Genomic DNA, 72,089 nt, shown 5'->3' on the forward strand with positions numbered 1-72,089 from the left:
TGTTTAATAAGGACCTAGAAGAACTAAAGAGCAAACAAACAATGATGAACAACACAATAAATGAAATTAAAAATTCTCTAGAAGGGATCAATAGCAGAATAACTGAGGCAGAAGAACAGATAAGTAACCTGGAAGATAAAATAGTGGAGGTAACTACCACAGAGCAGAATAAAGAAAAAAGAATGAAAAGAACTGGGGACAGTCTCAGAGACCTCTGGGACAACATTAAACACACCAACATTCAAATTATAGGGGTCCCAGAAGAAGAATAGAAAAAGAAAGGGACTGAGAAAATATTTGAAAAGATTATAGTTGAAAACGTCGCCAATATAGGAAAGGAAAATAGTCAATCAAGTCCAGGAAGCACTGAGAGTCCCGTACAGGATAAATCCAAGGAGAAACACATCAAGACACATATTAATCAAAATATCAAAAATTAAATACAAAGAAAAATATTAAAAGCAGCAAGAGAAAAGCAACAAACAACATACATGGGAATCCCCACAAGGTTAACAGCTGATCTTTCAGCAGAAATTCTGCAAGCCAGAAGGGACTGGCAGGACATATTTAAAGTGATGAAAGGGAAAAACCTACAACCAAGATTACTCTACCCAGCAGGATCTCATTCAGGTTTGACGGAGAAATTAAAACCTTTACAGGCAAGCAAAAGCTAAGAGAATTCAGCACCACCAAACCAGCTTTACAACAAACGCTAAAGGAACTTCCCTAGGCAGGAAACACAAGAGAAGGAAAAGACCTACAATAACAAACCCAAAACAATGAAGAAAATGGTACTAGGAATATTCATATTTCATATCGATAATTACCTTAAATGTAAATGGATTAAATGCTCCAACCAAAGACACAGACTGGCTGAACGGATATAAAAACAAGACCCGTATATATGCTGTCTACAAGAGACACTCTTCAGACCTAGGGACACATACACACTGAAAGTGATGGGGTGGAAAAAGATATTCCATGAAAATGGAGATCAAAAGAAAGCTGGAGTAGCAATTCTCATATCAGACAAAATACACTTTAAAATAAAGACTATTACAAGAGACAGAGAAGGATACTACATAATGATCAAGGGATCAATCCAAGAAGAAGATATAACAATTATAAATATATATGCACCCAACATAGGAGCACCTCAATACATAAGGCAACTGCTAACAGCTATAAAAGAGGAAATCGACAGTAACACCACAATAGTGGAGGACTTTAACACCCCACTTTCACCAATGGACAGACCAACCAAAATGAAAATAAATAAGGAAACAAAAGCTTTAAATGATACATTAAACAAGATGGACTTAACTGATATTTATAGGACATTCCATCCAAAAACAACAGAATACACTTTCTTCTCAAGTGCTCATGGAACATTCTCCAGGATAGATCATATCTTGGGTCGCAAATCAAGCCTTGGTAAATTTAAGAAAATTGAAATCGTATCAAGTATCTTTTCCGACCACAACGCTATGAGACTACGTATCAATTAGAGGAAAAAAACTGTAAAAATTACAAACACATGGAGGCTAAACAATACAATACTAAATAACCAAGAGATCACTGAAGAAATCAAAGAGGAAATTAAAAAAATACCTAGAAACAAATGACAATGAAAACACGATGGCCCAAAGCCTATGGGATGCAGCAAAAGCAGTTCTAAGAGGGAAGTTTATAGCAATACAGTTCTACCTCAAGAAACAAGAAACATCTCAAATAAACAACCTAACCTTAGACCTAAAACAATTAGAGAAAGAAGAACAAAAGTGACACCAAAGTTAGCAGAAGGAAAGAAATCATAAAGATCAGAGCAGAAGTAAATGAAATAGAAACAAAGAAAACAATAGCAAAGATCAATAAAACTAAAATCTGGTTCTTTGAGAAGATAAACAAAATGGATAAACCATTAGCCAGACTCATCAAGAAAAAAGGGAGAAGACTCAAATCAACAGAAGCAGAAATGAAAATCGAGAAGTAACAACTGACACTGCAGAAATACAAATGATCGTGAGAGATTACTACAAGCAACTATATGCCAATAAAATGGACAACCTGGAAGAAAAAGACAAATTCTAAGAAAAGCACAACCTTCTGAGACTGAAACAGGAAGAAACAGAAAATATAAACAGACTAATCACAAGCACTGAAATTGAAACTGTGATTAAAAATCTTCCAACAGGGGCTTCCCTGGTGGTACAGTGGCTAAGAATCCGCCTGCCAATGCAGGGGACATAGGTTCAAGCCATGGTCCGGGAAGATCCCACATGCCATGGAGCAACTAAGGCCATGTACCACGACTACTGAGCCGGCACTCTAGAGCCTGCGAGCCACAATTACTGAGCCCGCATGCCACAACTACTGAAGCCCACGCACCTAGAGTCCGTGCTTCACACCAGAAGCCCCCGCAATGAGAAGCCCACGCACCACAACGAAGAGTAGCCCCCGCTCGCCACAACTAGAGAAAGCCCCCACGCAGCAACGAAGACCCAATGCAGCCAAAAATAAAAATAAATAAATTTATTAAAAAAAAAAAAAGAGTCATGTACCACAATGTTCACTGCAGCACTATTTACAATAGCCAGGACATGGAAGCAACCTAATTGTCCATCAGCAGATGAATGGATAAAGAAGATGAGGCACGTATATACAATAGAATATTACTCAGCCATATTAAGGAATGAAAATGAGTTATTTGTAGTGAGGTGGATGGACCTAGAGTCTGTCATACAGAGTGAAGTCAGAAAGAGAAAAACAAATACCATATGCTAACACATATATATGGAATCTAAAAAAAAGAAAATGGTTCTGACGAACCTAAGGGCAGGACAGGAATAAAGATGCAGACGTAGAGAACGGACTTGAGGACACGGAGAGGGGGATGGGTAAGATGGGACGAAGTGAGAGAGTGGCATGGACATATATACACTGCCAAATGTAAAATAGCTAGTGGGAAGCAGCCACATAGTACAGGGAGATCAGCTCGGTGCCTTGTGACCACCTAGAGGGGTGGGATAGGGAGGGTGGCAGGGAGATACAAGAAGGAGGGGTTATGGGGATATATGTATACGTATAGCTGATTCACTTTGTTTTAGGGCAGCAACTAACACAACAATGTAAAGCAATTATAGTCCAATAAAGATGATAAAAAAAAATATGCATTTGAAGACGAGGTCTGTCTGCAGGTGTTGGCTCAACCCTGCCTGAAACAGGATGGACCAGAGCGAAGACATGAACATCTCCTGGGAACAGGAGGTGGGTGGTGGTGACCAGCCGTGCACAGCCTGCTGGGCGTGGAGGTTCACCATCCCACAAGAAGGGTAAGGCAGGTACCCCTACACTTTAGGAAACAGGCTTACAGAGAGGAAGTAAGTTAACAGGACCCAACAGCTCATAAGGAACAAAGCCAAGAACCAAACCTGGGTCCACAGTCTGACACTGAAAGCAGGTCCTGCTTCGTTGGCCCTCACCGTGCTGTGGCCTGAGTGTGGCTGCTTCAGCACCACTGTTTGCTGAGAAGGATTTCTGCATCTGATTAAAAAGTACTTTTTCTGTCAAAGGCTTTGGGAAATCTTTTCACTTTTATTTTATTTTATTTTTACAGTTTCTGCGGGGTGATGTCAACAGGCCCTGACAGCTACCCAGAAGCCTACATTTCCATCTTTGCCAGCTCTTCTGCCCTAAACTCACGCTTAGAAGAAGATACTGGGCCTTCTGGTGACCTAATGGGGTTGAGCTGTGGAGCCCTTCTCCCCAATTTTATTGCAAGGCAGCCAGCAAGAGTAGTCATTAATTACCTCAGGTACTTGCATAACATCTGCGTGTGCCTTGCAAACCTGGTCTGGAGCCATGCAGATACGTGCAGAATGAAGTCTTTACATGATGGGATCTGCTGCTGCCTGCATGGTTCCTGCCATCCCAAAGGGGACGATTGGAAGATAACTGAATGGGCCAAGCCAGGGTTTTCTTTGGTAATCACACAGGGACCCAGGCCTCAGAGAGTTAGAGCCTAAAGATCTTAAAAGACCTTTACATTTGCATATCAAACACTGTTTACATGTTTGAAACATTTGGAATAAATCTACAGACAGAGCACCACATTTCATTGTGTTTCTAGAGGCAAACGTGGATATGAACCATGACGGTGTAAAACTAAAAGTCCCCTGATAAAAACCAAGAGAGGAGGAGGGGTGGTGGGAGGGGAGAGACAGCTGGAGAAAAGCCTGTGGTCCTTCACGGAGCCTTTACGCTGCTGGAACTTTTTAACCAGATGCATGTACCACTGTGGCCATTTTAAGTACTTTATTAAAGACGAGAAACAAATCATTTATATCCACCCAGCATCCCATGGCAAGGGACCAAAGACAACCTGGGCCTCCGGAGTCTGGGGACCGTATGTCAAGACATCCCCTGATGTGAAGTGCTTCGTGTTTCTTGAAGATGGTTGCTATACAACACCCTTGATGCTTTCTCTTATGCCTTTCATTTCACTTTGAAGTCACCGGTTCTTAACTGCCTGTTTCAGAAAGTTTTAAGGAATGAGCACAAACATTCAACGAGAAGCGCTCTGAAGGCAATCAGCTCTCATAGTCCCAGCTGGCAGGAGCCAAACACAAAGACCCCTTGCTTTCCTGTAACCAGTGCCCACCAGGAACTGGGAGGCAGTAGGCTTAGCACACTCAGCGCTCTGGGCTTTCTGGCCTTTGAGGAAGAAGCCGCCAGGGTTAATTCCTGCACCGAAGCAAGTAGGTGCAGGCAGGCCCAGGCTGACCCCTCGCCAAAGGTCAGGCAGCCCCTGGCTCCTCCTGCCTCTTTGTCAGAAGGAATATCTTTTTGTGACTTGATGTGATTTTAAATCTGTTCTGTAGAAGGTTTTTCCTGGAAGAGCGTACTCTGAAGCAAAAATTGTCAGCGGTCTCTGCAGGAGCCATCAGAACATGGAGTTCCAGTAACAGTTCTTGGCTGCATTGTGAGTGTCAGACTCCCTCCTGGGGTTAGAGCGGGCTTGGCGGAGGATGTAGGGCCCAAGGCCAGGCTGGCTGTGACCCGCATCGCGGGCAAGTGCTCTCAGGGGGCCCACGCCGACCCTGGGCGGACACTGGAACCACTGCTTTTCTGGGTAACTTTCCTTTTTTCCTAACGGTTAAGTCCCAAGGAGACCACTGGGACTGTTTAAACCCCACATATTGTTTCTCCGAGGATTATTCCAACCTCAGAAGAATGAAAACTCCCCACATTCCCAAGGAAAGCTTTTCAGGTACCAGGTGGATGGCACCTTCCTTCCTACTAGCACAGGAAGATGAGCTAAGAGGTTGCTGCAATAATCCGACAGCCTGAACCCTGTTGGTGATGAGTGGCAGATAAAGTCTGGATGTATTTTGAAGACAGAATTTGCTGACAGATCTCTGTGTCTCTTCCTCTTCTTATAAGGACACCAGTTCTATGGGATCAGGGCTCCACCTTTACAACCTCATTTAACCTTAATTCGCCATAGGGCCCTCTCTCTAATACAGTCACATGGGGGCTTAGGGCGTCAACATATGAATCTGGGGGACACAATTCAGTCCCAAGCAGCAATCAAAAGCATGAAGTAGTCATTTACTGAAATAAGAAGCCATACGAGCAGCAAGTTTTGGGGGAAAGAGCAAGAGTTGGAGGCTTGATTCTGAGATTATGCTCTTTCTATTTTTAAAATGTTAACATGTCCTTTGTTTTGTGAAATGAAGATGATTCTAAATAGTAAAGTTGATTTTTTCTTTTAACATCCTTCCTGGACAAAATGAAGTTGGTATTCCTATGTCAAAAAAAAAAAAGAGCTGGAGGCTTGAGACGCCTGTTCACCTGGGGTGTTGGACATAAACTTGGAAAACCATAATTCAAATGGTCTGGGCCGGAGATCTGAATGTGGGAGACCTCACCCTACCGGTGGCCAGGAGACTAATGACATCACCAGAAGTGAAGAGGACCCATGATACCCCAAGCACCGCAATGGGCAGAGTTTGGGGGTGAGGAAGAACGGCACAGGAGACTCCAAAGCAGCAGTCAGGGACAGAGGAGAAAACCAAGGGAGTGTGGTGTTCCCCAAGCCAACTGAAAGCAATCGTGTAATGACGAGGAATTGGTCAAATGTGACAAGAGCCGCAAATTGGTCAAGAAAGAGGAAGACTAAGAATTGCGGGTTGATGTAGCCCCACGAAGGTCACTAGGGACCTTGATATTGGTAGCCTTTGTAGAGTGAAGCCTGATGGAGCAAGTGCAAGAGAGAACAAGAGAAAGCACAGGAGGATGGTGTAAGAGGCAGCCTGGAGTCCTGCTGTGGACGGAGGAGAGATGGCGGGACCTTCCCTGGAGTCAGGAGTGGATGGAGGACAGAGGGTTCAGTAACTGAAGGGGCGTGTGGGTCAAAGAGGGATTCTTTTCTGGGGGACGTCATTAATGTGGCATTTGTATGTTGAGGAGAGGGAGGAAGGATGAAAATAACCTACAGTTTTTCCTCTCTCACTAGGTGATTACTGATTAAACCTTCTCTTCCTGATTGAACACCAGAAGATGTGTCAGCCTCCCCTCCCATGACTGGGCTTTTGCTCAAAACCGAACTTTGCCACTTAGGCTCCGTCTGGCTCACTGCGTCCCGCCACCCCGTTCCTCTGCTTCTTCTGCACGATGCTAACCTTCACAAGCACTAAGGGCCAGACTCTACAGATACTTGCTGAGTTAATCCTCAGAACAACCCTGTGAGAATGATGAAGGATGCCCTTAAGTTACAGGTGGGGAAGCTGAGAACAGAGTTGAGGTCTTTGTCTAAGTTCTGGAAGGAGGAGTGGGGACTCAGCCCAAGAAGGCAATTTCTGAAGCTAATGGTTTTAGTCTTTACTGACTCAGGGAGAAGAAACAGCCTTATTGTTCAGACCCTCCTCTCTCCAAATGCTATTGGCTTCCAGCCCCTGCTGAACCCATATCAGAGCATCTTACTGCCTCCCGACAGTATCTGGACGTGAGTGTTATGTGCCTCCATGACCACTGTCCATTCGGACATGGCCTTGTTGCTTATCCTACTTTGGGAAAGAAGTGTGAATCACACCCATCCAAGTCCTTTCCATTGTACACTCTTCACTGGGTTGTGTGAATGAGTAAAACAAAACTGAGTTTTCCCTTGTGATCCAGTAACATTTACATCTTGCTTCTGATACAAAATACAGAGTTATTAAAATTTCACTACATGCCAGAAAATGTTTTAAGGGTCTTTCATTCAGGGAAAATCATTGTCAAACACGACAGAGGCAACTTGAATGGAGCTTCCCTGCCAGGCACAAACCCTGCCCCGACCCCGCCTGCCTGCACAGCCTCCAGGGGCCCTTTCCTTCCCACCAAGTGCACTTGCTTGGAAGTGGCCACCGAAGGCTAGGGCTTGGGTGCAGCATCATCAGTCAGCATACAGGAAAGAAGGATTCAGGAGATGACGCTGCAAGTGTCACTGTCTTTGACTTGAGTCCTTTTCCTCTGCCATTACTCCCACCTTTTATTCTTTGTGGTTTGCAATGTTGCTCTTTCCTGCTCAGGTGTCCCCATGATTTGACAGATGAGGACTCTGAGGCCCAGGCAGGCTCTGTCACTTGCTCAGTCACAGATCCAGCCGGTGGCAGACTTTGCCTAGATCCAGGCTCCTGTCTTCAGAGCTTGATCTGATGTCCCAAACCCAAATAAACTCGATGGAGCTGGCCGGCGGACTCTGGGGGAGCTTAGAGGCTGTGCGTGTAGCTGGAGTCCCGTCCAGCTCACTGAGGGGGACTCTGTGTCATATATGTATGGCTTGATATGTTCATTTATACATGGGAGAGCGAGAGAGAACCATCTATCGAATGTCTATCACATGACATTATCTCAAGTGCTTTGCCCGTATTTTCTCGATTTTTACCCAAGCTCATTTCCATCTCGCACAGGAGAAGCTGAAGCTCAGAGGTTAAGTAATAAGGTCAAGATCACACATTAATGAGGGGAGAAGCTGAGAATGGGAGCTGGGTTCCTCTCATTCCAAGCCTGTGTTGCTTCCATATGTGACACTGGCCCCCGAAATCCAAATTCACAGAGGACTGGCTGTGGCACTGCAGAGCGTTAACGCATTCACTCCTGTGTATCTTGAGCATGCTTGTTTCACCCAGTCAGCACTGTTTCTCCCCAGTGGGAAAACGCACTGCAAAATGCAAAGGAAGGTAAGAACGCTACTTACTGGATATAAAGACAGAACAAAGGAGACCCGATATCCTTAAAGTATCCCCTTTTCAGGTCCTTATGGCCGTGGCTGTCTGGCTGCAGCTGGAGGACCGAGTCAGCCTGCTGGTGCAGCCGCTTCTGACGTATCTCTGGAGTTGCCCAGCAGACCCGTATCCTGACTTCTCCTTGTGACCACATTTTCTCAGTTGTGATTCACTCTCTCTCACCCAGTTACAGTTTCAACATGGCACAACTCATGGCTTGTTTGGCATGGGGTACATTTTAGGTTGCCCGCTTCTTATGGAATCTGGGGAGCCTCCTTGCCCCTCTCCAGACAACAGCTAGGAAGCACTGTCTCTGGGAAATGGTGAGCTTTTAAAATCTCATCTACAGTAAGTGCATCAAGTAAATCTCACTGACTTTAGACCTTGCTCAGCTGGCTCCCAGAGCCAAGGGGAATTCTAATTCCCTTCGTTTTGTAGTAGCCACTGTTTATCACTAAAAACCATTGGTTTTGCTTTCTTGGTTGACTTTTAATGATAGCATGTGCTCATATTAAATCTAACAGTATAAAAGGGCATTTTGTGAAAAGAAACTCTCCTGCCCCCTGACCTCCCGACCTCCGATCCTCAGTTGACTCTACCCAGAGGCAATGGGTCTTTCCCACTGTTGGTACATATTTACACGTAGTTCTTTAAATTAAAAGTAACAGTGTGTGTTTCAAAGAATGGTCATGTGTGTCTAGATTACCGTAGACATTTAAGAAATGTTAACTGCATTTCAGATCTAAGCCCTGGCTCTGCCTCTGCCACCCAGCTCCTGACGTGGCCTCTGTTAACCTGGGCAGCAGGCAGAGCTCAGATCCGTTTGGCTCCCCGACGGTAGATAAATCTAGCAAAGGACTTAGTAGTACAGGAAGAAGTTGAATTCATGGACAAAACTGTGATTTTGGATTAAGTTAGGATATTAGGATCTAGAGCTGCTTTGTTCGTACAAGAACTCCTGGCACACGTGGCTACTTACATTTAAATTCTGAAAAATTTAATAAAATTAAGCGTTCGGTTCCTCAGTTACATTAGCCTCATTTCAGGCGCTCACTAGCCACATGTGGCTATGGCCGCCACCTTGGACAGACCAGATCTAGAGCACTTCCCTCACTGCAGAAGGTTCTATTAGACAGACTGTTCTAGAGGGCCCTGCAGCTTTTCCTTTACCACTGTCCCCCGCGGAGACGGCTCAGGACCCATCCTGAGCAGCTAATGGCTTCTGATTCTCTACACCTGTTTCACCTCCAGCTGCCAAGCCACCCTTTCCTCTGCCTAGAACATTCCACCCACTCCGACCCCACACTCTTTGCCTAATTAACTCCAGTAAGGTCCCAACTTAGGAGTTATTTCATCCAACAAAGCATCCCTAACGCCCAAAGTCTCGATTACAGCTGCTCTTCTGGCTGCCCTGTACTTTGCCCCTATCGCAGTATCATACCACTACGTATTATTATTATCTGCTTTTTATTATTATCTCTCATTTATCTATTCACTCATTCATTAATTGAACACTTAGTTATTAAGCTCCAGGCACTGTGTTAGGCATGGGGATTCTCTGACGACAGACATAGCCCTTGTCACAGAGCAATTGCACTGTGTGAGGCCGGAGCCTCGGTCTTGCCCACAGTTTATTCTAATCTAGGTGCCTAGCACATAGCAGGTGCTCATTCCATTGCTGTTCATGGGATGAATGGAAAGTTCTTCAGGAATGGGCCCTCATGACTCTTCCATCTGGGTTTGGACTGGGACAGACAATGGGCAGTAAAATGAAGCCATCAAGACCTATGGTTACCATAGTGAGTTGAATAGTGGTTCCCCAAAATTCGTGTCCACCCAGAACCTCAGAATGTGACCTTATTTGTAAACAGTCTTTGAAGATGCAATTAGTTAAGATGGGCCCCAAATTCAATGTCCTTATAAAAAGAGGAGAAGATGCACAGAGAAGGCCATATGAAGATGGAGGCAGACTGGAGTGATGCAGCTGCAGGCCAAGGACCACCAAGGATTTCCTAGAGCCCCCAGTACTGGAAGAGGCAAGGAAGGATACTCCCCCAGAGCCCTGTGGGAGCATGGTCTTGCTGACACCTTTATTTTGGAGTTCTAGACTGCAGAATTGTGAGAGAACAAATTTCTGTGGTTTTAAGCCACCAAGACTGTGGTAATTTTTTTTAATGGCAGCTCCAGGAAACTAATACAGCCACCAAATGTTTTCATGATTGCACCCATACTGTGGAATGGTATGCCCTGGTTGAAAAGAATGAGATGGATCAAATACACTGCTAGGAACACCCTCCTGATGCAGTGTTTTTGTTTTGAGTATGTAAGCTACAGCCCTATGTACATAAGAAAAAGAAAAAAAAATACCATGTGTATGTTTAATGTGGATTGTGTGTGCACTCACACTTAATGGACAGGAAAACCTCCAGAAAGGTGCACCAAACCTTTCAACAGTGCTTACAACAGTGTCCCATGTGGACAGTGGGAGTGGAGGGCAAGAAATATAAAGAAGGATTTCACTTTTTACTCCATATACAACAGCATTTTGATTTTTTAAAGCAATAATCTTGTATTTCTTTTGTGATTTTTTAAACCATAAAACCATTGAAAAGCATTTTGATTCGTGGAAGGTCACAGTTCATCTCACCTGTAAGGCAGCTCATTCCTAAGGGGCCTGTGTCTGTCTCATCTACTCTAATGGCCAGGAGCCTGGTCCGGGAAAAAAGCTTGGAGCCGCTGATGGGGCACATTTCTCCGTTTGTTTGAACCAGTTAGCTTATCCCTGGGTGTAGGGTAGGAACAGGACAAACACAAGAAGGCTAGAGCACATCACCCTTCCTGCAATCGCTCCACAAGGAAAGCCCTCCAGATAAGACTTGCAGCTTTGCCTAGAGGGACCTGAGCCAACAGAGGGAGGGTGACCCCGCCCACCAAGACCCCGCCCCCCCCCAATACAGGCTCCACCTAGGGCCCCACCCAAGCCGGTTGGGGACTTCAGGTCCCGCCTACCCTGCCCCACCTCGGGCTCCGCCCAAGTTGAGGCCACGCCCCTCCAAGTTCAGGCCCTACCCAGGACACACCCTTTCCAGCCCAGGCTCCACCTCTCCCCAGGCCCTGCGCCTTCCAGGCTCCTCCTTATCCTGCCGCGGCGCCGCCCCCCAGATCCAGGCCTGTCTGGAGATGGAAGCTCCTGGATCAGACAACATGTGGCCTGGTGGACACTGGGAAGCAGGACGAGGACTTCCGCCCTCTGGAAAGAGAGCCGGGCAGGCCTGCGATGGGCCGAGGGCAGGACCCGCGGCCTGCGCTAATGCTTTAGCGACTTCAGAACAGAGGCCGTGCCCGTGCGCCCTGGTGAGACCCACCGAATAAAGGCCCAGTGGCGGTCCCTGCCAGGCCTCCCAGCTGCAAGCAGGGAGAAGCAGCAGAAAGACGTTGCGTTGTAGCAGAAGTTACACTTGTGGACAAGCCTACACTTCAGAAACCGCAGATGTGCGCAGTACAAACAGGGTGTCCCCTCTTTCACTGTGTGCATTTCCAGACCCTGCACTTTCCTGACTGCAGTGGGGAGAAAAGAAGGTGACGGTCTGTGCACAGCGGTCACAGATGCTGCGGGACCTGTTTTCCTCACCCATGGCCTCCGAGGCCTCGTGTCTGAGTAGCCGTAGGCTTCAAGGCCCAAGGCTGTTCCCTTCCTCATTTGTGTGGGAGTGGATCGTGTGTCTGGTAGGAAAGCTGCCAGCCCCGAATGCTCCCGGGGAAGGCTGAAGACCCGCTGGTCCAGACTAATGGTCGGCATTCATTCGCATTAACTTCCGGGTGGATAGATCAGAAATATCTGGGAAAATCCTTCAAACAAAAACTGCCGTGTTCATCTTTGTCACCAGGTGCCCAGAGCTTTTGCTATTTGTCTGGTAGGTGACTGCCGGCGTTCCTTCTCTGAACTGAGCCTCAGCTGACAGCCAGTCAGCTCTCCTCAGGGAACACAGGCAGGTTGGCCCAGGGACCACCACGCAGCCTCCCACCCCATCCTGACCGATGCAGACGCTGAAGTTCCATTCTGAAGAGCATTAAAGGAAAACTGCACTGTGAACGTCAGGCATGCCGTCAACAAGCCATTGCTCTAATATGCATTCTCATGCTTCCAGCTTTAACTCATTCGCTAATGCATTTCCATACTATTTCTCACCATTTAGGATTTCACTAACCAAGTGAACAATCAAGACTTGCCTCCCCCAGGTGGGAGTCATCACAAACTTCAATAACTGTCCCTCCAGCCCATTAACCTCCTGGTGGGCCATGCCACCAGAAGGAAGATATTTGGGGGCAAGCTGGCCTTCCTCAGACCCTTCCAATTGCACAAGACTACATGAGTGGTCTACTCACGAGGTCAGCCCTGCCCGCAAACCTGGAAAAGCACATACATCAGAATAAATTACTCATGTTAGAAACATGTTTTAATTTACCATCACACTCAAATTGTTTTTCAGGATAATTAAAGGTGCTAAATAGGAAAAGAAAAACAGGCACCCATGAATCCATCTATAAGACAGCAGACTCAGCTCAAAGGAGGCTGGGCTCTGGTCCTTCTCCAGGTAAGACGTGACTGAGCCATAGCCCAGTGCAGGGAGGATAGGCTGCAGCCCCACAGGCCTTCACCAGAGCGACCATGTGATGCTGCTCCGTTAGGTAGATTGAGGCATCACACTGATGCCTCCAACAGGTATTTATCAAGTGCCTCTGGACGCTTGAAATAAACAGGTATTTATCAAGTTGGGGATGCATCAGTGAACAGAACAAAGAAAGAGCCCTGCCTTCCAGAATGTACATTCCAGTTTAGGGAGAAAACAGACAATAACCGTAATAAATAGGCAAGTTCTACGGTTTGCTAAGGGTGATAGATAAGGGCTACAGAAAGAGGAGGAGGAGAGTGGCATGGGGAGATCAGCACTGTTTTGGGGAACAGGTTTGTGACAGGACGGTTTCCCATCCTAAATGGGAGTATTCACACCAGGCTTCAATAAGAAGGCGAGATTTAGGTCGATACTTGAAGGAGGTGAAGGAACCAGCCAAGTGACTATCAGGAAAGGGAGAGCAAAGGCCTGGAGGCAGGGTGGAGAGGGCAGCGTGGCTGGTGCAGAGTGTGGAGCTGGGGGCGAGGAGTGTGGGCCTGGCTGACCATCGTGGGGACTTTGACTCTCCCTCTGAGTGAGGTGGGCCATGGCAGGGCTGGGACAGGACAGTGACAAGATCTGACTCATGCTCTAAAAGGGACACTCTGCCTGCTGGGCAGAAAACAGACTGAAAGAGGACCAGGGCTGGGGCAGGAGGATCAGACAGGAGGACGGTGCCCGAATATGGGGCCTCACTCCAGGATGGCAGGGGAAGCTGTGAGCCCTGGGAAGATTCTGGATATATTCCACAGGTTGAGTCAAAAGCACTGTCTGGTGGATTTGGATGTAGAATGTGAGAGGAATCAAAAATGATTCTGAAAGTTTGGCCTCAGCAAGTAGAAGTATGCGGTTGCCATCCATTTAGGCTAGAAATTATTCATGCAGCATTGTCTATATTCTGTAACAAACAAAGGATGCAGTTCTCCTAAAGATACTTATAACCCGAATCTGCCTGAATCATCAAAAAACAGTATATAAAGTATGAACATATATCGCTGACGTGTAGCAAACTGCCAGGACGTTGGAAAAATCGAAATCTGGAGACGATGCCTGACTATTCAAAGTGTATACTAAGAATATGTGGTGCATGATTTTTCATGCACCCAAACCTAGTCATGGAAGCTACTAAATGAACGGGAAATAAAACATTAAGAACATTCTCCAGGGTTTAAAGCTACATATAAACAGTGACAACTATCTGCATCTTCTGACCTGAGTTGTATAATGTATCCCATTTCCCAAGTGAAAACAGACATGTGCTCTTCATGACAACTGCAGAAAATCAAGTAGATCCCAGACTGCCCCTTTTGTAATTGTCTGTGTCAGTGTGAATACAGAAGGACAGTCATTTTCTATCATGTATATTATATCCTGGGGAATGACAATTCCTTTTTGTTGCTTAGACCTAACTACCCATGGTAAAAATACTGAAATAAGTTAAAAAGTATATAGCCAGGGGCTTCCCTCGTGGCGCAGTGGTTGAGAGTCCGCCTGCCGATGCAGGGGACACGGGTTCGTGCCCCGGTCCGGGAAGATCCCACATGCCGCGGAGCGGCTGGGCCCGTGAGCCACGGCCGCTGAGCCTGTGCGTCCGGAGCCTGTGCTCCGCAACGGGAGAGGCCACAACAGTGAGAGGCCCGTGTACCGAAAAAAAAAAAAGTATATAGCCAGATATGGTCAATTTAAAGAGAAAATAAAGTTTTTTCTGAAATATGTTTTTCTACCCTAAAGATGTTTTAATTCTATCTTTCAGAGTGAAATATAAAATAATACAACAGTCAGTCCCTGAATTGATAAAGTGAACCTTGATGTACTTATGCAGCGTTAGTTGTGACTCCCTAAAATACAAATAAACTGCCAAATTACAGTAGCGTGTGGCTTTATGTGTTGGTCATCTACAGCTAATATGATTGCCACAATTATTAATCTGCCACATTGTTTCACGTACGGACTGGAAAACTGTATTCAGTACAGTTGTACACGGTGCATGTGAATGTCATTCACAACACACATATAATGTGCATTTTTATGTTTTTAACTTTAGTTCATTGTTTAAACACTCAGTGTACCTGTTGGGCTAGATTTCTGGAGACAGATACCCAAACCCCACTAATTACAGCCTAACTCTTTCTGGCTGGTCTTATCAGCCTTTGGAGCTGTTTCTCTGCCCTTGGCCATTTTCTCAATGAGTTGTCCCTCTCCAGAGAGGGGCCCTGAGCCATCCTGCCCACGAGGCATCAAAACCACAAGCAGATAGCACGTCAGCCCCTCAGGGGGGAGTGAACAGGTGGGCCGGCGCTAAACAGGGTGAGGCCAGAGGTAGGAGTGGAGGAGGAAGCTCTGCTTGCTTCAGAAGGCCTTCTGAACCTCTTTGAATTGTGTTTCCGTGACACATAATGCTTCTCTCAGTTTTTGTCTCATATTTATTTTCTTTAAAACTTTCTTTAAAAGTTTGCTCTCTGTTCTGCAATTTCCGTGGTGTTGCTTTAAAATAAACATCAACCTGTTAGGATGCAGGCAGCCCCACATAAGCAGACCCTAGTTTCTCTGAACACAACTCAGTTCTAGGAATTCGACCGAGAGGCAGCTCCGCAGGCTGGCAGGGGAGTGAGCTCTGGAAGAAACGGACCCAGATTTCAGCCTGGGCTTCGCTGCTCATGAGCTCATTGCTAACCTGGCCAGCTGCTCACGCCGCTGCCCCAGAACTTCCAGCCTTGCTCGGCCCAGTGGGAAAGCCAGCCTGAAGCTGCCTGCCCTTCCTTCTCTTTGACCATGACCCCGGGCCCCGCAGAGCCCTGTTTGCCTGGCCCAAGCAATGCCACTGCCGCCCAGGCCTGGGCCACCAGCTTTTTCCAAACAGCACCTCCACCAGCCGCTGACAGACTGAAACTTCACAGATAGCTACATAGCGATAGCTTCGTGCCAGAGGAAGGGCCCGTCTCCGTTCCTACCTCTAGTGCAATGTGGAGGCTAGAACAGTCATCTTTTGTATTAATTCACACGTTTAGTCACTAACCCAGGAATCAGAAAGCGCTCTCAAAGCCGCAAAGCGTTACCCAAATACAAAGTGGTATTTTGATTGCTGTGGCCGGTCTGTTGGAATCAGACTGTTGTTGGATTTCTCAATCTCTTTCCCTCTGAAAGTGTGTGCTTGTAACGAGTACAAGGTGTGAGCTTAGTTTAAAGTGCAGGGACTTAAAATCATTTTATTTTTGGAATTTCACGATCGCCCTTGGAATAAAGACACTTGGGGGTGTCCTAAAACCGGGGCTGGGAATCATTGACTTAACCACTTGGAAAGTCGCATAAACAGGGTGGACTTGAAAATCTACTTTGGATTTTTTCACAGCTCTCTATCTGTAAGCTGGCCACCGTTGTCACTCTTGTGTTGTTTTTTGCTTTGGGGTCTGGGAAGTAGAGGTGGGTAGGAGTAAAGGGGAGAGAACGTAGGGAGTTCAATACACATAATTCTCCCCTTTAGTCAGGGTCTCTGGGCAGCTTGACTAGGAGGACTCTGCTGACACCTTTCCCTCTGAGCATCCAGAGGTGCCCATGGGCGCAATGAGACTATTTTTTTCAACACTCAGAACTGTAATTGCCCAAATCCCCAGGGCAAAGCCTGACCACCCCCCCCCCCCCCCCACGGCCCAGCCACGGTGAGTAATCAACCCAGCAGCGTGTGCAGGAGGCAGGGAAGGAGGCACATGTGCGCTCACACTCGGGTCTCCTGTTAGTGTGCTTCTTCCCAGCTCTTTCTCTCTTGAAAAAAAAAAAAAAACACCCTTCTTTTTTTAGATTTCACATGTGGGTCCCCCAGGCGTTCCCTGGTCAGGCCTCATCCCTGCGTGTTTCTCCTCTTCTCAGCCCCGTCCCGCTCCCAGGGTAGTGCGTGAGGGGGTCCCCGGCCGCATTCCCTAGATGGTGGACGGTGGCGGGCAGTACCTGGGAGCTGGCGTCTCTCTGCCATGTGTGTCAGTTAATCCAGGCCTGCGACAGGCCCCAGAAGTCTGCATCCGCGTCCCTGGCCTCACGCGGGACCCGTGGGTTCCCGCAAGCCGGAAGAGACCCGCTTCCCGCCTCTCCCAGCTGCCTTCTTTCGTTTCCGGGACGTTGGAGCGTGGGGCGGGGCCTAGGCGGGGCGACGTCCAAGCGTGGGGCGGGGCCTCTGCTTAGGACCTGCGCAGAAGGGGAGAGGCAGCACGTGGAAAGGAGGGCTGCTGGAGCATGGAGTTCCGGAGTTTGGAGTTCAGCAGAAGGTGCTAACGGATAACTTTGCTGATGTCCAGGTGTCTATAGTTGATTGCCCTAATTTGACTAAGGAGCCACTTACCTTTCCCGTAAAAGGTATCTGTGGGAAAACTAGAATTGCAGAAGTAGGAGGTGTGCCTTACTTATTGCCTCTTATAAATAAAAAAAAGTTTATGATCTAAATAAAATCTTAAAAGAAATCCAGCTTCCTGGAGCTTTTGTTTTTGGAGCAGGGGCAGGCCCATTTCAGACTCTTGGATTCAATTCTGAGTTTATGCCAGTTGTTCAAACAGAAAGTGAACACAAACCTCCTGTGAATGGAAGTTACCTTGCTCCTGTTAACTCGGCAGAGGGAGGGTGCCTACTAGAGAAATACAGTGAGAAATATCATGATTTGGGGTGTGCATTACTGGCTAATCTTTTTGCCAGTGAAGGCCAACCTGGAAAGGTCATTGAGGTGAAAGCCAAAAGAAGAACTGGAAAACTTAAGTTTGTGACTTGTATGAGACAGACTCTTTTTTTTTTTCCGGTATGCGGGCCTCTCACTGTTGTGGCCTCTCCCGTTGCGGGGCACAGGCTCCAGACGCACAGGCTTAGCAGCCATGGCTCACGGGCCCAGGCGCTCCGCGGCATGTGGGATCTTCCCGGACTGGGGCACGAACCCGTGTCTACTGCATCGGCAGGCGGACTCTCAACCACTGCGCCACCAGGGAAGCCCAAGACAGACTCTTGAAAAACATTATTGAGATAAGCCTGTAGGAATGGGAGGTACTTTCGTGATTCAGAAGAGAAAAGTGAAGATTCACATTATGCCAGCAGAATTTTCTTCCTGCCCATTGAACTCTGATGAAGATTTGAATAAATGGTTACGTTTTTGAGATGAAGCCTCCTTTGGTTTGCCAGTTTTTATCTCCAGAGACCCAAGGTTTGATTTGTGGTTGGAGCACACTCATTGTTTCAGTCATCATGAAGAAGGTGGGCACTACCATTATGACACCACCCCAGACACAGTGGAATATCTTGGATACTTCTTACCTGCAGAGTTTCTCTATTGCATTGATCAACCAACAGAGACCCATTCATTTGGGCGAGATTAAATCAACTGATACTCGTTTGACTGATTAACTCATTAATTGATACTAATATAAAGCCTAATAGAAGTGATCTCACTACTTAAGGCCCATTTTTTTTGGCCTTTGAAATGAAAGGTATGTCGACACTGTGCTCTGTATTACTTCACAGATCTATCTGAAAGGGATTATTGGGAACAAAGACACATGATGGAGATGTTCTTCATTCTTTCTATTCTAAAAATCAGTCTTATGTTTATAATTAAATATAAACAGGATTAAGAATCAAGTGATTATTCCTACTAGCTAATAGTAATAATTTGCATTTGTATACTAGTATTCAGTTTTTCAAATTAGTCTTATAACTGCTAAGTGTATGTTTCTGGGTGTTAGAAAAATCAGTGTTGGAAATGTTGATAGTTGTTAAATCTTTCTACTGAATTTTTGAAATCCATTTTAGAAGTCAAAGTACACTTTTTTCATGGAATAAGGTGGTCAGAGGGAGCAACTTTACTCCTTTTGGTGATGTTGAACCATACTCAGAAGTTTGCAATTTGCCTTTAACAAATATTAGCAACCAGACGGTTAGCCATGATTCCTCCTTTGTTTGGACTGTCAGTTGGAAGCAGTTTCTGCCTTGTTGGTTATTTGCAAGAAGAGAATTGAAAAGAAACAGCATCAAAATACAACCTCGAGGTTAGTATACTCTATAAATGAGACTATTGCTAAATATGACCACTGTCCTTCATGAAATATAAAATTATACCTTTACCGATTGTAATGGTTGAAATTTTCTTCAGTGTTTTTCTATAATAATCATTAGCCCAAAACAACTCTCTAATCTTGTAATGCCAACACTGTTCAGATTTAGGAGCTTTTTAGTACTAAGTATATAATAAATTGTCACGAAATATTTTTTGTCTTTGGATGTTAACTATAACATGTCCTGTGAGTATAAATTCCTAAATATTATTTTAAAATAAACACTAGTTTGTACCAAAAGAAATGAATAAAAATTTTACATTCATTAAAAAAAAGTGGTTTTTGAAATTTGCAACAATGTTTTCACCACAAAAGCAGTTTTCTCCAATGTTCCATCTCTTTCCAGAAGCACATTTCAATAGATACAACACAATGTACATCAGTGACAAACTTGCCAGTCAGTCAACTTGTGAATAAAGAGTAACTGTGTGAGGTGATGGCTGTTACCGAAACTTACCACCATGATCATTCCTCAATACATATATATACATATAGCAAATCATTATGCTGTACACCTCAAACTAAGACAATGTTATATGCCAACTATATCTCAGTAAAACTTGGGGGGAAAAAACGTGATTAAATGTGAATCTCTTTGGAAAGTCCTCCCTGCCCTGCAGATTTCATCAATGCGTTCCTGCAGCTCCCCTCTGTGTTCCACGACCTAAGCTCCAGCTGGCAAGGAAGCCAGACGTGTTAAGAGACGTCGGGTTGCCGGTGACTAGTCACCTCACCTCATGGCATCACAGACCTCTGGGCGAGCCGTCTCTTGGGGCTTTCTGTGGCGAGGGGCCTTCCTCCCCACCCCACTCTGCTCCTCGGCACTGTGAGGCTCACTCATCACAGAGGTCCACCCCATCGCATCCAGCCCAGGCTTTGGGACCAGGCTGGTTGTATTTTTAACTCCAACTGCTATAAATATGCCCCTTGGAGTGTCCACTTCCTCTCTCCTCCATGGACACCTGTCCCTGGCCAGGCTCAGTCAGCCATCTGACCTGACACAATGCAATTTCAGATGACTGCTTTAGGATAATCAAGTTTCACATGTCGATCTTAAGGGGCCTGGGGAAGCGGGGGAGGTCAGGAGCTCGAACAAAACCGGGGGAGAGGCACTGGCTTTGCAAATGCCTTTCTTTCCTGGGTAAGGACCAGGCTCATGGCCTCCCCTGTACTTGACTACAGCCAGCAAGAGGGCCACACTGCATCCCTTAAGATGAAGTGAGCTAAAAACCAACCTTCAAATAACTTTCCACCTACCATGTGAAAATGCCAACTCATCCTATTAAAAGTACTTGACAAGCCTAGAAGCTGGCTCTACTTCCAGCTCACAAAGCCCTTCTCTTTTTTAGTTTTTTTTATTTTCATCAAAGTAATATGTATGCTTGCCTTCAAAAAATAAAATTTGTTTGAACAGTTCCATGTCATAAAAACCCGGCTTTCCAGCAGTGTTTTAGCCTTGCTGGTTCTCAGCACCACTCTGGACCGTGGGAGGTGGGTTCTGCCCATCGGCTGACCTCCCACACCTTTGACCTGGAGGCTCGCCTCCTCGTGGCGAGGAGGCTGCTGCTCTCAGCAGGGCAGTGGGCGTCCAGGCAGTGGACGTTTCTGCAGCCCAGTGTGGAACCACTGTAGAAACCCAGCCTCTTCACATCTCCCCGTGATTCCTGGAGCTCCAGCTAGTCCTTAAACTCCTATCTTCTTAAGAAAAAAGCTAGAGTGGATTCTGTCGTCTCAACTAAGAACTCTGACGATAAAGGATTATAGGTTCCTAATGAAAAACAGCAGCCCCACCCTAAGCCCCACTCCCAGTGGCAACACTGGAACCATTTTAGTCGATGATTCTGGTACATATTAACTTTAGAGCCAGTGTTTTCACAGGATTTTTCTGAACTTAACGCAACTACCTATTTCTATTTTTTCCTCTTTCATTCTCCAAATATATTTATATGTTAATGATCCACTTTATATTAACTATGTAAATACTGACTGTTGAGTTAAGCCATGTACTTCTCATGTGACTTTTATGTCTTAACTGTTTTCCAGTTGTTTAGTTTTCTGAGCAAAAAAAGACCTATTGTTCTCAGACCCAGGATGAGAATGTTTACGCACTTTGCCCAAGATGCCCCAGAGGACAGATGATAAGGGTGCAGTGTGAACGTAGTTTGGGTTCTGAAGGGGCTTGCCATCCTTCGGGTATGCAAATTTACAAAATACACCCCAAAACTTCGTAAGTTCAGCAGTGATACACAGGAGACAAAATCCAGAACTGAATTCTGTTCCAACAAGATGATGGCAGCCAAGCCAACACCACAGACTCTCAACATCCATTGATTTACAACTATTCTCAAAAGGTTATAGGACTTCCCGGGTGGCGCGGTGGTTAAGAATCCGCCTGCCGATGCAGGGTACACGGGTTTGAGCCCGGGTACAGGAAGATTCCACATGTCGCAGAGCAACTAAGCCCATGAGCCACAACTACTGAGCCTGTGCTCTAGAGCCTGGGAGCCGCAACTACTGGGCCCGCGTGCCGCAACTACTGAAGCCCGCGTGCCTAGAGCCCGTGCTCCGCAACAAGAGAAGCCACTGCAATGAGAAGCCCGCACACCGCAACGAAGAGTAACCCCAGCTCGCCGCAACCACAGAAAGCCCGCGCGCAGCAACGAAGACCCAATGCAGCCAAAAAAAAAAAAAAAGATTATAAAAGTCAATGACGTGGAATAATGCAGTTTTGCTAAGCCTCCATTTCTTTCATTTTCTCTTAGGCTTCAAATATTTATTTGTATGGATGGATCAATAGATTTTAAAATTTTCTTGCTTTTTAAGAATTACCAAGGTAATAAATTGGCCCTGGATCAAAGTTGAATAATCCACAAACAAATAGAGTGAAAGGTGTGTCTTCTTAACTCCCTCCCCACCCTGCTCCCCACCCTCTATAGGAGGGTGTTCCCTTCCAGACTCCCCTGAGTGGGAGGCGTGAGGCAGGTGGTCACCCGGCCAGAGGCTGTGAATAATCAGATCTGCTGTGAGGGAGCCCAAGTGCAGAGTTTTGCTCTGCCCTATAGTAGCTGAATGACCTTGGACAAGCTCCTTGGGCTCTGAGCTCTGGCCACCCCTCTCCAGCACACAGACAGCAATGTGTGCCTCATAGGCTCGTGTGGGTGCATCTCACCCAGTGTGGACCCAGAATCTTGGGACTCCCAGGGACCCCACCTTGCTGACCTCCCAGCAGCTGAAACTCAGCGCATTCTTATTGTTCCAACTCATCAGGGATAGAACCTTTAGCTTGTGTATATATAGTACTTAAATCGTTTTTCTCGTTTTTAAGTAAACTTAAATCGATTAGTAGCTTTGTCGAAAATAGCCCTTAAAAAAGCCAAATGCTATGTGTCAGTGGTGGAAGATTTTTTTTAAATTAAGAAAGTGATGGTCCTCAACCAAGAAATTCAAAATTGGGGGTAAACTGAGGAGTGAAATTTTAGCTACGGTGTTGCCTTGGAATAAGGATGTGGACAGATGCCTCCTGCTGTGCTGTATAAACAAAAAATGAATGAGGACGGCATTTGTAGAACTCTCCTCAGCAGAGGCTCTAAGGGGTGCAGAATCGTGCAGGTGAAAAATATTCCTGAAAATCAGAGTTCTGATTGCCTCGGGGTCAGGGGCATGGCTGGGAGTCACAGAAAACACCTCCTTAGCCAAAACGTGTACAGATGATTAAAAAAAACTCCAAAATATCCCATGAAAAACCTTTCTGTTGCCCGAGGAAAGTGCCAGAGAAGAAGGGGACCTTGAGAGGCCGGACTGAGGGTGGTGCAGAGGCCGAGGAGTGAGGGCGCTGCTCTGAGCATCGGCGTCACTGCCGGGGCTGCGCTGGCAGGGTCCGAGGTCCACTCCACCCGTGGAGCACCCCCAGGTGCTGAGGGGCTCGGTTCCCCTCATCCCGCCCCAGATAGAGGTGTCCTCTCTCACCTGCGACCTCGAATGCCCCATCCCGTGTCCCCCACCTTTCTCTGTGTTTACTCTCAGAAAAGGGTACAACGAATTCATTTACACTTGTGTGTGTGACAAGACAGTCACCTGCACTTAGCAAAGCTGGCACACTTGTCACTGTTACCTACCGAAATCCAGATTTTTGGTGTCACCTTTTCCATTAGCAACTAGCAGTTTGTGTTAAAATACATGTCATGGGCAGCATCTGGTGACAGGACACAGGGAGAGGACCAAGTGAAGGGGGAGGGTTGGAGTGACGGGTCTGCAGGCCAAGGAACACCGAGGATGGCCAGCAACCACCAGAATCTGGGAAGGCCTCCCAGCTGGTGTCAGAGGAAGCCCGGCCCTTCTGGCACCCAGAGTTGGACTTCCAGCCTCCAGAACCGAGAGACAATACACGGTGTGGTACCTCATTCAGCAGCCCCAGCAGCCAGTACAGATGTGGTATTTCATGGCCTCTGGCTAACACGATGTGGAGTGTCCTGTTAGGCCTCACTAAGCCACAAGCAGCATCTTGCACGCCATGTGCTGACCAGCAGGGCTTGATGGCCCCTTTCACACGGCCTCTCATTGGAAGGAAGGTCAGGGCCGTGCCAGAAAGCAGTCCAAGTCACAATTGTGCAGAAAGTCACAATTGGGTATAGGTCTCTGGGAGCTAGCAGGGCATCTGGCATCATGAAGTGACTCAGAAGTGAGTCTGAATCCTATTTTTTCAGGTGACACAGTTCCCTCTGAGGACTCCAGCCCAGACTCTACTGGCGATTCACCTACTGGACCAGAATGAAACAGCAGGAAAGGCACCCCAGTCACCCCCTGCCCCACAGCAGATGGTGTTGGGTGGAATTCAGCACGGATACACGTCTACACCCGCCTCTGGAATCCAATCACATCTTCAGATACAGGGTCTCAGTGGAACTCGGGCCTCTGGACTGATAGCATTTCTACTAGATTCCTCTCCTGAGCTGAATCCTCACACCAAGGCAATGGGTGGATCTGTCTAAAGAGGACAGAACAAATCTGGAGAGAGCCTGAGTCATGGCAACCAGGAGAGCGGATCCCATCCTGGATGTGGATCCCAGGCAGGGGGAGGAGAAATGCTCAGGAGGGCGTGGGGACCAAGCAAGCACGCTGGGCCCGGCCCATTTGGGTTCTGAGCCTGTGGGCTAGGGTGGAGGGCTGCTTTATTTATTTTCACATCTTTATTGGAGTATAATTGCTTTACAATGGTGTGTTCGTTTCTGCTGTACAACAAAGTGAATCAGCTATATGTACACATATATCCCCTCCCTCTTGAGCCTCCCTCCCACCTGGAGGGCTGCTTTTAAGAATAGGACCAGCCTGTGAGCAAGAGGCCTCTTGTCTCCCCTGTGGAGCTAAGGAGGATTCGTCTGTGTCCTTCACAGGCAAGCTTGTCAGATAGAATACAGGACACCCAGTTAAATCTGAATTTCAGATCAACAATGAGTAATTTTTAGTATAAGTATGCAAATATTACATGGGACATCCTTAGACTACAACAATGAAAAATCTTTATGTAAGCGTGTCCCAAATATTGCACAGGACATACTAAAAAAAAGATTCATTGTTTATCTGGAATTTTGATTTAACCCGCGCCCTGTATTTTTATTTGCCAAATCTGGCAGCCCTATCCCAGGCAACAAAGACAGCACCTCCTTCAGCATCACATTTCTCATCAACACTCAATAAATACCCACATACAGGAGGAAAACATCCACAGGGCTGCAGAGAAAAGCAGGGATATCTGAACAGGCAGAAACACAGCACATTAAGCTCCTCTTCCTGCCTCAAACAGCTTGAAGGTCGTGGTGATGACAGCCCTTTAGAAACTCAACCCAAACAGTCCTTTTTTCCAGACCAAATCCTAGTGAGTTGCAGGAGATCTCGATTTCTTTTATGATTCTACCCAAAGACACCATCTTGAATGTAGCTGGCCACGCCAGGAACGTGGTTTGGGACGGGGCCCAGCGCACTTTTTCCCAGAGCTATTATAAGGAAGTAGTCATGAAACAAAACGCATCTGTGTGGTTGAAACTGCAGTGCTGACCCAAAATACTTCTGATGTGTGGAACTAGCTGGCAAGCTGAGAACCTGAGAAAACACAAAGAGCTGTCTGGCTGTTTGAGATGCCCAGAGCCTCCAAGGGTGGCTTTTGCTCCATGCTATTAGCTGTTTTCCAACAGGCAGGGAGCCAAGGCAGGCAACTCCCGGGGAGACATGTTGGCGGACACAGTTCGGCCTTGACAGCTTCATCTGGAGGACAAGCAGGGGTGAGAGGGAGGTAGCACTAGGGGATCGGAGGGCAGAGGCCCAAGCCCGCCTCTGGGTGGCGCCCCAGAGCCCGGCCCGTGCAACCCACTCCCTGCAGCCACCCTGTGAAGTCGCATCTGTTTTCTCCATTTCACAGATGGGGAAAGTGAGGTTCCCTCGGTTACCTGAGGCTTAAAAGTCAAACTCAGTTCTTTGTAATCACACTATTTTTTGCGCGTGGTTCAACATCCAAAAGGTACTTAGGGATATGGTGAAAAGTTTGTCTCCCCAGGCCCTGGCCTCCTAGCTCCCCTCCAAGAAGGTGATTGACATTGTCCATTTATTATATGTCCTTCGAGAGAGATTTTATAAATATATGTTTTTTTCTGCTTTTCTTGTTTTAGACAGTTGCCTGAAACCAAGCTCTTTCAGTCTTTCTAACTAAAAAAAAAAAAAAAAAGGAAAACAAGAGTATTTCCCCATTACAAAATACGGTCAATTTAAGAAATTAGAGAAAATGAAAAGAATACACTATCATCTCCTGCCCTACTCCTCAGAGGCCACCACTGCTAACCGTTGGGCCTTTCACTCCAGAATTTTCACAGAGGTGTTATTTGTAAACAACTTTATGTGTCCTCTTCCTACTGCACTATAGTTACCTCTTTGGACAGAAAGACGAGAAGAAGAAGAGAAGAAGAAACAAGAGCAAATAATTTGTCAAGAGGGCGTGGGGCTTGTGGGCAGGAAAGGCCAGTCTAGGGAGGAAGTGAACACTTACTCATCCTTCTGAGAACACTTTTCTTTTTTTTTTTTTTTTTTGAGCCCCAAGCACCTGCTCTGTGGGAACACAAATCCGATCAAAAATCAGAGACCAGGGCAAAATAATAGATCAACAGGCCATTTCAACGCTGTGTGATGTGTTAAAACAACAGGAAGCTAGGGAGCTGAGGCCAGAGAAGGTGGGAGACAGAGCCGGGTCCCCAGGAGAGGGGCACCGGAGCTGAACCTTGACCCAGAGACCCATGGGGTCAAGCCAGGTGATGAGTGGAGGAGGCATTCCCATGGAGAAAGGGATTGCAGAATTAGAGATCAGTTAGTAAGGCAGCAGGAATGGCAAGAGGCAGGAAGGGACAGGTGGGTCCTATGAAAGGAATGTTGGCTTTATCCCAAGGATAACGTGAAGCTCTCGCAAGTCACAAAGCAGGAAATGGGCACAGCTGGATTTGCACTTTGACAATGACCAAGTTGGCTGCTGGGGGAGGAATACATTAGGAGTGGACATAGTGGAGGGGAGTCTGGAGACTGGAAAACTAGTTAGGGCAGTGCTGTGTCAATCCAGGTGAGAGAAGATGGTGGCGTGAACAGAGGCTGTGGTGACCCTACGGATGGAGAGAGAAGGACGAATTCTTAAAGAGGTTACGGATGTAGATATGCTGACTGATTGGGGAAAAGAATGGCTTCCAGAATGAGTCTTGGGCATTTCTCGATTCAAAATTCTTCTCTGGTTTCCCCTCTTCTACAAAAGTTTAAGCTTCTAAGCTTGACCTGAAGATCGTCAATGACATCATTTCAACCTTCCTTTGATAATCTCTCTCTGTCTCTGTCTCTCTGTCTCTCTCTTTCTCTCTCAACTTGTACTTGAGCCACAGTGGAATGCTGGTGATTCCCCAAGCACACCCTCCCTTTGCCCAATGTCTTCCTCCACCCATCTGGACTTCCTGAAGCCTTCAAGCCCAGCTCAATGCCACCTCTTCCAAGAAGCCTTCCCAGACCTGCCTTCCTCTTTTTCCCTGTACTCATTTGGAACTAACCTCCTCTCAGCTCCAGTAGTACTTTGCTTCTCCATCTGCTGAAACACCACAACCTACATTTTGATTTTTGTGGAAGTTTCTTATTTTCCCTACAAAGTTAAAGGTTCCTTGAAGACAGAGATGCAGCTCTCTTGGAAGCTCAAGGAATGTTTGTTGAGTTGAAATGAGCATTCACTGGGGAAACCAAGTTCAGAGCCAAGAAGGTTTGTGAAATAAAGGAGAATCAGGCAGGCCTGGGGTTCAGTGGGGTAAATAGGGTCAAACCTGTGAGAAGACCCTTAGGAAGGATCGGCAAAACCATAGTTACTGTTAAGGTCGTGACCTCTGGCCTGGGACAGAGGCTGATGCCCTGAGTTTAGGCTTCCTCCTTCTGTCAAGGAGCAAAGATTCACAGATGCTGGTAGACCCTGAATAGAGCAGGACCAGGGACGAGGCCTTGGGAGATGTTTGGAGTCAGACCCCAACCCCATGAACCACGATGAGAATCCAGACATTTTCACGAATGCCCTGCAGCCATTAGATACCCTCCCATCCCCTCCTGGAATGAGAAACATGCTTCCTTGTCTTACTCTCCTTACTGTCAACTTTTACTACTTGTAGGAGCCTGCAGTGACCACAGGCCAGCCTGGCACTGCCAGAAAGCTCCCATAACTCAGCCTCAAGGCAACTCTTTCTAGTGGAGCATTTCTCTTTCAACATCGGGTTGGAGGCAGTGAGGAAGCGAGATGCTGATATCCGCAGCCTGAGCAGAGAGGTCAGCGTTCTGGGCTCCGCCTCCTGTGCAGGTTCCCAGAGACCAAGATGTGTCCTTGTCCCCTCCAGATGGCACCTTCTGCCTGGAGAAATGAAGGACCAAACAGGAGAAGAGAGAAGGCCCGCAAGGTCTTCTCTAAAGCACAGGAGAGAAAGCAGTTTGGGGCGTCCCACTGGTAAGGGTGAACACCTTCCAGATGAGAAGTCTGAACGGGCTCCAGGTGCCCACCTGCAGGCCCAGGGAACTGCAGGGCAGTGGGAGAAGCTTGGAAGCTGCCAGGATGGCACTTGGCCACCTCCACAGCCTCCTGGCCGGAGCCCCGGCTCTGTGTGAGGGGCACTGGGCCGTGAGAAGAAAAGAGGGGAGTGATTAGTAGAAACATTGAGAAGAAGCAGGAAAGGGCAGGAAGGGATGCTTCAATGCAGTTGAAGGCTGCTCGGCAGTGGAGGGGCATCCAGACATGGAAAGAAGGACCAGCTCTGTGGTCGCTCACGTGCTGCTCCCTCAGGCAGGTCGGAGGCCAGGCTGAGGGGCGACACGGACAAAGCCCTCAAGGAGTTCCCCATCAACTGTGTGCAAACAGAGAAACCCACAGAATGACAGAACACAGATGGCTCCCGCACCGCGGAAAAGGGGCATCGGAAGATTTCTAACAAAGAGTTTTCGGCTTTCAGCTTTCAGCTCGGATTGAAGAGATCAGCAGAGATGGCTTTGAAGACTGAGCAGGATTTTGATCTGTAGCGGCTGAGAGGACAGTGTGAGGAGATAAGAAGGAAGGAGACGGTAAGGAGGTGACAGCAACAGTCGGTAGAGATGACAGCTGAGAGGCCGTGAGAGGAGAGACAGGTGACAGAGACCTTGGGAAGATTCCAGCCTCTTCTGAACTCAAGAGACAGGTGTGCCTGAGGTGGAACTAGAAAAGCTGATAGAAATGGACCTGAGGGTCAGAGGAGGGGGATTCTGGAGTGTCCAGTGCCCTGTAGGAATGTCCTACATTATATGTCCTGTGGTGACCACTCAGGGGTTAGGAAAGGTACTGCAGACCCCCGGACTCCCATCTTCCCCGAGGTCCAGCACAGGTGAGGGACCCTCCCTCCAGCCCGCCTGCCCCGGAGGCCCTCCCTGTTCCAGCTCCCCTCGAACTCGGCCACGGGACATGGCAGAGACTGCCATGCACCCCAACTCCCAGCCCCCAACCCTGCCCCTCAGCTCCCCCGGGCCTGTTGACGCCAGCCAGCGGGGTGTGGGGGGGCGTCCTACCCAGTTCCCTAACTTACACTGAGGCTCAGAGAGGCTCAGCCACCTGCTCAAGGTCTCAGAGCCTCAGGAAGTAGAAGCCAGGTTCAGACTAGGGATAGAGGCTGATGCTGGTCCCGGCACATGTCCCACGGAGGCAGCCGGGCGAGGGGAAGGCGGGGACCAGACTCACCTTTTCTAAACCTCAGCTCACTCTCCTGTAAAAACCACCTCAGGGAGTTGATTTGAGAATTAAATTATTTTTAAAATAGAGGATGGGGGACTTCCCTGGCAGTCCAGTGGTTAAGATTCCATGCTTCCACCGCAGGGGACATGGGTTGGATCCCTGGTCGGGGCACTGAGATCCTGCAAGCCTGCATGGCACGACCATAAATAAATAATTAAATAAATATTTAAAAAATAAAACTTAAAAAAAAATACAGTGGGCGGTGGGAGGAATTGGGAGATTGGGATTGACATATATACCCTATTGATACTATGTATAAAATAGACAACTAATGAGAACCTACTGTATAGCACAGGGAACTCTACTTAACGCACTGTGGTGACCTAAATGGGAAGGCAATCCAAAAAAGAGAGGATTTATGTATATATATGGCTGATTCATTTCACAGTAGAAGCTAACACAACATTGTAAAGCAACTATACTGCAATAAAAATTAATTAAAAAAAGAAGCAATCAAGTTTAAATGAGACCATTAGGTGGGTCCCAATCCCACATGACTGTGTTCTTATCAAAAAGGGAAATTTGGACACATAGACAGACACACACAAAGGGAAGATGATGGGAAGACAGTGAATGAAGATGACCGTCCACAAGCCAGGGAATGAGGTCTGGAGCAGATTCTCCCTCACAGCCTCAGGAGGAACCAACCCTACTGGAACCTTGATCTCAGACTTCCCACCTCCAGAACAGAAAGACAGTACATTTCTATTGTTTAAGCTGCCCAGTCTCTGTATTTGGTTAAGGCAGCCCCAGCAAACTAATATACTTCCTGACCTGCATAAATAAATAGATAAATAAATAAACAAATAAATAAAATACAGGGGGAAATATGGGAAGCCTATCACAGACCCTGGCACACAGTTTAACTGAGCTGACTCCCCCCTGCCTGCTTCTTCGCATCCCAGCACCTCCTCTGAGAACCAGGTGGAGGAACAAGGTGGGGGAGACTATTCCCCTCTCCATCCACTTCACAGCACTCCAGGTCACAGGTCCTAGGGCCCAGTGCCAAGATCAGAGGGCCATGGAGCTCTGGAGGAGAGCTCATTCACAGGCAAAGAGATGGGAACCCAGAAAAGAGGAAGGGCCCTGCGAAGCATCACGTTGCCAGTCGAGGCAGCGGTGGGACAGTGCAGCCCTCAGACACAGGTCACGGAGCCTCCCCGGTGTGGCCAGGCCCTCCGAACCCCCGCCGCATGGGGTGGTCCAGGCAGATGGGTGCCTTGCCCACAGGGAGCATACACTTCAGCAGGGAGGCAACAGTGACACAGGGCTGCCGAGGTAAGGAGACTGGGAGAGGAGGGGGCTCCATCAGGAGGAAGAGTTAAAGATTCAGAAGTGTGCGTGGTGTGGTTCTTCCCTAGCGGCGCAGTGGTTAAGAATCCGCCTGCCAATGCAGGGGACACGGGTTCACACCCTGGTCCAGGAAGATCCCACATGCCGCAGAGCAACTAAGCCCGTGTGCCACAACTACTGAGCCTGCGCTCTAGAGCACAGGAGCCACGACTACTGAAGCCCACGAGCCACGACTACTGAGCCCACTTGCCACAACTACTGAAGCCCATGCGCCTAGAGCCCGTGCTCCACAACAAGAGAAGCCACCGCAATGAGAAGCCCGCGCACCGCAAGGAAGAGTAGCCCCTGCTTGCCGCAACTAGAGGAATCCCGTGCGCAGCAACAAAGACCCAACGTAGCCAAAAATAAATAAATAAATATTTTTTAAAAAGAGGGATCCAGAGCATGGGGCAGATGGGGAAACGCCCCGTTTACTGCAAGAAGGAGAAGGGGTGGGGGGGTGGAAGCAGACAGGACTGCAGGTCTGGGGGCGTCTCCGGGGGCACGTTCACTCTTCTGTAGCTCGGGGTCTGCTCCTCCGCATCACTTCGCGGTTACCTGAGCCCCTCCATCCACGTTGTCATCATGGCTTCCAGTGAAAACAACTCTCTCTGCATTTCGTACGCGAATACACCACCTACCTACCCATTCTGCTGTTGATGGACACCTGGGTTCTTTCCAATCTTGGGCTATTTGAAACAATGCTGCTGTACACATTCGGACACATCTCTGTTAATTCCTAGGAGCATATGTAGGGGGTATAAACGTAGGAGTAGAATTGCTGGGTCACAGGGTATGTATATGTATTTTCAATTTTAGGAGACAGCCATCAGTTTCCTAAAGTGATTGCTCTAATTTACTGCCACCAGTAATGCATGCATTTTTCAGTAGCCTCACATCCTGGAAGTCAGTTTCTAAAATTTTAGACATTCTGTAGGTGGGTAGTGGTATATTATTGTGATTTTAATTTTAATTTCCTTGATTACCAAAGTGATTGGGCATCCTCTCATATGTTTATTAACCCTCTGGATTTCTGTTTTTGTAAAGTTCATTCTCTTGCCAATTTTTCTGCTGGGTTATCTGTCCTTTTCTTATGGATTGGCAGCACATCTTTAAATATTCTAGATAGAAGCTGCTTTGTCAGCTAGACAGGCTGCAAGCATTTTTTTCCCAGTCTGTGCTGGCCTTTCTATTCTCCGCCTAGTGTCTTTTCATGAACAGAAGTTCCTAATTTTAATGTAGGCAAATGTATTGATCTTTTTTAAAAACAAAAATAGGGTTAATGCAAGGTCAGGAAAATATTCTTCTATGTTATTTATCTTCTAAAAGTTTCATTGTTTTACCTTTCACATTTAGTGCACAGCCTATCTGGGGTTGACTTTCTGTCTCGATCCAGACAGATGCAGTTCTTTTTCACACATGCAATGTCATTTTTTTAAAATAATATTTTGCTAAAATTTTAAAGTTCGGCTTATCTCCATGAACATAACAGTTATTGTGATTTTACAGTTTCTGTCTAGTTAACTGCACCTTAGAGTATCTCTGAGTCTATTCCTAGTGTCTGTTGTTTGTGCTGATTCTCATTTATTTGCCTCAGCGCCTCATGCAGTGGGTTATATTTGACCTTGCGTTGATCATTGCAGTTTTACAATTGTTTATAGAAATAAGCTGTGACCAAGCATAGGTGTTATTTTCCTCCAGAGATGCTTTTCTTAAGTTTCTGCCAAGGTCTTAGGCACACCAGCAATCATTATTACCTCAGTATTGTAACAGTTGAGATTTTTCTAGACAATCCAAAGGACTTGAAAGTAGGCTGCAGTTAACATCATGGTTACTTCAGGTTTTCCTTTATTCCTATGGTGCAGCCCTTGAAGACTGCCCACACCCTCGCACCTCCCCGAGTCCATTGCTTGTCCTCCTAGCCCTGGAAGGCTATCCCTGTGCTGCCAGCCACGCACCCACCTCTTCTGGGTCAACAAGTGTCCTCTAGGCAAAAGCAGTCCCAATACTGGACTTCGTTCCCTGGATTCCTATCTCATCCCGCATCCTGTCCTTGTAACTCTTCACTATCTGTTTAGTTCTTTGATGCTTTTAGGAAGACTATGTTTTTTAAACATATTGGCTGGCTTTTTTGCTGGCTTCAGTAAGGCAATTGGGGTGTTAGGTAGTTCAACTCAGACCTAGTAGTAGAAGAGAGTCATCATTCATTGTTTACTGAAAACAAAGTGTTGATTCTGTACTGTGGACCATCTGTAGGCTTAGTTCCTACTCTGGAGCATCATTTCCCCCAGGAAGCTGTCTTTGAACACACACTTTCACCTTCCACAATACCCTGTGCATATTTAATTATCAACTTAATACTGTTAGACTGTGAGTTGCTTGAGGGCAAGAACTGCTTCATATTTATTCCTCATATCCTTAGTGTCAACTATGGTACCTTGCACATTGGAGGCATTCAAAACAGCTATGTGAGTGAAGGTATGATTAATAATAGCTTTGCTCTTATTTCTTAAATTTTTGACATTTCCTCTGAAAAGTTGATCTTATCTTTGGGAGCAAGAGTTCAATCTGTTCTTCAAGGACTGAATCTTAAAGGAGACCTAAGAAACACGCCCAGGCTTGCTATGGACGCCTGTCTGTCTTCCTCTTTCTCACAGAACTCATCTCTGTTCCTAGGAGAACTTCCTTTCCAGGTAATCATGTTTCAGCAAGTCAGGAGGGACATGATGAGACATGAATGCAGTGCCAAAAAGAAGTCAGCCTAGAATCACAAAAGAGATTTTTAACAATCCACACACAGAGAATTAAGTTATTTTAAAGCACTGTCATTTTCTCAAAAGTATTTTGGTAAGAACAATACGATGTAAATGCGTGTGTGTGTTTATTTAAAATGCACTTGAGAAATCAGTTTCTTTAATCAGAAACTTGCCCTTCAAAAGTGTTCAGCTAATATTTAACCCAAAAGCCACACAGCAGAGTCAGCTACTACAAAGGTTTCATGATTGATAGATAGATAGGCAGACAGATAGATAGATAGATAAGGAGAGTCTTTTTTACTGGAAAAATAAATGTCATAAGTAGGTTTTCATTTGAAAAATTAGTGACTTTCTAAACATGATGTATGTCAGAAATGGGCTCTTTCCCATTAAAGAAAACACCAAGCACAGTTTGTCTTACAGGCAAGTCAACCTATTTGAGGAATAGATTATTTTAATTTTATAAAGACATATCTAGAATAAAGAAAAAAGTTTATTCCTCAATTCATTTCATGAGGCAAGTATAACTTTGATTTAAAAAAAACAGTAGGAATAGTGTCCTATAAAGTCAGAAAGAAGGCAACAATGTCCACTATTACCATGTCCATTCAACATGTCCCAGCCAGCACAAGACAAGAAAAAGAAATTCAAGTCATAAGGACTGAAAGGGAGGAAATAAAATTATAATATTTTATGATGATATGATTGTCTTCATAGGAAACTAAAGGGAATTAACAAATGAATTACTAGATATAAAAAGGAAAGAGAGTTTGGCAAGATGATATATATAAACATATAAATGACAGTTTTATTCTACTCACTAGCAACAACCAATTACAAAATTTCATTTTAAGAAGACACCATTTAATAGTAACAAAAACCTTAATGAACCTAGAAATAAATCTAATAAAAGATATGCAAGCCCTATACACAGTAAGTTGTATACCTTTATTGAAAAACATTAAAGAAGACCCAAATAAAGGGAATGATATTTTATGTTGATGGGCAGGAAAGTTTAACCTAAAAGTGTCATAATTCACATAATGATCTATAGCGTTAATGCAACTCCCATCAAAGTTCACAATAGAATGTGTGTGTTCATTTTTATGAAACATGACAAATGTACGAGGAAGAGCAAAGACTATCCAAGACACTTCAGAAGAAGATGAAAGAGAAAAGACTACCTCTGCCAAACACAAAGACTCAGGATAAAGCTAGAGTAATTAAGGCAACTGTGTTATTGGCAGACAGGCAAAGTGACCAATGGAATGAAATAGCCTGAAACAGAACCATGCAAAAGAGGAACATTAAAGTATGACCTAGGGGTCATGGAACATCCTTGGGGAAAAGAGAAACTGCTCAATGACAAAAAATAGGTTATCTCTATGGAAAAAGAAATGAACATGGATCCTCATAATACAAGTAAATCCTGAATAGATTAAGAACTTGAATGTCAAGAGAAAAAATTTTAACTTTTAGAAGAAAACATAGGTGACTTCTTCTAGCCTGCAAGTAAGGACTAATTTTTATTTATTTATTTATTTTTTTGGTGTGTGGTATGCGGGCCTCTCACTGTTGTGGCCTCTCCCGTTGCGGAGCACAGGCTCCGGACGCGCAGGCTCAGCGGCCATGGCTCACGGGCCCAGCCGCTCTGCGGCATGTGGGATCTTCCTGGACCGGGGCACGAACCCGTGTCCCCTGCATCGGCAGGTGGACTCTCAACCACTGCGCCACCAGGGAAGCCCAGGACTAATTTTTAAATAAGGCCTTGTCTACAAAATACTTGACCACTACTCCTCAAAAGTGTCAGGGCATGAAAAGTAAAGAAAGCCGGAGAAAGGGTCCTGGAGCAGATTAAGAGATGTGACAAACAGATGCACTGTGGTTTCCTGCGTGAGGTCCTGGAACAGAAAAGGCTGTGAATGGAAAAATCAGCAAAATCCAGAGTCTGGTGTTTAGTTAATAGTAATGCACCAGTGTTGGTGCCTTAATTTTAACAATGTCCCATGGTAATGTAGGATAACGTTAGGGAAAATGGAAACTCGTCAGGGGAGACGGGAACTCTGCACTTACCATCCTTGCAACTCTTCCATAAATCTAAAATTATCCCAAAAGATACTTATTTATTTTAAAAATAAATAAGACCAAAGAATCTCTAATGATAAAATACCGAGAAACTTGACTACCTAAAATTAATAACTTTTTTCATCAAAAATACCTTCAGGGCTTCCCTGGTGGCGCAGTGGTTGAGAGTCTGCCTGCCAATGCAGGGGACACGGGTTCGTGTCCCGGTCCGGGAAGATCCCACATGCCGCGGAGAGGCTGGGCCCGTGAGCCATGGCCGCTGAGCCTGCGTGTCCAGAGCCTGTGCTCCACGACAGGAGAGGCCACAACAGTGAGAGGCCCGCGTACCGCAAAAAAACCAAAAAAACCCAAAAAAAACAAAAACAAACAAACAAACAAAAATACCTTCAGTCGCTCATTGATAATTGTTAAAAACTGGTGTATTGTTAAAACCCAGGTATCTGGGGATTCATTATATTATACTTTCGACTCTTATGTGTTTGAAATTTTCCACGATAAAAAGTAAAAAAAACACAATTTATAAAACAAACAAACAGAAGACACCCTAAAGAAAGTGAAAAGACAAATTACAAACTGGAAGAAGGTATTGCCATAAATATCATTGATGAAAGATTACTACCAAATATACATAAAGGCCTCCTAGAAATCAATAAGTAAGAAAACACAACCCAGTAGAAAATAGGCAAAGGATATGAACAAGCATTTCAGAGAAAAGGAGCCAGTTCCAACTGAGGAACTGCCATTTCTACTACCCGTCCGGGAAAGCATCCTTACTTTCTGGGACAACAAGATACTCCACAATAATTTGGAGAATTGTCTGAGGATGGCCAAAGTGACTGCAGGGCCCCTCTGGCCCACCACTGGGACCCCGTGATCTCTCGGATCACGTTTAAGGAAAATGTATTCAACTGGTTGTTGAAAAGCCACCCAGGCCAAGTTATGTTCTAAAATTCACTCAGTGTCCATCCTAGATGTGTCAGCTTCTTTGTCTAATCACAAGGAAACCCCAAACCAGCCCCAGTTGGGAGGATCAATCAAAGATGGCCAGCAGCATCCCTGTGTTTGGACAACAGCAGCATCCCTGCGTTTGGACAAGCCGGCCTTATTCTTCGTCCTATCAAAGCGTGTTAGGAGGACCTATGGGATTTGGGAGAGAGGTATGGAGGAGGGTTTAAGGGCATGGGCTTTGCTCTGGGTTGGTTACTGTTGAGACACAGGGGTAAGTTATGCCCAGACGTCTTAATCCTGTCTATGGGGAGGGCAGGCTAGAGCAGCTGTCACTTATTAGCCAGAGCGGGTGTCTGGTACTTTGCAGCTTTGGCAATGGTCATGTTTTCTCTGTGTTGAGACATGATCAGAAGGTGGTTTTGTTTTTGTCATGATCCAGCATGGTCACAGGGTGGCCCTGGGGTTCTGTGATATCGCTGGGCTTCAGCAGAACACTGATCCCTTCCTGTGGATGCAGGCTGCTCAGAGCAGCACCACGGCCCAACTGGCGGGCTCTGGCAGTGCCTGGGTGTCGGGGATGCTTCTCTCCTTTTCGGAGAAATTCTATAGAACTGCCTCCTGCTCTTCCATAAGCTCACAAAGGACAATGAAATATTGAGAAATGTCTCCACACTGAAATAGACTGAAGAGAAATGATACTGCATGATCTGGGCTTCGATTCCAGATGAGAAAAATATGAAATGTACATCGGGATTGTTATTAGCTAGTGGTGGTTTATAAATGTCTCTTGCTTCTGATTGCCCTGTGGTTATGCAACAGAACACACTCAAGTATTTAGGGGCAAAAGGGGTACAGGATCAGCAACTTATTCTCAATCAGTTCAGGAAGAAGAATGTTTACATAAATAGAGTAATAGAGTAATTTATTGCTCAAATAAACCAAATTGAGCAAAATGTAAATAATTGGTGCATCTGAGAAGGGGCATAACAGGGTTCTTTGTGCTATGCTTCCAACATTTTTGCATGTTTGAAATTACAAGAAAATGAAAATTCATTCTCCCCCACCCCGAAAGGGCAAACCCTAAACAGGATGGTTTTTCTTAATTTTCTTCTTCCAAAATGGCAACAAAAACATAGCCCCACAGCTGGGGCTCCAGAGCCTGTACTTGCCTGGAATGAGGAGGACTCAGGCCCTGGTTTCTCCACGAGGCACAGGGAAGGAAGTGGGGCTGGAAACCGCGGGTCTCTGCGTCCTCTGCTGCTCTGACTTGGCGACTTCAGCCAGAAGTGGGTCCATCACCGCGTGCGTCTCAGGCATCACTTAGGTCAAGTCTTCTTTTCCAAACATGAAAAATGAAGCCCAGCACCATTAAAGTTTGTTCTCAAACTCGGGCTTCACAGAGTTGTGAGAACAGTGGGACGATGTTTCTGAAAGTGTTTTGACAAGAATGAAGAGCCATGAAAGTGTAAGATATTATCAGTAATAGACACAGCTTTTTTCTTAGTTTTTGTTTTGAGTTTTGTTCTTCACTCCAGTGAATCTGGTATAATTATGCACAAGCCATTTTCTTTCATTCTATGCCTATTTTAGTTTTTTTTTTAAAATAAATGCTGATTATTATCAAATGACTCTTCTGCATCTGTTGGTATGATTGCAGATAAGGATTTTATTGATATTCTGAATTTGTGATTGAATTATATCAATAGATTTCCTGATATTTCCTTGCATTCCTAATCAGAATTTATCAATTTTTGATATGTTGCTTGAGTCAGTTTGCTAATATTTTACTTAAAATTTTTTGCATCTCTATTTATAAGGGAGATTGATTTATAACTTCATTATTTGATTTGTCTTTCAAGTTTTGATGTAAATGATGCAGGACTCATAAATGAATGAATGAACTATTTTTATGGCCTGGAATAGTTTAAATAACCTTGGAATGAACTGTTCTTTAAAGATTAGATAGAACTCAACTGTGACATTGTGTTAATGGCAGATTCTCAAACAACATTTCACTTTTTTCTACAGTAATTGTTCTATTATTCTTTCATCAATTTTGACAATTGTACTTTTTCTAAGAAATCATCCATTACCTCTAAGTTTTCAAGTTTTGTCAAAGAATTGCAAGTGATAGTCTCTTAAAATTATTTTAATATCTATGTAGCTGTGGCTCTATCTCCTTTTTCCTTTTTCAACTTGTAATCAGGCTCAGAGGGCTTTTTCCATATTGAGTTATTCAAATAACTCTAGGATTTATTTGTTCTTGTAAAACTACTTTGGTTTTTTATTTCACTGATTTCAGCATTAATGTTTTTAATTCTTTTTCTTGTACTTTCTTTTAATCTTATTTTTCTTTTTTAATTTTTAAAAACGACTGCTAAGTTATTTTATATTTTTATTCTTTAATTATGAAGGGATTTAAGGCTATAACTTTTCTTTGGAATATAGCTTTAACTACACCCTGTATATTTTGGCACAGAGTGTTAAAGAAAATTTAATTTTGATTTTTGGTGGGGTTTGTTTTGTTCTTTGGTTCCAAGCATTATTTTGAAGGATATTTTTCTTTCTTTCTTTTCAAATTTACATTCAGTAAAATTGACTCTTTTTAATTACAGTTCTATACATTCTGACAAATGCCATCCCACAACCACAACAATGGAGATACTAACAGGTCCATCACACTTCCCCTGCCCGCCACGTTATTCCTCTGTGTTACCACTTTGCAGTCAAACTCTCCACCAAGTCTTAGACCCTGGCCATCACTGATCTGTTCTCCATCCCTGTAGTTTTTCCTTTTCTAGAACATCATATAAATGGAATCCTAGAATTTGAACCTTTTGAGTCTGGCTTCTCTCACTTAACATGATACATTTGAGATTCATGTACACTGCTGCATGTGTCAATAGTTCATTTCTTTTAATTGCCAAGCAGTTTCCCATTGCATGCATGTACCAGTTTATCTAGGCAGCTGCTGACGGACATTTGGGTTGTTTTCAGGTCTCAGCAATTATCAATAAAGCTGCTAAAAATATCCCCACAGAGGTTTTTGTGTGAACATAGGTTTTTGTTTTACTTAGGTGAGTATCCGGAAGCGGGATTGCTGGGTCACACGGTAGGTTTGTGTTTAACTTCATACAAACGGTCAAACAGTTTTCCCCAGTGTCTGTACTATTTTGCATTCCCACCAGCAATGTATGAGCATTCCAGTAGCTCCACATCCTCACCAGCACTTCGTATTATTGGATCATAATGGTGGAGAGTGTTTCTTAACTTTCAAGTTTTAAATATCATTTTGGCCATCTTTGTAATGTGTACTTTTATTATCTCTTATCTACCTAATTGAATTGCTATGATCAGATAACGTAGCCAGTAAACTTTCTGCTTTTTAAAATTAAGGTTTTCTCTGTCATTGATCTTTTCCATAAATATCTATATGTGAAATATACATATATTTAACTTTTATTGAGATATATGTAGCTCACATACCATAAAATTCACCATTTAAAGTATATAATTAAGTGGTTGATAATATATTCACAATGTTGTGCAAATATCACCCCTGTGAATGGAAGATTTTTATCATTTTTCAAAAAGAAACTCCATAGCCAGTAGCATTCACTCCACATCCCCCTCTTCCCAGCCCACAGCAACAATTTATCTACTTTCTGTCTCTATGGATTTGTCTATTCTGGACATTTCACATAAATGGAATCATACACTATGTGGTCTTACAGGACTGGCTTCTTTCACTTAGCATCATGTATTCAAGGTTCATCCATGTTGTATGTGGCACGTATCAGAATTCCATCCCTTTTTGTGGCTGAATAACATTCCATTGTATGGATACACTTCATTTTATTTTTCCATTCTTCAGATGATGGATATTTGGGTTGTTGCTCCATTTTTTGGTATTACGAACAATGTGACTATAAATACTTGTATACAACTTTTTGTATGAATATAAGTTTTCAACTCTGCTGAGTATATACCCAGGAGGGAATTGCTGGATCGTATTCTATGTTTACATTTTTGAGGAACTGACACATTTTCCAGGGCAGCTGCACCATTTTATTATCTTCCCACCAGCAAAGGATTCTCATTTCTCCACATCTTTGCTCACACTAGTTCTTACAGCCATCCTAGTGGGTATGAAGCGGTAGCTTTTTGTTGGTTGATTTGCATTTCCCTAGTGACTAATGATACTGGGCATGTTTTTCATGCACTTATTGACCATTTGTATTTCTTCTTTGAAGAAATGTCTGTTTCTTGGTCATTAGCTGACTCAATTATCAGACTGACTGTCATGGTATCAAAAAGTTTGTATTCTAATAACCCTTATTCTACTTAATATTGACCCCAAAACGCAAGAGGAGTGATGCTGGCAAGGCGAATATGCCGAAGAGAAGCTGCAAATGCTTCAGTAAGTGAAAAGGCAAAAGTTCTTGGCTTCATAAGGAAATAAAATCATATGCTGAGGTTGCTAAGATAATGAATCTTCTATCGATGAAACTGTGAAGAAGAAAAAACAAATTCATGCTAGTTTTGCTGCTGAAACTCAAACTGCAAAAGTTACAGCCACAGTGTGTGATAAGTGCTTAGTTAAGATGGAAAAGACATTAAATGTGTACAGTAAGGCATTTTGAGAATGAGGGACCACACTTACGTAACTTTTATTATAGTATATTGTTATAAGTTTTCTATTTTACTACTGGTTATTGCTATTAATCTCTTACTGTGCCTAATTTATAAATTAAACTTTATCATAGGTATGTATGTATGTATAGGAGAAAACACAGCATATATAGGGTTTGGCACCGTCCATGGTTTCAGCCATCCACTGTGGGTCTTGGAATGTATCCCTCACAGATAAAGGGGGACTAGTGTATTTCTGGAATGCAAAGTTCTCTGTATATAAAACTGCATATCTATTAAACTGTATTTGTTGATTATCTTGTCCAATTTCTGTTTTTACATGCCTTTTTATCTAATAGGTTGGCAATTCTGAGATTGATACATTAAAATCTCCTATCATAATTGGCACCATGTTGATAATTTTTGAAGCTGGGTGATGAAAACACAGGAGTCATAACACTTTTATAACATAGTGTAATTCTCTCCTCTTCTATGTATGTTTGGAAATTTCCTTAAAAAGAAGTTTATTTCTTAAATCTTCAACTACAATCACACTTTTACAACATTCTCTTTGCATTCCTAATCATTTTTGCTTTATACGTTTAGCTGCTATGTTGTTTGGTGAATACAGATTTATACTGATTATATTTTTTTCATAAAGTCTGCCTTTATTATAAGGCCTCTTTCTATTTTGTTTTGTATTAGTAATCTTAAACACTACTTTGTCTAAGGTTAATATTGCCACTTCTGGGTGTTTTCCTCCCTGTATTTGCCTGGATCACTTTGCCTATTCCTTCATTTTCATCCTATCTTGATTGGTTTAAGTGTGCTTCTTATAAACAACATATAGGTTACGATTTCTGTATTTTAATATAATAGGGAACTCAGCCTATGCACACTTAGTGTGACAAAGATTATAGATTTTAAACCTTACGTACTACTTTGTTTACTATTTATTTTGTACTGTTGTTTCTTCTCTTTTCCTTGAGTTTGCTGATGTGATCACATTCTCCTTCCCGTCTCCCTTTTCCTTCTTGTTAGTTAGGAGATTTACAGGCAAGCTGCTTTCCTACCGGAAAGATGGATGCCGAGGGGCCACTCAGGGTGCCTGGATACTGACTCTGACTCCCACTCCAGCTCCAGAGACGAGGCCTTGATGGCTCTGAATTGGGCTCAAGAACCAGCAGATCTGCATGTCTGTGTTCACTCCTGAAATGGAAGTATTAGGGTTGTTTGTATAAATTCTCCCTGAACAGAATTGCAAGTCCTAAAAATATACGTCTGTGAAGCATAACAGAGTTAAGCCTCTCAGATCCAGGATTCCAGCTACACCAAAACACACAACTTTTCTAGTTCTGTGCGGTCTCTTCAAGTTTCTGTATCCTTAGCCAAGGAAATGGAGACCTTCCAGGATGTGGGGCTGGGGAGTGGGGATGAGGCAAGGGGCAGGTGTGGATTTTTGTTAGTCCTTAGCTGACTTGAGAAATGCAAAGTTCTACCATAATTTTCCATTTTCCTAGTGGATACCATCCTACACCTGGTACACAGGGACAAATATTTCTCTACCGCTGTACGTAAAAACAAAACACAGAGCAAACGATGTCTCTCCACCATGGCACTCCATTACCTCATTAAGAAGGAAGCTTGAGAACGTTACAACTACCCTGCAGGTTCCTGGACCCAGATGGATCACACAGGCCACTGCACGATCAGGTAGTTGAGTGCTTTTAGTTCCTGGCTATTATTACAGTTTTGCTTGTAGAATCGTTTCTATTCCAAGATCCTTATCTAGCACTTATGTTACACATTCCTGACCACGCTATCATTTTACATATATCACAACACACACACTGCAAAGCTCATTGCCCATCACTCCAATCTTCAGGTCTTTTTTTCTGCTTTATTTGTAGTTTGATTAGAGTCCTCAAGTATAATATTTTCATCAAATGGAAGTAGATTATGATTTATTCTCTGAATCTTTGCACAATGTTGAATATTTGTCTTTTACCCTAATAGTTGTACAGTAATCTTGGCTGCTTTTCTCTCAGTAGTTTTAAATGTTATTCCACCATTTCTAGCTTTCAGTGTTCTAGAAGACAAATCCAGTACCTTGCTGATTCTTTTCCTTTTAGTCCAGAGTATGAAAGATTTTTTCTTTTCTCTTGGAATTCAGAAATTTTTACTAGGATATTCCTTAAGTGGCTGTTTTATTAATCCAGACTGGGATCTGGTAAATTTATTCACTTTGAGCGCTCAAGTCTTTTTTTTAGCACACAGGAATTTATTATTATTATTATTTTTTTAATTATTGCTTCTCCTCTACCTGGTTCTTTTACCTTTCTGGGAATTTTACTATCCACATGTAAGGTCTTCTGGATCTAACTTTCAAGTATGTTATCTGTTCCTTTTATATTTCCATCTGTTTGTAATTTTGTTCTACATTTTTTTGGCTGCGTTGGGTCTTCATTGCTGCCTGTGGGCTTTCCCTAGTTGCGGCGAGTGGGGGCTACTCTTAGTTGCGGTGCGCGGGCTTCTCATTGTGGTGGTTTCTCTCGTTGCGGAGCACGGGCTCTAGGCGCGCGGGCTCAGTAGTTGTGGCTCACGGGCTCTAGGGCACAGGCTCAGTAGTTGTGGCGCACAGGGTTATTGCTCCGCGGCATGTGGGATCTTCCCGGACAAGGGCTCGAAACCCGTGTCCCCTTCATTGACAGGTAGATTCTTAACCACTGCGCCACCAGGGAAGCCCTGTTCTACATTTTGAGACTTTTCTTTTCACTGAATCTTCTGGGCCACTAATTCAGATCTCAACCATCCTCTACTTTAATTCATCAATTGAAATTTTAAATGCAAGAGTCATGTTTCTTGTTTCCACAAAGTATTTTTATGCCGTAATTCTCTTCAATTTTACTTTTTATTACTTTTGGTTCAAGTGGTTGAATGTCTCTGCTGATTCTTGCTTTTCCACAGGCCAGATCCCTTCTGGCAGGCTGTTCCTTTCCTTTGCTCACTCATGGCTCTATATACTCTTGGGGTCCAGACCCACTCAGGGGACACTTTTGCAATCCCAAGAGTAGTGAAAGGTACACCGTTGGCTGCCCTGTGTCAGGTGCTATGGCAGCCGCAGGCTGAAAGGGAACAGGGCAGCTCTGCTGTCTGGGCTGCCCCGCTGCAGAATGAACCCTCTGCAGACTCAGGGCTGGGGGACCGCTGCCTGGGAGATGGGTTAAGCGCACGGGTCTTCCCCAGATCCTCTCCCTCTCCAGATGCGGAGCTCTGGTCATGGCCAAGGGCTCCCTCCTGCTGGTCCCACTCCCCTTCTGCCCAGGAAAGGAAGCTGGGGGCAAAGCAGGAGGCCTGCCAGCTTCACCTGCCTGCTGGCCTCAGCTTCTGTTGCATCTGAAAGGAAGTTGGTGGCTGAAAGGGGTTAGGAACGAAAGCCTGCCATGAGCTTGCTGTTGTCATCCAGGGGCAAGCAGCCATGACGACGCCCATGAAAGGACGTATTCTTCGGCTGCAGAGAGAAGAGAGAAACATTTAGAGTACTGGTTCTTACTGGTGCTGGTGGCAGACACATAGTATTTATCAAACACTTAAATTAATATGTCAGGCCCAGTGAATGGCACTCAGAGAAGCTGCCTCATTTCATCCTCACAACAATGCCCCAGTTATTTTTCAGCAAGAGATACTACGTAACCTGCTCAGGGTCATTTCAGGCAGCTAGCAAAATTATTTTTTTTTAAGATGTCTGCAGTTCAGCTTGGGCTGGAGATAGAGAGGCCTCCTGACAAGTGAGGGCCCAGAGCTTTAGCTCCTGCAGCCTGCGGTGCACGTGCAGGCACGCACACACACACGCATGCGCACACATACACATGCACAACACCCACACACGTGTACACACATGTACGTGTGCAGGAACACATGTGTGTACACGTGCAGACATGCACGCGTCTATATGCGTGTATGCACTCATACACACGTACATACACATACACATGCGCACACGTGTGCACACGCACGCACACACACACCAGTTGTCACAACATGACAAAGTGCTACCATCCATGTTACTCCCTAGGAAACCCTCTATCTGCCAGAACTCACACCACAGAGGGGGAGAGAGGTCTCCAGGAGGGCACAGTGGGAAACATTTGTTTTCCAAATCCCGCTTCCTCCCCGTGGCCCTGCCTTTCCCAGTCTCCTGGGCTGATCCTCCCACTTCCAGGGCCCTTCCGACTGTCTCCTTCCAACCAGAGCTCGAGACCTGTGACCCAACCCCTTTGCACAGAGAGAAAGGCCTCTTGCTGGTTTGTCTGGTGGAAAAGCAGAGGCGTTCGAAACCTGTGAGCCCACCCAGAACACCAGTTTGCACAACCAAACCCAAAGGAGCCCCAAATAGAGGAATTTTAGCCACTGAGGTCAGGGTCATGTTTGGAAGGAGGTTTGGCCTGAGATGTTCGCAGACCCCTCAGCGCACAGCAGCACGGCGGCCTGTAGGCAGCTTGCCTCCACAGAGCACATTCTTGTTGCCCCAGCAACTGCAGCCTAGGGTCAGGGAAGATGCCCTCAGTACTATTCCTTCCAGAAAAAGAGCAGGTAGCTTTTCCTGTCCCTCCAGAGAGCCTGGAGGATCCCCTCACTTGGTCCATGGGAGCACCGAGAACATGGACTTGATCTGAGAATCGAGGGGCCTCCCTGGGTGTTGCTGCTGAGCGTGAAAGAATTGCATTTACACCAAAAACGTAACCAGGGACTGGACTCAAAAGCAAACCTTTGTCTTATGTAGACTCCTCCTTCACCCCAAATCCTCAGAGGCAGGTCGTGAGCCTCCTCAGCTCTGAGCACTTGAACACTGAGTCTGGTCCCCACGGGTGTGCCTCCCAGCAAGGTGCACACCATCACGGAGCTCGGTATGGAGACCAGCATAAGCGAGGGTGCTTAGCTTGCAGCAGGGAAGTTGTGAAGAGTTCCCTCATAGCAGGGGACTACTTGTGTCCTCTGCTGCTCCCGAGAACCAAGCTGGAGCCAAGAGGGGAGCTTGGGAGTGAGGCATAAAGAAGCAAGCTCGATAGGGGAGAAGCCCGTGGAGAGCGGTGCACCAGGGAACGGAAAACCGACACGGCAACAGCTTCCAGGCACCCCAAGCCCAGGGTGAGAGAACGCAGGGGACTCAGCATCCTCCGGGCAGTCCCAGCACCAGGCGTTCCTGGGCGGGAGAGGCCCCACAGCCAGGGGTGTGAGACAGCATCTGGAAGGTCCTTCCTCCAAGGACCGTAACGGCTCTTGGGGTGGGAGTGGGGGGCAGCAGGGCCGCATCAGCACCCGGGTTCTGGCCAAGGCCCAGTCGTAGGAGCAGCTCGGGGGAGGGGAGCAGACCCACCCTTGGTTAAAGCCCAGCCTGAAGGCCTTGGCCAGTGGAATGAGATGCGAGGGTAGAAAGGAGAAGCAAAAGGAGCCGCGGTCTGAGGCTGCTTCGCGCGGCCCATGGCCAGCTGGCCCTGGGAGGGTCTAGCAGAGCACATGTGGCCTGGGGATGGAGTGCAGTGTGTGCAGTTGGGGAGACTTGGGAAGCCGGGGGGACAGGAAAGCAGGGGCCACCTGAGGACAGGGTGATGCCCTTCACGCTTACAGGGTGAGAAGTTTACCCACTTGACTCTTAGGGCCTAATCCAGCTCCAACCATGGATCCTACTGAGGCCCCTGAGACACAAGGCCTGGAAGCTGCTGTCCCTGGCCCTCACCATGCACACTGTCTGGCCTCCTTGCTGGAATCGAATGTTTCAGAAATGGGCCCCCATGGCAACCTCTCCCTCCACCCTCTCTCTCAAAGTCTCTCCAAACCGGGGCCTCTTGACCTCCTTTGCAGGCGCAGCCTCGTTCCAGCCTCCAGAGCAGCCCCTGCGGTAGAAGAAGAGGGATCTGGTCCACACTGCTGGCTCGGGCCTGTCTGGTGTCCACGTCTGCTGCGTGAACGTCCTCCTGCTTCCGAGACTCTCAGGATCCTCTTGGGTTAAGGAAGGAAGTTGTAAAGAATTACCTCTCGGCAGGGGGTGACATGGGTTCTCCGCCTGCCCCGTGCTCAGATCCCTGTTATGGAAACCCTGTCCTCGGCTTGCACGGTCCAGGCTCGGTGGCCGGGCCCTGATGTCCGCCGACTCCTTTCCTGATGGCAGCGTTCGCTCTTCCTCAGCCTGCAGCCATCTCGGGGTGCCGACTGCAGCTACTTCCTGCTGCGTCTCTGCTGCATCCCGTCCTTGTCTCAGGCAACCCGCCTGCCAGACTCTGAATAGGTTCTAAAAGCAGAGCCAACATGTGGGCTGTGAAAGAAGAGGTGAGTAAAGAAACCTCCAAGGTTTTGGCCTGAGAAACTGGAAGGAAGGAGTCGCCATCAACTAAGCCAGGCAAGGTTGTAAGTGGCGCACGTGCGGGGCAGCTGGAGAAGGCCTGGGAATTCAGCTGTGGATATGCTCAGTCAGAGACGCCCACTGGCCATCCAGGTATGGAGACTGAGTTGGCCATTGGAGTGTGGGAGAGAGGCCTGGACTCAATGTTATGATTTTGGACGCCGTTGGCATTTAAGCCATTGCACTGGGTGAGATCACCAGAGTTGATAGAGAAAAGAAAGTCTGAGACGCCTGTACATTAAGAGATTGGGGAGAAGAGGAAGAACCAGCAAGAAGACTGCTTACTGGAAAACTGCTTGCTTTTTTCAGCAGATAACTAGTAATGTGCTGATCCAGATGCTGGGATCTGACCAGAGCTTTTCTTCTTTGTGAGTTTCCTTATCATGCGTTTCGTACTTTACGTGCAGACAAGATGCTACATACTCACCATTAGCACAGGTCTTCTTGAATAGTTCTGGCCGCAGACTTGGGTTGCTCCGAGCCTTCCCCATGTTCTCCTGGTACGTGTGGGATGGGTGGTGAGCACTTGCAGGAAGATACAGCAGAAATAGAAGCAAAAGCTCTGTCCAGGGAGCAGAGCAGTTTCTGGTGGACTGAATAAGATTTAAGGACAATCTTCTCTCTCCAAATACGCTAACCAATCATACATGCAAGGTGGGCATTTGACTTTTTTGTTCGTGTATATATTCTTCATCTGGTAAACGGTGATTCTTTGGGAGCTATTCCTCAATGTCTTTTTAAGGAAAAATCAGAAAAATTTGTATTTAGTTGATTTTTATACCAAAGTGTAATCTCCAAATTAAAGGATAAAATACTTAAAATATAAAACCCCCCCAAAATTTAAGCACATCCATTTTAAAAGCGTATAAAGGGAACTGTATACGTTTTCTAGGACTGCCATAACAAAGTACCATAAACCTGGTGGCTTAAAATAGCAAAATTTATTCTCTCACAGTTCTGGGGGCTAATAGCCCAAAACCAAGGTGTCGGCAGAGTTGGCCTCTCTCTGAAGGCTCCAGAGGACCCTTTCTTGCCTCTTCCTGGTCTCTACTGGTTATTTCTGATGTTTGTGGCTACATCACTCCAATCTCTGCCTCTATCTTCACGTGGCTGTCCCTCCTGTGTGTCTGTGTCCAAATCTCCCTTTTCTTATAAGGACCCCATCATTGTATCAGGGCCCACACTAACCCAGTGTGACCTCACCTTAACTTGATTACAACTGCAAAGACCCTATTTCCAAATAAGGTCACATTCACAGGTTCTGGGTGGACATGGAGTTTCGGGGGAACACTAACCAACCTGGGGCAGTAATTGAGAGCAAACGACAATCAACGTGTAACTAAATACAGGGTATTAGACGAGTCTCATTAAAATGAACATACACACCCACCTCAAAACAGTTAACGAAGTAAGACCTTCAGGCAGAAGAGGACTGACCCTAATCCTGAGTTCACATCACACCTCGCATCTCTCACGTGTTTTTTCAGAAACCACAGCACAGTGCTCCACTGAGCCCCCTGAGCTCCCTGAGTTGGCCCCATCCTTGCCCCTTTATGAGTCACCCCTGGGGGGATTGATGGTCTGGCAGGGGCAAAGATGCATTAGCTAGCTGCCTGGTCCTTTAGCTCTGCTCCCCGGAGAATCCCAGATTGGTCACTTTGGGGAACTCCAACTGGTGCCAGAGCTTTTGGATCAAGTCAGCCGGGATTTAAATGACTGGGTCAGGGGCTTCCCTGGTGGCGCAGTGGTTGAGAATCTGCCTGCCAATGCAGGGGACACGGGTTCGAGCCCTGGTCTGGGAAGATTCCACATGCCACGGAGCAGCTAGGCCCGTTGAGCCACAACTACTGGGCCTGCACGTCTGGAGCCTGTGCTCTGCAACAAGAGAGGCCACGACAATGAGAGGCCCGCGCACCACGATGAAGAGTGGCCCCCGCTCACCGCAACTGGAGAAAGCCCTCGCACAGAAACGAAGACCCAACACAGCCAAAAATAAAACAGAAACAAAAACAAAACCTTCAATGTTTAAAATAAATAAATAAATAAAAATAAATGACTGGGTCAGCAGTGAGCCTGATTGACTTTTCCAGATCAAGGCTGGCCTCGTGAAGGAATGCAAACCGGCTCTCTCTGTTTGGACATGGGCCGATGCCAGCGTGGAAAAGGGCAGAGGCGGCGGGGTCAAGAGGTGGACACCTCTTCCTCAGCCTGAGTGCCTCTGGCCCTGCTTCGTGGAGCAGTGCCCGGGGTGGCCCCAACCCAGGTAGAGCAGGTGGTGTACAAGCAGCGACGGCATCCCCCCTCCTTTCCCGCCCCCCTTCCTACACCACGCATTTCCAGTTTACCGTTCCTCCAGGTGGCTGGAGAACCACATCTTCCTTGGCTGCCACCATCGAGAGATGGTTATTTTTAAACGTACTGCCTAAACAAGGCGTCTCAGAAATTTCCTCCATGCACGGCATTGATTTGAATTTAGTCATCTCAGCAGTATATGACTAAAATGCTAAAACAGCTTTTTTTTTTTTTTTTCTATTCAGCTTTTCCTTTGTCAGAGGACTTCCGTTGCATCAGTGACCTCCTTGAGCCACATGTTAGGTACAGTTTATGTTAAACCAGCTTATTTCTGCTAAAAGTAGATCTTTGCTTCTCTGTGTCTATCCTTTCTTCCCCAGAAGACAAACTAATGAAACCCACCCACTCCGAGAAGGTCAGGCTCTCAGCATAGGATCAAGTGCTGTGCTGGGGCAGTACCACCCTGTAATGATACCTAAACAGGGCGGTTATAAAAGTCACAGAACATTTCCATCGTTTTCCTGCAACACCAAAGTTCTTCCAAGGAAAATACTGATCTGGCCACAGAGGATAAAATTAGCAACCCACTCACTTTACCCCTCTCCCCAGGGCTGTGAACCTCAACACAGGCTGCAATTCTTCAATTATTGTAACTATAAACAGTAAACAATGGAGAAAAAGAAAACAATAAACGAAAACTGAAAAAACCCTGCCTTTCTTATTCAAGTTCTTTTCCACAAGTTGGTTCTCAAAGGCTTCTTCCTTTTGCTGAAAAACAGTACCGTTAAAGTTGCCGGGAGAATGCACAACACGGGTATATTCCTCCCTCTAGGTAAGTGCCTAACAGTAACAAAGATTGTGAACATAAGAAATAATCATATGGCACTTTGACTTATGGCTCAATGTTGCTACTTCTACAAACGGGTCCTCGCCTCCAAGTAGGGTGACAAAGACCACTGTCTGAAGTTCTAGGAAGACAAAACCCTAGAACGTGTATAAACAACTAGATATTCTCATCCCCGTTCATTCTTGTTTTCATGATTTAAGACGTATGTACTGTATTCGTGTGGTAGTAAATGTCTGTTACTCTCTAGTTGCATTTGTCCTGGACATTAATTCAAGGGCTGAAGAGTCAGGGGAGTGAGAATGGATTAAGCAGCCTCCAGGATTGGATTCTGAGGTTCAGGTTCAGAGCATCTACAAGGCGGAGCACCAGGCCGTTACGAACCACCACCACCTCCACTGGGTTATCTCACAGGCACGACAGGCACGTCGCGTGCGAGGTGCCTGGAACCGAGCTCATCCGCTCCTTCTCCACCCTGGCCCCGTCTAGGTCATCCAGTCACTGTGACAGCCAAGAAAGAGTCTGGGGTCATCTCACTCACCCCTCTCCTCGCTCACCCAACTCACTGGGAAGTGGTGTCAGCTCTATCCACTGCCCCCTCTAGAGGGCGCCACTGCTCCTCTCCTATCTGCCGCCTCTGCCCAGGCCTCCTGCGTTCACACGACTGACTTCCGCCCTCCCTCCAGAGTCCATTCTGCACACGAAAGCAGCGTAGCCATTTCCCACTGAACTTTGCAAATACTCTGAAACAGTTCACGAACACCAAAAAGAGAAATATATACACTACACACCATAATTAAAGGAATATTCATGCACCCACCACGTAAGAAAACATGACCATCATCTTTTTTCTTTTCACGCAAATGGAGTTCACCCATGTAAACACCAGCCGCTCAGGCACACAGGTATTCTGGATCCGCTCGGGATCCATGCTGTTGCCCCTGCACTCTCCTTTTTCTGCCTTTCAACTTCTCTTACAAGACCTCCTCCGAGAGCCAGGAGTTCCCTTCGCGAGCACTTACACTTGGAATGGCATGTTCACGTCCGACTGTCACAAGTCTAAACGCTCCACGTGGGCACAGACCGTATCTTGGCTGCTGCTGGTTGCAGCAATGGGACCCACACAAGAGCTGGCCCCAGGGCATGGCTGTTAGGTGACAAAGGAAGGGGGACTGCCTGAACACTGGATGAAGACTGGGGAGGAAAACCTTTTATTTCCCAGGGGGCACGGTCACAGCAGGTCAAAATCATTCCTGCCCATCAGTGAAGCCCACCTTTAACGAACTCCAACCAATGGGGCTTATGTCTCACCTAGGATTGCCTGATTTAATTGCTTCAGCCTAAGGTATGCTCCATGAACATACCAATCTTCAACCAGTGAGCTTTTCTGTATTAATTTCCACTCATTTAGCTACGGCGCATTTACAACTGCCCTTAGGAGTAGTATTTTAAAAGCTCACATCTTTACTCTGACCTCGGTCAACCAAGAATCTGTCCTAGGGACCAAAAATTAAGAGCTCAACAAATTACCCATTGCTACCATAGAGCTCAAAAACTTCTAATTGAAAACAGGCTTGCATTTAATATATGCGCTTGAAACAAATGTTCTATACTTGTGCGTGTGAATGTAAAATATTAAATTCACAAGTACTCTCTGCCATGAACCAGTTTTGAGCCAAGTCACTTAACCATGTACATTTACAGCTTAAATAAGTACCTTAAGAAACTAAAATAGAAAATGTTTACTATATCACAAATTAACTAGACACAAACTTTTATTCTGAAAAGTCAGGAAAAACTATTCTTCATGTACAACATGAAGTTATTTCTATCTAATGCACAGGCTACTCTATATAAATAGACTGTATTTATTAGGTCCACAGTCCTGCCTGGGTTTTTTGTTTGTTTGCTTGTTTTGCCGTACGCAGGCCTCTCACTGCTGTGGCCTCTCCCGTTGCGGAGCACAGGCTCTGGACACCCAGGCTCAGCGGCCATGGCTCACGGGCCCAGCCGCTCCGCGGCATGTGGGATCTTCCTGGACCGGAGCACGAACCTGTGTCCCCTACATCGGCAGGCGGACTCTCAACCACTATGCCACCAGGGAAGCCCCTACCTGGGTTTTAAATTCAGGTTCTGCGGTTCCTGGCAATGACTCCTGGAAAACACTCTACATTTAGTTTCCTCACCTGTGAAAAGAGAGGAACGCTGCCTATTTAACAGGACTGTCTGAAGATCAAACAAATAAGATGCGGAAGCACCAGCCACAGTCTGCCTTCAAGAAGGGTTTAAAAACAATTAACAGGAATGTTATAGCATTACAGCATACACAAGTTATAAAATCCTATCAAGATCGTAAGTTATTAAGTAAAACACAAACCCCAGAGTGTCTATCCTTTTGTTTATATTAAGGCAATTGTCGTAAAGTATTGGAGCAAACCCTAGGATAAACCTGCACCTCCAGCAGCAATGAAAATATCTGGTTTCGAAGGGAAAGAGCAAAGTGTTGACAAGAGCTGCACATTGGTTGTAAAATACATCCCTGGCTCACATGTTAACCACCTCAGTCTTCAGGATTTCTTTTTTAGCTTCTGAAAGTTTTGGTCACGTTCTTTTCGTTTTCTAAGCTACAGCGTTGAGAGCCATTCCTCTCCTCCCTCGCCTTGCCCTTCTGTCGCTCCGACCCCTCCTGCCCACAGCACTGGGCACCACGCACAGAGCTGTGTGCCAAGGTTTGGCACCGTGATGTCCACTGCCTGACCCCACCCGACAGCCTCAGCTCTTCCCAAGCTCCTGCTCCCCCGCAGAAAGTGCGCTAAACCCATCCTACTCACCGCCCTCTTGGGAGCGGGCTCGGTGAAGGGCATGACAAGCGTGTCTCCAATATGTCTCCTTTCAGGTGCAATGGGGAAAAGGGTGGGACAACAACTCCTGTCAGTCACTTCCATCAACCTCAGCACAAGTATTTTGTCCATTTTTCAATATATTTTCTTGACAATTAGACATCAGGATAAGACTTAATTTAACATTTATAAATATTTAAGAAAAAAAGGAATCAATTTGGAAAACTTTATCAAGTTATAAAAACAAAGGTCTGTTTTTTTGACAGTGGACGTACAGTATTATATGGTTTGCCGTTATTTTCTCTCTGGGGGAAAAAAAGGGAAAATGAGAAATACAGTATAGAAGTCATTAAAAGCTCAGTAGATTTTTTAAACACTTAAGAGACATGAGTTAGAAAAAGTGCCATCAAACAAACCAACTGAAAAAGCCATTTTTGCAACAATAAGAGAAGTTTGAATATGGACCCTATATTAAATGATATGAAGTTACTGTTTATTTGTTAAGTGTAATAAAGTAACTGTGGTTGTGGTTTTTTTTTTAAAGGCCTTTTCTGTTAGAGATATAAACTGAAGTATTGTAAGTGAAATGATACATGTAGGATATGCTTTAAAATATCTCAGCTTAAAAGAAGTTGTATGTGTGTGTTGTGGTGGGGGAAGGGTAGATAGATAATAAATATGAAAATAGACCAGAGCATTCTAATGGTGCTGTTGATATATATAATAAACAAAATAATGGACTTTCATGTTTATGCAAGTGGCAGCTGGTGTAATGCATCACACAGATTAAAAAAACAAAAAAACGAAAGGTATTTAGGTTATGCACTGCTAAGAACACCTGTGATGTCGGAGAGTGACTCTAGTGTGAACGTGGTAGGGGGTGGAAGGGTAACAGGCAGGCAGGAGTATGGGAGGAATACACCGGAAACACAAGACCACCTACAACCCAGAGGAAGGGAGAAGGGAAAGCAGCAGAGGCGGGGCATTAGTCTACATTAGAACTGACACACTGTGGAAACAAAAGTAAGACAACCTTTGAATGACAGCTCTTTCTGAGCCACATGTGAGGTCACACACATTCCCCTCACTTTTGGTTCTGAGCTGCAGCAGGACACCACCAGAAACTCTTGATGGAATTAAATCCTCACTATTCAAAATGCTCAAATCCAATGTAGTTCTAATCCATAAAAATAAAACATTCTTTATGCTGAATGCATCTTTATGCATTCAAAAACAACAATCTAGACGTTTTTCATGTAGGATATTTAAATAGGAGTATAAGTGAATTACACTGTTCAGATACAAATGCAACTAAAGTTGCATGAGCTGCTTTGAAAACTCACGGACATTTATATGTATTATTTTGTGATATTCCATCCACATAAAAAAGGCATTCTATTTCTTTATTTTTTTATTTGACAAGCAGCAATATCATGTTTGTCATTTTAATGTAGATACAATTATTAGGTTATCTGTCATATTACAATATTTAAGTTTTTTATCTTATGTCCTTTAAGATACATTAAAAAAAAAAAAACAAAAAACATCAACTGCAAACGTGAAGGGGAGAAAAAGCATGGTACCCAGCCAAATTTCCACATTTCACCAATACTTCACTCATTCTTTTTTAATAAAGTTTTAAGAAATGTCATAATGACATGAGCTTGAAATATCTCTAGGCATTTTCTCTGACGCTCATGACGTGGCACTGGTGATGTTGTAAACAGCAGAGAAACAGGGGCTGCCAAATGGCCAAATTATGGAGGCACAGGCCTGCTTTCTCCCACAGGACACACCGGATGGCGATGGCAATGACCGTCTCACATCCACACGGGGGAGCGCGCGTCACGCTACGTAGCTGTACTCATCTGCTGACGCCTGGCTGCGCTCGATGTACTGTTTGTCTATGAGAACTTCAATGCACTTCTTAATCATGCTGATGCTAGGGTTAAACCGAGCTCTTGACTGGCTGATCACCTGTGGGAGAGACACGGATGTTTAAGTGCTCTTCTCACCAGGAGGGCACTGGAGCACATAACTTTTTATGCAAACTAAGGAAAAAGCCCGACCTTTATGTTGTGAAGGGATAAAAACTGTGAAGAACATGGATACAGCAAAATCTAATAATAGTCATATATAACTAAATTAAACCATAAACTAATTCATCTATCTAACTACTCATATACACCCCTCAAGCTTCCACTCAACCCCTACTCAACTTTCAGCTCTTAGCTGAAGTAACACCTGCTCAGGAAAGCTTTCCACCACACCCCCAAGTCAAGACCTTTATACACATTCTCATGCTACTGTATACCTTTTCTCTGTTGCATGTGAGTGTAATTTTATATTTACTCCCATATTATTTCAATAACGCGTTTCTTCCCTACTAGACTGAACTCCAAAACAGCAGGAGCCACATCCTGAGCTGCTCTGCACCCCATGGTGACCAGCACGGTGCTCCACACATGGTAGATGCTCGTGTATTCATGGAACGAGTGAGTGTGTGATGTGGTCCACGTCCTTCAATAACTGGACACAAGACTGAATCGGTAAGGCTTAGACCTCTAAATTCAAACATGAGTTTAATACTGAAATTTTAAGTGAGTACTGTTCTCATTAAGTAATGAAGCATTTCTTTATGTTGTTTGGGAGTCGTATTATTTCTGTAACATCTTCACAAAGAAACATTCCTAATCCTAATACCCTCTGCCCCAAGAGGTCTTGAGGACTTTTCCCCCTTTTACCTCCTGAATAAGGGCATTATGCCGAAGTACTTTTCGTGCTTTCATGATACGAACTATAGCAGCTTGGAGGTACATTTTCCGATCTTCATCTACAGCACTTCTCGTCTGCTCCATTTCCTGTTTTACAAGGACAAAAAAAGCCAATGAGACATTAATTCACTGCACTTGTTTTTAACTCATTTTATTTGTGAGTTTAAATAAATCTCCAATCAATACTGAGAATCAAATTATACAATTATGTGCCCAATATAACATAACCATTACCAAAAGAATATTTACAGTGAGTTATGTATAATTTCTTAACTTAAAGTTGGAAGGTTATTTTTTAAAAAATGAACACTATTGTAAATTGTACTCAGCGTAAGTAGTCAATAAAGGAGAACTTAAGTGACACAGAGTAATAGTTTTCAAGACTGCTGTCCTATCAATGAGTAAAAACTTATACCACAAAGCTTGTAGACTTTAGTAACTGGCTCCAAGTGCACACTGGAGCAGGCTTCAAGGGCAAGAGCTGTGAAGGGCTCCATTTGACTCCAGCAGAGAAGCCAGCAAGGATGGGCCAGAAGGGCCTCTCTGCATGGAGCTCAAGGAAAGACAGTGGAGAAGAGGCACAAGCAGGCAATGCCACATCAGTAGGGATCTCATAACAGCTTTTAAAAGAGAAAATACAATCCATATTACAAATTAGTATCATTAGCCTACAGGAAAATGAGATCTTGAACATTTTAGGGTTCAAATTTAACAGCAATTAACATTTGTCTCCCATGGGGGAGTAAGTCCCTGGAGCGGCCTGGCATCTCTGATACCTTCACATCCTGCCCCGAGCCCAAGGTCAGGGTGGCACATAGGAGGCAATCAGGAAACTTCAGTGATATGAATAGGCTGCCCCAGAACAACTGCTGCTGAGGTGAAACAAGCAACAGCAGATGTTCACCGTGCAAACTGGCTCACCCGGGGTCAGACCCCACTCCAGACCAACAAGCTCACAATTTGAATTTTAACACCATCCCCCGTGGTTCATTTGCACAGGAAAGTTTGAGAAGCATTTTCTACAACTTTTCTTTGAAAAATGTGTTGTAAAACCTTCTGATATTTTACAAATGAAAAATATGAGATTATATTACTATTCAAGGTAGAAATTTTTGGAAAGAATACAAAGCAAATCCATATATGTTAATACAGTTTAAGAGCAAATATGACTATGTTCATTGTGGCATTATTTACAATAGCAAAGATATGGAAGCAACCTAAGGCCCATCAACAGATGAATGGATAAAGAAGACATGATATATATACACAATGGTATATTACTCAGCCATAAAAAAAGCATGAAATCTTGCCATTTGCGACAACATAGATGGGCCTAGAGGGTACTATGCTAAGTGAAATAAGTCACACAAAGACATATACTGTATGATTTCACATATATGTGAAATCTAAAAAACAAAACAAATGACCGAACACAGCAAAACACAAACAGAATTACAGATACAGAGAATAAACAGGTGGTTGCCAGAAGGAAGGGAGATGAGGGGAAGAGAAAAATAGGTGAGGGAGATTAAGAGTTATAAACTTCCAGTGGCAAAATAAATGAGTCATGGGTATGGAATGTACAGTGTGGGGTAATTTATGTAATATCTTTATATGGTGACACATTGTAACTAGACCAGTCATGGGGATCATTTTGAAATGTATAGAAATATTGAATCACTATGTTGTGTAACAGGAACTAACACAGTGTCAATTATACTTCAAAAACAAACAAACTCACAGAAAAAGATATCAGATTTGTGGTTACCAGAGGCAGGGGGTGGGGGTGGGGAGAGGGGAAATTGGATGAAGGGGGTCAGAAGGTACAAACTCCCAATTATAAGATAAATGATGATTAGAGATGGAATGTAAACATGATAAATACAATTAACACTGCTCTGTGTTATCTATGAAAGCTGTTGAGAGGAAATCCTACAAGTTCTCATCACAATGAAAAGTTTTTTCCTATTTATTTAATTTTGTATCTATATGAGATGATGGATGTTCACTAAACTTACTGTGATAATCATTTCATGATGTAGGTAAGTCAAATCATTATGCTGTACTGCTTAACCTTATACTGTGCTGTGTGACAATTATTAAAACTGGGAGAAAAAAACAAAAACAAAAGAGCAAATATGACTAAACTACGATAGCTTTTCCCTAAGATACTCATTATACTACTGTTTTTATAATCTAAAATACTGTTTATAAGGTTAGTCAATGCAAAAAATAAACCAGAGAAGATGTATCATAATTTTGATATGAAAAGTTTTGCATTGGTCTCAATATTACCACTTGTAAAGCCCAATGCTTAAATATTTCCAAAAGAAATGACATTAGAAAGCATTTACCTGTGGTGTGTCTTTCTGCATTGATGTAGTAATTTTAAATTTTGTTCTTTTACTGCTGAAGTTCATATTTAATGAAAATGAAGATTCTGCATCAATGTCTTCCTACAATTAAAAATAATTCATTTACATTTATAAAAATAAAATCACTAAATAACAAGCCATGAAATTAAATAATGACCAAGGAAAAAAGACTCAACTCTCGTAATCTTTTACATTATAAATATTATTTAAGAGAAAAATAATTGTCTTCTGTCAAACAATGAAGGAAAAAACAATTCTTTCCTAATTTTATGCTTGATAGAATTTTAATCAGCTTAGATTTAGAATAAATCTATTTTCTGGCCCAACTGTTTAATACATGACCACCAGATAAATCTGACGAGAGTCAAGCTCATTGGCTTAAACAGAATTTTAACATTTAAATTTTTATGAAATAGCGAGGCTCATAATTTTTCCATCACATTTTGAAAAACCAAACAACCAAATTTTTTTTTTTGGAATGCTGCAGTAACAAAATACCAATTAAAATAACCTGACTAGACAAGCCAACTGGTTCCAATGGCACACAAGCATCACTTCCTCACCACCCCGGTGTGATTCTGACATCACCCCTCAATGCCCGTTTTATTCACTCTGCCAAAAGCGAGTGGACTTTTCTCAAGTGGAAGTTGTTAAGCCAATTTTTAGCTCTTAAGCTCTATTGGGCTTAAGAAAGCCACGCACGTCATACGGTAGAATCTGTCCGCCAGCAGGACCACGAAGCACTTGGCAGATGACACTTTCTCAATAATAACCAAAGAAACTCTATTAAAGAATGCCAGATTCATAATTAAAATTTAATGTGCAAACAACCTATCAATATTTATTTTGTACATTTCTGGGCAGTAAAAATAACATGCTTTAGAAAAATACTTAACTTTTTAGGCACTTAAGCTTAAAAATTTAAACTTAAAATTTTAAACTTAGAAACTTTTACTTATAATTAATTGACTTAATTAAAACCTTAATATTAAGAACTTAATATTTTGTTAAGTTTCTAAAGTCAGAAAAATTAATCGTTTCTCAAAATTAAGAAAAGCTTGATTTGAATTTCAGCATATATGCCATTTAGAGCTGTTCAATTATAGGCTACAAAAGTCATCATTAGCAAAATGAACTCATGAGAGAAATAAGTCGTAGGCCATGAACCAAAATTAAAACGAAGCATCATTTACAAGACTTTTTTCTTATGGGCACAATAATCTGAAGCAGGAGATTTAACCCATATCTGTTGCTTTTTTAACCATTTAAATATCCAAGACATACTTTAAAAACAAAAACATGTTACTAGAAAAAAAAAGTTATAAAGAAAAAAAGGAATATACTATCAGCTTGCTAATTCTCAGGACAGATATTAAAAACATATGGGGGTTGGGCTTCCCTGGTGGCACAGTGGTTAAGAATCCACCTGCCAATGCAGGCGACACGGGTTCGAGCCCTGGTCCGGGAAGATCCCACATGCCGCGGAGCAATAACCCTGTGTGCCACAACTACTGAGCCTGTGCCCTAGAGCCCGTGAGCCACAACTACTGAGCCCGCGCACCTAGAGCCCATGCTCCGCAACAAGAGAAGCCACCGCAATGAGAAGCCCCCACACCTCAATGAAGAGTAGCCCCTGCTCACCACAACTAGAGAAAGCCCACACGCAGCAATGAAGACCCAATGCAGCCAAAAGTAAACAAATTAATTTAAAAAAAAATATATATATATATGGGGGTTAGTTGAGTCCTGAAATTCAGGGACATGAGAGTGACAGCACCTGAGATGGAGTTACACATATTAAATATGTGTATAAATAGACATCAACAGGCTGTCATTTCCTATCACAGGACCATGTAATTAAATATTAACTAAACATATGGGGGAAAAACCCCAGCAAGATTTAGTACAGACTACAGTTTTAAAACCTCAATTAACCAGAATCCTTCTGCTGTCAACTCTTTAATAATTTTTCAGTAAACTGTCACAGTATAGGACAAATAAAATCAATCTATAAAGGGCACACGAGTACCAACTTAGACAGCCTTCTCTGTGACGCCCCAAGTTCTTGGCCATAAGGAGCCTGAAGTAATGTAGCTGATTCGAGTGCTTCTCAAAGAACAAAGGGCATTAACAATTATAACCTTACTTTTAAAACTGCAAACATCCCATGAAAAAGCTTTAATACTTATAATGCTTAAATTCCTTGAACTATTACCCCATACCTTTTCTGAATCATGGTTAATCATTTTCACATCGAGTAATGATTTGATTGTTTTTGTCAGTTCCTTTTCGTTCATCTGAGTGCTGTCTTGAAGTTCTTTATAGCTGACGGTTTCACTGTTGTTAAAGGCAAGAAGAACCGCCATTTGGTATGTTGTGACCATAGCTACGTATGGTTTGCCCAAATAGTTCATTTTAACTTCACCTACAATTAAAACAAAATTGTGACAATAAACTCATCATTCAAAGAAGCATTCCAAAATTACCTCAGTAACAACTGTTTATTTCAGATATTTTCTCCTGAAAGAGTGAACCAAGAACTCTTGGTTAAATTGTTGCAAAGCTATTCCTGCCAGCAATGTAATCACCTGTTTGCGGGGGTGGGGGGATGGAGTGGACAGCTCTTAGCTTTGAGTATGTAGTATAAATCATGGTTAAGCTATCATAACATTACCAGTAAGCTCAAACAATGTCTTTAAATAGTAATAGGAAGGCTAAGACTTGGGCAGAAAAAAAGTAAGAGGAGGTGGAGGTAGGAGGAGAAACAGACAGACAAAGGGAGAGCATGATAGCCTGCTACCAGCAACTGCCTCCTATGTGTGTATCTCATCTACCCCAGGGAAGGTTCAAGCATACAGGAGGACACCTGTACTAAAGTGTCTAAACCATAATTTCTGCCAAAATATAACAATGCTATTTTGTTTCATAAATAATGTTTTTCTCCCCAGTAATTTTCTAGGAACAAACACAAATGGGAAGAGACACAAACAGGCAGATGCATTATTTTGTTGAAATAGTTGATGGAATAACAATGTTCTGGACCCTACACTACCCTGAGAGCTAGAAAGGTACATCAGGCTTAGGCCAACTACAGTTCTACCCATCCCAGGGGGCAGCACACTGAAGAGCTTGTTAACAAACAGTGTGTCAAACAGTTATGCACTTGCAACATGTAAAAACAGTTAATGCAAGTCAAAGAACTGCTTCCTAAAGAATAAAGTTATGGTTTAGATTGTATTTCTCTTTCTCTCTCTTACGCAAGCACACACACACACATCCTGCATTATTTGACTGTTAATGAATTATAAACTATATCAGCATGAGATTTGGTTTTAGGGCTCTATATTTTAACTCAAGGAAGCTGTATGTTACATGAACTTACCCCAGAGGCTGCATTCTCCCTGTTAGTAGTGGTAATTAGTAACTCTGATCAAGATTGTGTGCTTTATTATTTAATAATATATATTTAATTCATTATGTAATTAAAGACTTTAAAGGATATAAGTCAATTCTCCAGCTTACTATGACCACACAGATGCCTATTCTAACTTGCATTATGCCTCGACTTATTTTTTTAAAAACTGATATTCAGAAATATTTTTCAAAATTATTTGCATAGGAACACCTACAGAAAAAATTCCTAATCTCTGAATTTTCATGAAAGGAAGTTTAATTAATTGGAATATCCAATTCATGTAGAGTTTAAGTAGACTACAGTCATTAGGACTGTCCTACTAACAATTAGTATAAAGAGCACTTTAAGAGCCTCATCTCAACATTAAAGTTTAGGAAACGCGGTGAGAGGCAAAAAAAAAAAAAAATCATGTAAACTGCATTACACCATTTGTGCAATGACTCCTTAATCATATCCCAGAAACAAGTATAAAATAATGCCTCAAGCACCTATATGATTAAGCTAGGACCATCACCTAGCTGTCACAGATGTTGCAATGTACTACCATGGGTTTGGAAACAGAATGAGGCTTCTGCCACAAGAACCCAAAGAGCATTAGGAGACAATGCAAGTAAGGGGTCTAAGTATCATTTACTGATATCAAATCCACTCTGCATCCCTTAAAAACAGGAAAACTTGTTAGTTGTGTTTTATGACTTTTTCTTGCTATTTTTCAATTAATTATCGGTGTCGGGGTACATGGACCTCTTTCCACTTTTTTTCAGCACCATTCTCTTATTACTCAGCTAATGGCTGGAAAGACTGGGGAAGGGGTGGAGGAACATGTGGGGCAAGGAAGGAAATCCCAAATCTGGATGATTCACTTAATTACTGCTGTGTAAATAGAAAAGGAAAATGACAAAGAGGTCATTTAACCTTCAGAATAGGTTGACAAACTTTAAGAAACTCCAAGCTAGAATAAAACATTCCAATACATACATACTTGAAAAATCAGACAACCATAACTGAATTGGTAATTAACAATTACCAGAAATAAAGAGTAGGCAGAACTCTCACAATACTTTAATCCAAGTTACTCCTCTACTACCTATCAGCAACCTAGCCTCTAAGGGAAAGTTTGTTTTACAGAAGAATGTCAGCTACTAAATGCTGAGTGCATGACAGAGTATCACTGATCTGCAACCAGGAAGAAGATAACTGATTCAAGCAATGATCACCAGTGGATGCTACAACCATCACATACAGTTGTTCGTGGAAGATGGTATTCATTTGGGACCTAAGTGTCACCCCTCAGATCACCTGCTAATTGAAAAGGGGAAACAGTCTCCTCACAATGGAAACATCACCTCAATCAACCAAGTGACCACTTTACTGCCTCTCACAGTGGGACAGTCTGACACCACGTGCCTTCTGATGTAATGCAACACAAGTACACAGGACCACCAAAGAAGTATTCTCACCAATAATATCTTAATCTGAATAAATAACTAGTTGCCAAACACCAAAATAGTAAATCCCTCATTAAAACTACTTTAGGAGACAGAATGATTATTGCTGAGGTAATGCAAAGGAGTTTAAACTCCCCAAGATAGATATTTAGGGGAAGTAAAAGTAAACTTAATCCAAATACATTAAAACACTGGTCCAGCAATGTTTTTTTCCTTAAAATCAATTGTATTTACTAAATGAGAATATAAAAAATTCACAATAGATGTAAAATTAAAGGCCAACTACTAAGCGACCACTTACTAAGAATATCAATGAACATCTCTTTATTTCACAAACTACTGAAAAAATTAAAATGCCCAATTTGTTCAATAAACATAAACTTGTAAAGATATGTATTACTATGTACTAATTATTATGTACTAATATGTATTACTAACAAAATGAGACATCATATTCCAAATATAAAGTCAAATAAATGGTACTTACAAGAAACTACTTAGATGAAATTTCTCTTAGGTGAGTGAATTTCCTAAATAAAGGTATGGCAACTAATCAGATTTTCTTGTACCATTTCTAAGAGACATTAACATACATGGCCATCCTTTCCCTCTTATACAAAGAGAAAGTTGATTCAATGTACTTTTCAAAGCATAGCTTTAGCAAAAGTAAAGAAATTCTGAGTGTTTGCTTTGGCTAACATCTTCAGGCAGCTTAGAGAAACTGAATAGAGGCTCCAATCACTCAAAGTATTAATCCTACTTTCCAATTAGTAGACCCCACTGTTCCAGGAAGAAGCTAAGGAAATGATTAGATTTTGATTAAACTTTTCTAAAACTGGAAAGTACTGGAAGTTAATTGGGACATTTTGGAAAAAGCGTTTACTACTGCCATTCATTACAGTACCACAAATAAAAATCAAATGGTTAGGTCTCCTTGTGATGCTATAATAGTTAATGAAATTTTTGAGGATATCTGCCATATCTAGAGAGAAGAGATTTTTAAGATATGTTTCATCAAGCCTGGGTTTCTAAATAAAATTCCTAGTATCTATAAAAAGTGATTTGTTACAGAAATATAGGAAACCATTATGAAATTCAGAAACTCCTTATAAGTAGCATAATTATAAAACACTATTAAAAATGCTGCACTTGCTTTAACCATATAAAAACGTGCTCAACTTTATTCATAATAAAAGGAATGCAAATTAAAAGAAAAAAAGTGCTTCACTTGAACTTCATTATTAGTTGCTTTAATGGTAACCAGAAAGGAAGATGAAGAAGAAAATGTTAAAAACTAACATCAGGAAAAAAACAACAACTATAATTAGGGCCTATGAAATCGATTTCCAAATTTTTAACATAATCACATCAGGTAAATTTCATTAAACTAGATATAATTAAATGCATTTTACCTGTACAAAGATAATGTAACCATGTAAGTTTCCTTCCACTGAAATGCTGGCTGTAAAATAATTCAAACTGTAAAAAAGAAAAAAGGAATCAAATTATTTTCAGCTTCTACAACCTAACTTACTTGGCTATCACTACACTAAAAAAGTAAAAAAATTCATGTTAGAGAAGACATTAGAGCCCATCTGGTATATTTACTCATTTTACAGATGAGAAAACACATCTATGCAAGTTCCTGACAAAGATCATATAAATATCAGGCCAGCTCTTTTCACTTAAAACCCTGTCTGTGGTTCTTTCCACCAAACCACAGCCCCGCAAATTTAACTTTTTGTATAAATTCAGAAATTATCATTTTGAATGATATCAATTTGGACTTTATAAATAAAATCCCTGACCAAAACCACTACCATATGCATTTCAACATGAAAATATAAATCAAACCTTCATTTCTAGTCTCCTATTTGCCAACATATACCCTTCCGAATGGACGGGTTGAATAATATCAGTGATCACTCCAAAAGTGACATCCACGATTTAACTTCCACATACAGTCAAACACTAATACAAGCAAAGCTTCAGAGGCCTGTCTTTGTATCTTTTGTTGACATTATTGTGAAAAATTAAATTTAACATTCTATTAACATAGCTTTAAAATTTTAAAAATTCCTCCCTCAGATTGAATGTAGGACATCAGTCCAAAAAATAGAGAGTTCATATCTTCTAAAGAGCTAGTACATAATCTACAGCGAGAAAATGATACTGAAATGTAAAAAAGGTAAAAACTCAACTTCCACATAAAACTGAAAAATAAATATATCACATCACAATTCAGAATTGTGGACATACTTTTAGCATGACGAGCCATATGTAATATACCTAAAGCTTTTATCTGTACTTCAAACTTTACTTTCTGTACTTTCAAAATGAAGTTTAAATAAAGCAATCAGCAACATTTGACCTGTAAGCTGCACTATGCCCACTCCTTACAACAAAAGTTCACAGCTGCCAGCCAGGAGAACTGGTGAATTCTTTTAGCAATTTATTCCAAGATAGTCCTGGGAAGCTGAAACTTGAGCATTTTTTCCCTCTAATGGTGCAGCATTCTCCTCTATGAGCAAATTCACCAGCCCCCTGGCATGATAAATAGGAAATGACTGGCACCGGGAATACTTATGATTTTCTGCCTGGTCCTAATCTAGACAAAGAAAAAAATCAAAGTATGTCATAAAAGGATCCCAGAGGTATGCTCTGACTAATAATCTCCCTGGGTGTCAATAAAATTCAATTACTACTATACAATTTGTAATTATGAAACATTTATAAGGAATTTATGGACAAAAGCAAAATAAAACATTTTTGAAACTGAGAAAGCCAAAGTTTAAAATGCTCTTTATAAATTATGTAAGTGCAAAACTAGCTTTAGGATGTATATTCCAAGCTCTGAAAGCACATGCTTTACCTCTTTATAGCCCTAGCAACTAGTACCACCATTAAAGTTTTATTGATGATATCAATAAGCCAAAGAAAGCATTCCTTTACGCTTAAATTTAAAATCTGATTATAAAGATTCTCATATCCATAGCTAGTCAAGAACAAAAAGATTCAGTTCCAAATGAGAGTAGTATCAATTCATCTGGTATTAAAAGACAAAAGTTGTAACATCTTGCTTAACGATATCATTAAATAACTGTGTTATCAAAGTTTATTAGTAATAAATATGCCTTGACTAAACTTCTCATGTTAAAGTCAGGCTTAATAGTTATAATAGTCAGGCTAACAGAGAGCATCTTTCAAATACCATTTGAGGGCATTAATTGAAACTCAAGGGGCCTTAAAAATGAATGTTTCATATTTGATGAGCATATTCACTTCAAACAGAGAGCTGCACTAATATACACTACCTTATATTTCTTTAGTTATTATTCAGGTTTGTGGACCAGGTACAAAAGTAGATTTAAGATATACTGGTCTAATATGCAAAACACTTTTTTTTTTTTTTTAAGATTTTCTGATGTGGACCATTTTTAAAGTCTTTATTGAATTTGTTACACTATTACTTCCGTTTTATGTTCTGGTTTTTTTGCCCCGAGGCACGTGGGATCCTAGCTCCCCACCCAGGGATCAACCCGCGTCCCCACCTGCCCCAACTGGAAGGCAAAGTCTCAACCACTGGACCGCCAGGGAAGTCCCCAAAATAAACTGCTTTCAATTAAAGCTTAATTTCCATAGTTTTAAGATACGTGTAAAATGGATGTGATTTCTGATAAACAGCTATATTTAAGGGAAAGATGGGAAATATCTAGATGACCATTAAAGCAAAGGGAATTAATTTACATGTGAAAAAATGTACACTATTAAATACACAGATGGATTTTCATTCTTATGTGACTGAAAACTTGGATTTACTAGGAGAAATGTAAGGACCAACTCCCTCTACTGGTAATTAGAGAAAGTCCAAACTGAGAGAATGATATGCTTGGAATCATAATTTATAGTCAGAAAGAAACCCACTTCCTGTTTGTAAATGAGGACACTGGAACCTGGGGAAGGTCATATGTTAATAAATAGAGTTTAAGGGGTTGATTCCAGTACTCCAATAATTACTGGCAAATAATTATTTCAAGGAGAAAGAGAAGAATAACAAACTTAAAGGAGATTTTAGTTCTGCCAGCCCCCACCCTGTCCCTTAATTTTGACTGGAAAAGCAGGCTCTTAAGAAGAAATAAGGTTTAAGACTGTCAAAGGTGAGGGGTCAGTTTTCTTTCTCTTGTCTGGTCACAAATACATCAAAGTGCTTTACACCTGGTTACCCCATCCCCTGCCCTGGGATCACATTCTGCCCATCCAAACAAATGCTCTTCTTCATGAAGTTTCTAAGATGGTTTGCACTATCATGCCTTTTCAAAGACGCAGAAAGTCCTAAATTAGACTCCTATTCGGAAAGTCCACCTTATGCATGGTATCTTGAAATCTACCTGGCTACTCTGCTATTACCACTACTATCACTATTAACTATTACTTCTACTTTCAGCATTTATTGAGTACTTCTTATATACCAGACTAAGCGCTTTACATATTTCATCTTCATATTAACACTCTGAGTAGTAGTATTATCAGTTAACAAAAAATTTGGAAGTTATTTGAACAAAGTCACAGAGCACAGTAAATGGAAGAGCAGACATTTAAAATCAGGAGCTATGATTCCGGAGCTTATACTGTGTTACTTGATTTATAATCCTTATTTTGAAAGAAGCAAAAATAACATACATACATAATGTAATGATTCAAACTACACACTGTGAACATCTCTAGTAAATAGTGTAATGAAATACCATTTTCATTTTAAACTTCATAAACATATGCATAACTCACTGGTTCACAACCTCAAGTTACTGCCCAAGTAAAAGACTATTAAAAGATAAGCCTCCTTTGGTGAGTTAGAGAATCAAAAAGGGTCAGTTTCAAAAGAAACGAAAACATGTTCATCCACTCAAAAACTTGTACGTGAATGTCCATAGCAGCATTACTTACACACCCCAAAGTCAAAACAGCCCAAACGTCCAACAGCTGATGAATGGATAAATAAAATGTGGTGTCTCCATACAATGGAATATTATTTGGCAATAAAAAGGAATGAACTACTGGCACAGACTCAAACATGGATGGACCTTGACATTCTTCTGCAAAGTGAATGAAGGCAGTCACAAAAGCACGTGTGACATAGCTCTATATGAGATGTCCAGAACAGGCAAATCTACAGAGAAAGAAAGCAGATTGCCTAGGGCTAGGGTGAGGGGAGGGAGTTGGGGAAGGCGAGGAGTGACTACTGATACGTAGGGGGTTTCTTTTAGGGTAATTAAAATGTTCTAAAATGGTGCTGGTGGTTGCAAAGCTCTGTGAATATACTGAAAACCAATGAAAGTGTACACTTTGAGTGAACTGTATAGTGCTGTGGCCTGAATGTTGTGTCTCCCCAAATTCATATTGAAATCCTGATGCCCAGTGTGATGGTTTTAGAAGGTGGGGCCTTTGGGAGGTGCTTAGATCGTGAGGATGGAGCCCTCATCTATGGCATTAGTGCTCTTATAAAAGAGACCCCACAGAGATTCCTAGCCCCTTCCACCATGTGAGGACACAGCAAGAAGTCTGTCACCTTAGGCCCTCATCCCACTGTGCTGGCACCCTGGCCTCAGACTTCCAGCCTCCAGAACCATAAGAAATCAATCTCTGTCATTCATAAGCCATCTAGGCTGTGGTATTTTGTTACAGCAGCCTGATACAATGACTACAAGACTACATGACTAAGCCGTATGGTACAAGTTACATCTCAACAGCTGTTAAAGATGTAGTCTCCACAGTCTCTTTAAAAGCTTTGGGTAAGAAGTCTATGGTTTCTATTCAGTCACACTTTAAAGCCATTTTTACTTGAATTTTCCAGCTTCAATCTATTTTTTCTAGAATATTTCACATTCTACATATATTTACCTAAATTACAGCCCCGAATAAAAATAACTATTATAAGGGATAAATGAATTATAAAGATGGCTCAATATTCAAATGAAAAATTAGAAAATGATTGTTTTAAGTACTGGATTCTAAACTTTCTTATAATATCAAAATCCTTGTAATTTAGAACTACTTAAGACAGATAACAGGTTTACTAAGAATAAGAGACATGCTTTGACAAAGAACTGACACCCTTAGCATTTTAGTTTTAATATTAGAAACTACAATAATTTACAGTCTTCCTCAGTACCCTCCTTTTTAGGGAGGGTACTGAGGAAGAATAACAATAACAAGGCAGAATAACAATAATTTGTGAATATATTTTTATATCACGTGAGCCCTCAAGACTTCGGAGAAATATTTAAAGTGATATAACGTGAAGGTAATTATTAAAATTCCTTAGGTCTTCCAATATATTTTCTGCCAACTTGCCATCTGTACACTTTTTTCCAATTCCTGGGGAATCGCAAATGTAGATGAAGGAGCCTGAGTAAGAGGCCATGCACCAGCCTAGAAGGAGAAAAGTCAAATAGTTAAACATCTCACTTGAAAGTAAATGTTTATAAAATGATTTAAGCAACTAAGGCACCTTTTTCTCCTTCCTCAAAATGCTGATAAAACCCACCAGCATTACTATCAAGGCACGGTTCACTCCAGATCAATATAACTTTAGAAGTTATAATATTCTGATTGAAAGAAAGGTAATCAGGCATCAATCTATTAATCATTTGTATCAGAGTATTTGAAATGGTTAGTAAATGCTCACAATGAAACACATATTCATACCTGTAGAACATATATTTGAAAACTAATTCCCAAATCTATTACTGTGTCTTGATTTTTGATAAAATTGTTGAACTTATTGTTCAGATCCGCACTGACACTCATATCTGTGTACATCCGATGTAGCTTGCTGGTAAATTCATAACCACAGGCTTGCTGTAAAAGAAAGTTTTAAAAAACATATGACTTAAAAACAAAAATAATAAACCATACTGATTATTAAGAATGCTTTGTTACTGCTAGGTCTATGGTCAAAGGTCCTGCTTGTACACTTACACCAAAGGCCTGTATTATTCATGACCCAAAGCAGCCATTCAAAACCTTTCAAAAATTCCTTTTTTTTAATGCAGATTAAATAAGTGAATGAAAACAAATATTTATGAAACAACAAACTTCCCTTTAAAACAAGAACTTTTCTATAAATCTGTATATCATTTCAATACTACAAAATGCTCCATTACTGAATGTAAGATGATACCTTGTAAGGTTTACAGATAGTATCAAATACACATGAAAGATAACTGGGAATATTTGTTAAAAAGGAGGGTACTGAGGCAGATTTTTAACACCATTAACTGAGTAATGAAGAAATCTATTTCTTTGAAGTTATTCAAAACTCTGCCATCACCAGGTCAGAAAATTTGGATCTCTAATCTTGGGATATAAAAAGCTTTGTTAACATTACCTCTAAAAATTAAACGGTAAATTATTTTTGGTATATTTAAAAAGGACCACATATTCAATGTATACCATACAGGAAAATTATCAACTACTGAATAACTCAGGATAAATAAAATTAGCAACTGCTTATCTCATCAGTGTGTAAGCTAAAATGACATAAAAGTGAACTGAAATTCAAATGCACTCCACAAAACTTGTACTTAAAGGAATATTTTAGGTGTGTTCATTTATACGTAATACAAGTTTTTTGTAAAGTTAACACTTTATCTTGTGGATGATTCTATATCAACATATAGAGAGACTTTGTCCTTTAATACAGCATTTTCATATCCCACCATGAGACTACACCACTTTACATTTAACCAGTCAACTGCTGATGAATTATTTCCTGTTATTACTTATATTGCTACAATGAACATCTTTGTGTGCTAGTGGAATAATTTCTAGGACACTATCATATCAAAGGCCTACAGTACCTTTAATTTATTGATCATGGCTTCTTCAGAATCCATAGACATGGATAACCCATGAATTAAACGTTTCGCCAGCATTCTTGCGTAGAACTACATTAAAAAATATTTTAAAAGATTACTTCCTTTCTGATGATTTAAAGTTCAAAAATAAATCAAAGCTGACACATAAAACCTCTCGATTCACAACTTACCTTCTGAAAAACATCCTTATCGTCAATATATTTGAAGACAGTAATAAAGCTCGTGAGCTTGTCCTCTACTTCATTCTCTGTCATCCCCTTGGCTGATTTCTTCAGCAAGTTGTCACAGTACTTAGCGAGCTCAAATAGAAATTGACAGTAACGCTTTCAGAGGGCCCTTCTCAAAGGAGGCACAGTGGCAACAACACAAAATAAGATCACGGTCTTTGCCATCCTCAAGCTTATGTTTTAATAATCATGGACATGCACTAAAGAACTTGAAATATATGTCATCAGGGAAATTTTTAAAAAACTATAAACAGTAAAAAATCTAATCAACCCTGAATGATCAATACAGCACTGATATAAGTAATTAAGTTTGTTTTTTTTTTTTTTTGCGGTACACGGGCCTCTCACTGTTGTGGCCTCTCCCGTTGCGGAGCACAGGCTCCGGATGCACAGGCTCAGCGGCCATGGCTCACAGGCCCAGCCACTCCGCGGCATGTGGGATCTTCCCGGACCGGGGCACGAACCCGTGTCCCCTGCATCGGCAGGAGGACTCTCAACCACTGCGCCACCAGGGAAGCCCA

The 72,089-nt window shown here is 43.2% G+C and overlaps 1 protein-coding gene and 1 pseudogene across 4 annotated transcripts in view; one reads left to right on the plus strand and one right to left on the minus strand.

Annotated features, from left to right (window-relative positions):
- Positions 1-16,858: 16,858 nt before the first annotated feature.
- On the plus strand, positions 16,859-18,285 carry LOC114903786 (annotated as a pseudogene).
- A 36,556-nt stretch (positions 18,286-54,841) lies between these two features.
- CUL2 (cullin 2) overlaps positions 54,842-72,089 on the minus strand; it is an 81,852-nt gene continuing 64,604 nt past the window's right edge. For 3 of the 4 annotated variants that reach the window (XM_029238417.1, XM_029238415.1, XM_029238416.1), the window contains exons 13-21: positions 71,512-71,640; positions 71,324-71,410; positions 70,170-70,322; positions 69,816-69,893; positions 64,877-64,943; positions 60,824-61,026; positions 58,581-58,682; positions 56,197-56,313; positions 54,842-55,429 (exon numbers count right to left, since the gene is read on the minus strand). In XM_029238417.1, the coding sequence (XP_029094250.1) occupies positions 55,298-55,429; positions 56,197-56,313; positions 58,581-58,682; positions 60,824-61,026; positions 64,877-64,943; positions 69,816-69,893; positions 70,170-70,322; positions 71,324-71,410; positions 71,512-71,640 (1,068 nt within the window). In that variant the 3' untranslated portion in view covers positions 54,842-55,297. The remainder of the gene's footprint in view (positions 55,430-56,196; positions 56,314-58,580; positions 58,683-60,823; positions 61,027-64,876; positions 64,944-69,815; positions 69,894-70,169; positions 70,323-71,323; positions 71,411-71,511; positions 71,641-72,089) is intronic. The other variant, XM_029238418.1, reaches the window with a different exon arrangement.

Source organism: Monodon monoceros, unplaced genomic scaffold (assembly GCF_005190385.1).
Source record: "Monodon monoceros isolate NGI ecotype Baffin Bay Population unplaced genomic scaffold, NGI_Narwhal_1 Super_Scaffold_21, whole genome shotgun sequence".
NCBI lineage: Eukaryota > Metazoa > Chordata > Mammalia > Artiodactyla > Monodontidae > Monodon > Monodon monoceros.